General features: G+C 41.4%; 1 protein-coding gene across 1 annotated transcript; it reads left to right on the plus strand.

The window, feature by feature from the left end:
* Nucleotides 1-21,254: 21,254 nt before the first annotated feature.
* Nucleotides 21,255-47,984, plus strand: Tbx18 (T-box transcription factor 18). The gene is made up of 8 exons (XM_052189302.1): nt 21,255-21,772; nt 22,640-22,844; nt 24,855-24,956; nt 27,854-28,025; nt 35,941-36,108; nt 38,351-38,415; nt 45,551-45,645; nt 47,239-47,984. The coding sequence occupies exons 1-8, from the start codon at nt 21,463-21,465 to the stop codon at nt 47,961-47,963; spliced, it is 1,842 nt and encodes a 613-aa protein (XP_052045262.1). The 5' UTR covers nt 21,255-21,462; the 3' UTR covers nt 47,964-47,984.
* Nucleotides 47,985-72,089: the final 24,105 nt, after the last annotated feature.

Here is a 72,089-nt window from a genome sequence, read left to right on the forward strand (position 1 = left end):
GTCTTCTGTTCTTTTGTGGGAGAACATGCTTTTACCTGATCACCACTCTGAGGGGCCTTCACTCATTCTCTCCTCTGTCTGCCTACTATCCTGGTTTTGTTTCTGCTGAAGACACAGACAAAGGCAACCAGAAAAGGAAAGGGCTTATTATTTTACAACTTGTAGTCCATCGAGAAGGAAGGTCAAGGTAGGAACCCAAGGCAGGAACAGAGGCAGAGACCATGGAGCAGTGTTGCTTACAGGCTTGTTCTTCGTGGCTGGCTCAGCCTGCTTTCCTATACAACCCAGGACGCCTGCCCAGGGCGAGCAATGCCATAATGGGCTGGGACCTTATCACTCACTAATCAACAAAATGCCCCGCTGAGTTCTGTACAGGTCATCTGATGGAGAGAAGTTTCTCAAGTGAGATGCCCTCTTGACTGGAACTTATGTAAAATTGACACCAAAACAAAAGGAAAAGCAACTAATCATCCCATCCACAGAAAGAGAATTCCTGAAACATCTACATTCCTACAGCCTTGGACATTATGAATGTACATCACCAGCTTCCAAGTTCCTATCTCCTTCCCAGGAGGCTCAATTCCTCCTGCGTTTTGCTGTTAACTCAGCCTGTCTTTGCTACAAAGAAGCAGACACAGTCAAGCAGTGGGTGGGGGTGTAGGGATAGAGGGGCAGTGTGGTGGTTTGTATGTGCACGGCCCAGGGAGTGGCACTATTAGAAGGTGTGGCCCTGTTGGAGTAGGTGTGTCACCGTGAGTGTGGGCTTTAAGACCTTCATCCTAACTTCCTGGAAGTCAGTATTTGGCTAGCAGCCTTCACATGAAGATACAGAACTCTAAGCTCCTCCTATACCATGCCTACCTGGATGCTGCCATATTCCCGCCTTGATGATAATGAACTGAACCTCTGAACCTGTAAGCCAGCCCCAATTAAATGTTGTCCTTATAAGAGTTGTTCATGGTGTCTGTTCACAGCAGTAAAACCCTCACCAATACAGGCAGTGTCTCAGAGCCAGAATACAAAGTTATACCTTTAGAGCATTAACCCTTCATGTTCAAAGGTGGTATCTAATGATGCTTCTAAAAGGTCACCCTTCTTCCCAGAGTTGAGTGTCACGGTATCATCATCAATAAAGGGATCTGGCTCTTCCCTTTTTCTTCACACCTTTAACCTGGAGACGGGACCAGCCTCAGACCTCCATGCTTCTTTAATTACATATGCATCACCCATTCCTTGTGAATGGTGCTGTGGTAGATTCTGTTCTCACAGATACTGTGGCCAGCTGCAGAACATACCGTAACTACACTAAATAAAGCCACTCTACCTGTTTCTTCTATTCCTCTCCTATCAAAGACATCTTCCACCAAGTACTCTAATTTCTTTCCCACAGATCTGAGATCCTCTCTCATCTTTGGCCTGCTTGAAATCTCTCAGATAAACAAGGGAAAAACCTGACCTGTTCACCATTGCTGATAGAGACCAAACTTTTACCCACAACACTTAAAATCCTAAATGCAACTTTAGATCTAGCTGCCCTCATCATATCATCTCAGGGCTCCAACACAGCCTCCCAGGGCTCCATCACAGCCTCCCAGGGCTCCATCACAGCCTCCCAGGGCTCCATCACAGCCTCCCAGGGCCCCATCACAGCCTCCCAGGGCCCCATCACAGCCTCCCAGGGCCCCATCACAGCCTCCCAAGGCTCCATCACAGCCTCCCAGGGCCCCATCACAGCCTCCCAAGGCTCCATCACAGCCTCCCAGGGCCCCATCACAGCCTCCCAGGGCTCCATCACAGCCTCCCAAGGCTCCTTGCTAGGCCCCAGCATGCTATGCTGTCCTGAGCTGTGTCTGTGAGAGGGGACGACTTCACAATACTTCTCCACCTGGAGCTGTCCCGTATCCAGGCTAAGTTCTGACATCTCCTTTCTTGTCTCCTCCAGTTCCCTATAGAAGCAACATCTTTCTCCTTCAGGCTCCTAGACTATTGTGTTGTTTTCAGTGATAAGCACTGGTGTATTTTATATAACTTGAGAGGACTGTGTATAAACATCTGACTTGCCCAGAGAGCCCTGATAACCCACTCAGTGCTTTGCATATTAATAGATATTTAATAAATAGAAGTTGGATATCTGACATAATCAGTTTGGTTTCTGGAGTGCAGCTATCTGAAAACATGGGTTATTTAATGAAGAGCAGTGTGTTTGGCATCCTAGAGAGGCACATTACAAGTCTGAGGAAAGGCTGACGAGAAGAAGAGCTAGAAGCACCATCCTCCCTAGTGCACAGTCTTGGGGAAGTGAGGCTGTTGTCTTCGGGTGCTCAGTCTTTGGGGTTGGGGAATGCTTGTTTCCTTAAAAAAAAAAACATCGAATCACATTTACAACCCCTCTTTTGTTTGAATTGGAGAAATGCAATGTTTTCTTAAATATTTTAATTAAAATATTTAAGGAATTTAAATTGGTATTTACAACATCTGCAACTGGTAAAGAAATTTGCACCAAGATAAATTGTTTTTTAAAATAATGAGAGATTAATGTGGTCAGAGTGCATGATACACTGGTATAAGGCTATCATTACAGAACTGGTCACTTCATATAATACTCTAATAAAAATTTTAAAAGACACAAAAAACATTGATTTTTTTGTAAATGAGGTAGTTTTTTTGTTAGTCTGCTTTGTAGTGTTTGTCTTTTGTGACAGGGTCTCTCTTTCTATAGCTCGGGCTGTTCTGGAATTCACTGTGTGTACTAAGCTGGTTTTGAACTCACAGAGATCTGCCTCCCAAGTTCTCAGGTTCAAGGCATAGACTACCCATCCTAAAAAAACAAACAGCAACAACAACAAAAACCCGGAATCTTTTTGTTTGTTACAGACTATGAACCATAAAGACAAAAACCTGCGAATGAACATTTAAAATTTACAGTACTTTCACATCTCTGTGGCAGCCCTGTGTACTGACCTCCCTGGACAAAGCACAGAGCAGCTTTGGTGTGATTTGATTGTCATGATAAGTCATATGGTGCAAAAAAATGTGAAGTCACCTATACCTACAGGGACCATGTGTCAGGCAAAAGCAGAAAGGAAATTTTTAAGTTCTTTTTAAAACCATGTTTATTTTGTGCGCTGTCTCTCTCTCTCTCTCTCTCTCTGTGTGTGTGTGTGTGTGTGTGTGTGTGTCCCTGTACAGAGGAATTTGGATTCATTCCATTTTCATTTGAATCAATAATCACCAGTCAGGCATGGTGGCAGTGTAAGTGAGTAATTCCAAAAATTGGGAGATGGAAGCAGAAGGATCAGGGGTTCAAGGTCAGCCTTGGCTGCGCAGCAAGTTAGAGGTCAGCTTGGGTTACATGAAACCCTGTTTCGAGTATATAGTGACTTATTGGGTTCCAGACAAGCCTGCATTACAGAGTGAGACTATCTCAATCAATCAGTCAATCATTCATTCAATCAATCAAACAATAGGCGAATATTAGGTGTGATGGGGTAGGTGATAGTTCATGACTATATTATTCCAGAACTCAAATCAAACAAAGGAAAAAGGATGCCTTATATTTGACAGTTGTTGAATAGTCAGTTCACTGAACTGCCTTTTTCAAACATTTAGTTTGATGGTTGCCCATGTCAGGCCTGTCAGATGATTTGATGAGCATCCCAGCCAGTTGACTCTCATTCTTCTGTGGGGTCCACATCGCAGATGCCGCAGCTCTTTTCTAGGATGTTCAAGATGAGGGAGGAAGAGCTTTCCCCTGAGTGTGCCTTCCCATGGCTCTGCAGTTCTGCAGTCTGCTTCCTTCATGCCTCTACCCTGGGGGAGGGGAGGCTATAGAAACTCTTCTCCACTTTATAAACAAACAGCAGGTGCCCACAGTCCTCCTGCAACTTATGCTTTGGCAAATGGCTTCTCAGAGAGACAAAGAGTCAGGACCAAGTGGCACCTCTCCTGTAATTAAATCTTATTTCTCATCACAAAGAAAACGCTTTCAGCGAAGTTTGCAGGAGAAAACTGGTCTCTGATAAAATGACTATTTCTACATATGCTTATGGTGCCAAAGAAAATATGCCAAAGACCTTTGCCTCCACTTGATGAGTTGTTTCCTGTTGGAGTCTTTCCTTGGGTTACAGTGAGGACCACAACAGCTTGTGGCTGGATGTGAGTGTAGGGAGGGAAGGGGAAGAGGTGGAGAGAAGTCAGAGAGAGGGTGCGAGGGCGTCTGTCTGCCTTGACCTTTATTTAGTACTTTCTCATCCCAAAGTACTTTCAAGTGTGCAGTTTCTTGCTGTGTTCACCATTAGTTAATGCATTTTCAGGGCCCATTTACCACCCCAACCCCCTTTTCAATGAAAGAAATCAAGGCCTATAAAAGTTAAGGAACTTCCTGTAAGTCATAGACTAGAAGCAATGAGCACAGGAATGGGCCCCAGAAACCACTTCTCAGCCTGGACTCCTCTCAACCTGCATGGTTGCTTTTTGACATTTTTGCCCAAAACAGTACTGGCCGAATAGGAATAGTCTCACCCACATTTCCTTTAGGTAATGAGTTTGCTTCTAGCCACGACTTCGCTGTTCTACTCGTATAGTTAAATGGCCTTTTAAATTTTTTCCACACAGCTCATTCGACTATAAAGTCTTAAAGGCAGAGACCAGGTCTTCTTCATGTTCCATACAGTTTATAATATGTGTCTTCTGGCGCACACAAGATTCCCCCCACCACCATTTAATTCTTCCTTTGGCTACAGGGGCTTCCTTTGAGTGCTCGGAATACAGCCAGTGAACACCAGCCAATAACACTAACCTGTCACACAGTTCTGAGGGTCTGGCTGAACTTCTTAGACCCATGCAGAAGGGCAAGAATGAAAACAATGTCAGACTATTTAAATAACGAATGTGATTGTTCTAAGAAGAGGTAGCACAGAGTTCCTTCGAGTCTTTTGTCTTATCACAAGCAGCTTGTTTTGCCCACTGTCTGCCTTAGAAGTAGGAGACATCTTCTTGTGTTTTCTGCTGTACTTAATATTTGACTATACCCTGGAATATTTGACTATACCCTGCTGAACCTGTGTTCAATGATATCACTGTACACTCTTAAGCAAAAAGGTAAAACTTAAGACTGTGTTGGAAAAACCTTAACAAGAAGACTGCAACCACTTTACAACTGTAAAATGCCTTCCATTGGGGAGTGGGGACCCTGAAATTTCTACCAAAACACATGAAAATGACATCAGTGGTCTGTTCTCCCCCTCATAAATGAACCAGACCTAGGCATAGACATTCAAGCAATGTCCGTTCTTGTCAGGCCAATATAAGGTCTGACATCTGTTAAATCATTAAAGATACAAATAAAATGTTAACCAAGATGGAGGCGGAAAGGAAAGTGCTGATGACATGTACGGAGACTAATCGTGACAGAGTGACAGGCCAGGCATGATTATTTCCTGGATTTGGAAATACCACTAAGCACATTGTTCGGCCTTCCCGAGTTCTACATCACTGGTAACACGCTCATAGTAAAAAGACCGTGGGACTCTGTAATAGGAAGCTTTGGGGCTCTGACATAACAAGGCTTTTCCAGAACCCATGGATGTCTTTTGGTCCCTCACACTCTCGTCTTCTTTCAGGCAGCCTGTTTCAGCTCCATGGAGTATAAGTTGCCTTGACCTCCAAGAGAACTTTGTTATTGAAATTGCCCCATAGGAGCAAACCTGAACACTAGACTACAGCTACTCCACTCCCTCCTCCCCTCAGTTAAACAGAAGATTCAACTTTCTCTGTCCTGTAGACATACTGGCTTCAGAGTTTCCTAAGCTTATGGCAAGGACAAAGCTAAGTAGTCATCAGATTCTTTTATTTACCTGTACTGAAGAAAATACATACATTTCTCCTGGTTCCTCTGCAGGCACACAGACATTGAAGTTCACTTCTCATCAGTAGACACTGAACAGGAGCCACAGGAAATCTCTTTAGGATGGAGGTGATGGAGAAGTGATGTTTTCTCAAAATGCAGGTCCTCTTCACAGAAAACTTAGAGCTTTAGTTCTAGACAGAGGTACAAAAAGTTAACCTGTAGATCGCTAAGTCAAGGAACGATGCCCCCAAAGTCACCTGACCCAATGGTATTGGGATATGCTGCTGCTATTCAGAAACTGTTGGATACACTCAGCAGTTAGTTTCATGATTCATGAAAAACCTTTGGAATGTTGGCTTTTTACAAATCAGAAAGACTAAAGTTTACGTGGGAAATGTACCCTAAAGACAAAGAGATAGATGTGCATCTAGGTGAACTCAGAAAGCCTCAGAGACCTGAGCAAGAACAGAGACCAATCGTTATACATGGATTAATCTGGACTTCCTATAGCTAGAGAGAACTATCCAGACAGAGTCAGGAGACTTACTAAAGGAGGGCCACAGTGCCTTAATCTGTGTGTTAGTTAATTTTCTGTTGTGATAAAATACCATTATGAAAAACAATTTAAGAGTTTATTTTGGCTTACAAGTCCAGGAGAGTTCATAATAGTAGGCAAAGCATGGCAGTTAATTGCCCAGCCTGGAAGCTGGCTGATCACAGATTGTATTTGGTATCTACATAGTAATCCTAGTGGAGATGATGGGCAGGAAGCAAGGCAAAACCATAAACTCTCCAAGCCCACTCCAGAGACATCCTTCCTCTAGCAAGTCTGTAGCTCCTAAATGTTCTGTGACCTCCTAATCAGCACCAGCAGCTGGGGACCAAGTGTTCCAAAAAGTGTGCCGATGGGGGATCTGTCTCAGTCAGACCCCCACCCCCACTGAGAGGAACTGTCATCATTGCTCTTTTGCGAGTAGAGCAGGGAAAACAAAACAAAACAAACAAACAAACAAACAAAAAACCCAGGATATCCACAGCAAGAGAAAAAGGCAGGAAAGCTGGACCTTGTGAATAGCGTCCACCCAACATGTAAGACCTGACCTTGTGCTAGGTCCTAAAATGGATAGTTTTGCAAAGGCAGTCTCAGTAGCAGAAGCAACAAGCTAGCAAACACTTTAGATGTGTCAATCTTCTATAGAAGATGCATGTGAACACTGAACCAGCTAGCCCAGGCTAGCTGATGGCCTGGGCTGACCATGACATGAGAAACTCCATTAAGGTGAGTGCTGGGCGCTGAGGCAGGAGTATAGCTGTAGCCCTAGCAGAACCCATATAGGAATTTTTGTAAAAATTCACTGTGTTCTTCTTCCTCTGGAATTCTTCTAGAAAGTCTGTCTGGTAGAGAGTTTGTCTGGATCTAGTCTTTTGATGATGATGATGATGATGATGATGATGATGATATTAGAAAAGAGGAGTCTAGAGGTACACAGTGTTAGGGGCCTTTTTACATCCCTTTCCTTGGCAGAGCTGGACCTTAGGGGAAAAAATGTCACGAGAACAATAAACAGGCTTTTTGAATGCTCCTTCCCAGGACCTGGTAGACTTACCACTGCCTACAAGGCACACCTGAGACCAGAAAAGCACAGCTCAAGACCTGTTACCTACCCTTAGGACTAGAAACTGCTCTCCATGGTACCTCTACGCTCCACCACCATCAAGCCTGTTCCTTTCCAGCTGCTCCTGGGTCTGAACTAAGAAATGGCCCAGCCATCTGTCCTGGATGATATCAGGATCCCTACCTGATAGCAAGATTTAACCGAGAGACTTGCATCTCTGCTGTATACTTAGACGGCAGCCTTGCCAGTTAATGAATAGCACACTGCTGTGTAACCCTCTTTCATATTAAAGTAGCTGCCTTTGTTTTAAAAGGCTACATTTTATTTCACAAACAATTTATCAAGGAGGGGACACACACACACACACACACACACACACACGCATGCACGCTAAGGAGGAAGGATCATTTTTCTTTAAAGGCATAGCCCCTTGGAAAGTTGACCATACTTGAGGGAATAGCCCCACATCCAAAAGTATATGGGCAGCACAGATTGGATGCGACAGATTATGAAAATGAAAAGAAAAGTGAACCAGAAATTGGGAGGAGGTGGGGAGCAGGATGGCTGATCTTGGAGGAGTTAGTGGAGGATTGATGGGTGAATATGATCAAAACACATTACATGCATGTATGAAATTATCAAAGAGTTAATAAAACATCATACTAAATATTGAATAAATAAATATGAAAGTATTGAGTACAATGGTGAAAACATGGGTCAGCATTTTGGAGAGAATGGATATAAACATTGTCTCAGGTTTCACAGGCTTATCTGTAATCATCATCCACCCAAGAGTTAATGTAAGGTAGGAGGGAGTATTAGATACCTAAAAAGGAAGAACAAGTTGGGCATGGTGCCACATGTCAGTAATCTCAGCACTTGGAAGGTGGTGACTGAGAACATAGAAGATGTCTAAGTGTCAAATTAAAAAGCACGTCATGCAGGTTAATTCAGAAGAAACCCTGACTCTTCTCAGCTGGGAAGTGAATGCAATACCACAAAATGTTGGTGCTACTTTGTCCCACTGAGATCACCTCATCTAAAGATGTTTGATTATTCCTTGGGATCTTGGAGGCAGGGACAAAGCCAGCATGCCTTTGCACTCCATGACCTCGTTCCAAGCCCTTCCCACTTGCCTATCCTATCACACCCTGCTGCCTGGAGCTGCCTGAGCTGCCTAGAGTGGAAACAAATTATCTGCTCTTCTATATTCAGAAGGTCAAGGCAGACACATCAGCAGGCTTCTGACCTCAGAGAGTTTACAGTCCTGCTGAAGAGGAAGAGGCGCACACATTCCTTTAAGCTGAAGGCTCAGTCAACGTTGGGAAATAGACTGAAAGGCACTGGGTGCCTATGTAACCCATTCTTAACCTGCAAGCTTCAGCAGGAGGATGAGTATCAGTGTGTGAGTGTGTGCTGAACAGACGGGAGGGAGAGAGAGAGGGAGGCAGGGAAACAGGGAGGGAGAGAAGGGAAGAAGGAAAGACACTTGAAGAGTGGACCTTCCCAGTCAGTGTGCAGGGGTGGATCCAACACTGAGAACTTGTCTTCATAAAAGTCAGCCTGCTTCTTGACTCAGCATTTCAAGGTAAGGAGACAGGTGAACAAGATCATGGGGAAAGAAACTTTACCTTCTTCTTCCTGGGCTCTAAGTCTTCCATCATTAGGGGAAAACTGATGTTCCTGCAAAACCAGAGTGACACTCTGACCTTCCAGAATACTCAGCTGTATCTAGCCACTGTTGGAACTCATACTACACAGGGGGTGCCCAGATCACCCCACAGGCTGCCACACAGGCCAGGTGGGCCTTCCGGCCTCTGTACTGACAAGCCTTGGAGGCCAAATCATGTTCTTATTTGCTCTGGAGCACAGTTACAGAAATGCTCTCCTGAAGCTGCCAGAAAGAGACACCCCCCCCCCCCCCCCGGAAAGTAACAGTTGAGGGACACTGAGGCAGGCAAATCCACAGGGACAAGCCAATGCTTCTGAAGCTTCTCAGGCAAGGTGTGATTGTCCAAGCCTAGAGTCCCAGCAGGTGACAAGGTGTGTGGGGTGGGGGAGGGGGGCGGATCTAAACTGAGTTTGAGGCCAGCCTGGGCTACAGGGAAGAACCTGTTAGAGAGTCTTTAGGCATCAATCTCTGGAATGTCCTTTCTATAAACAAAAAGCCTCCATATTGTAAAAAGAATTAGGAGGGAGGAAGGGAGAGAGGAAGGGAAGGAGGAAGGGAGGGAGGGAGGGAGAGAGGTTAAGCACTTTGCCAGGGTTTGCAGCCTGTATTCTGTTTGGACTGTAAGAAGCCAGCGCTGAATTCAAGGCTGGTTCCTAAGGTCTCTAGATAAACTGCATTCCTGTAGAGCGGCACCTTTGATTTGTGTGCTGCAAAGTAAAACCACAGCCCAGGAAGTGTTGGATGAGAGGGGCAGGTGATTCCCTAATGGAGCAGCATATAGGACACACCCTCCTCCTCCTCCTGCTGCTGCTGCTGCTGCTGCTGCTGCTGCCGCCCTCATTGTCAGTTCAGGAATGATATCCCTTTCTGCAGAGAAAAGATTTGACTTTTCCTTGAATACCGAGGATCATGCTCTCGATGTTTTTCCCTTGCTGCTGGGAAGCTCAGAGGCGAACTTCTCAAAGCTCTCCTTCCATAAACGTGTGCCATCCCACGTCCCACGTGCGCACCAGAGATCTTGCTTTCTTCTCATTTTGGCTCTGGGTTCTGATTTCAATTTTATGCAGCCTTAAGTTTTTACACAGCATTTACATGCTTGTTGTAAGTACGCTCACAAAGCATCCCCAAACCTTAGCAGGACTAAAGTAAAGCATGCGTGACATTAAAAAAATAATAATAATAATTTACCTGGGCTGAGCTTTCATATGTCTTACCATACAGATTCTTTAGTGCTTTGAATTCTATTGCTTTAAAAAAAATCTGAAGAAAAATCAAGACACCATCTGGCTGTCTTTAGAAAGACAGAGGTAGTTTAGGTCTTTGATCTGCTCTGCACATGGGCTGAGAGAGGGAGAGGACCAATCTCCCTGACACAGACAATCGCTCGCTTTATTAAACAAGTGTCTTGTATTACACAGAGAGAGCATGCATTATGCGGATGCACACGGGAAAGTCAGAATGAAAAGTAGAGATTGGGGGTAAGGAGACTCAGGTTTGAAACATTCACATCCCAGCTGTTTCTAATAAAATCCTCTAAATGTGAGCTTATTTCCACAACATACACTAATGCAACTGTAACTGCCCCAAAATGTTTCATTCTTTAAAAAAAAAATAAAGTATCAGGAATAACTGTGTAATGGAGAGTCCATGAGAACTGAAGGTTACCACCCTGTAGACAGGTCACTTTACACTTTTATTTTAGTTGTTATCATTCAGGACCTAGGCAGTTTGTCACTGTTGACCTAGTAATAAAGTCCTGACTATGAAAAAAAAGAAGAAGAAAAGGGGTGGGGGAGACAGAGACAGAGAACCTCTCTGCTGAGAGAAACCAAAAAAAAAAAAAAGGTCATTGGGGATTGCAAATGGAAATGATGGGGTGGCTAAGGGCTCTTTCCCCGCTTACTGTGTGGGACATGGGAACTGAATGGGTTGTGTGAACTTCTCTGGGAAGTATCCCTTAGCTAGAGGGCACTGGGGTCTTGGTCAAGCTCAGTTAATCCTGAGGTTAACTTTCACACCAGCATTAAGAACCCATGTTAACATTTGTCCAGGTTCCCCTCCGATTACCTTTCTAATTTCCCACCGTCTTCCTCTGTCCATGTGGAGGCTTCCGTGTCAACACAGCTTTACATTTTTTTTTTTTTTTGTTGTTAAAAAATAGGGGGGGGGGGGCGGGGAGATTCTCTTAATGGAGGTCAGATACAATAGTTAAAGGGCAGGGAGGGCCTTTTCTGGCTGTGATGGTTCTCCTGAGAACTAGGGGCCTTCTCTATCCTGGCAAAAGGGAGCCATCTACAGAGCTTCACTTTCAGCGGGGCTTGGATTTCTGGGGTGTCCCAGGGCTGCAGCGGGCTGAGAAGTGACTGGTTCTGAGTGCCACCCAGTACTGGACCCAGGTAGAGCCTGGGTCTGCGGGGAGTGCCTGCCAGGCAACACTATTTCCCTGAGTCGGGCTTACGACTACGCCACCAACGGTCCCCAGAGGGCGCCCTGGGCCCGGACCCTGCTTTCAGGCCAGACCTACCCGCTGCCAGCAATAGGGATGGTAGGGCACTCCAGCGAGAAGAGGCCCTGATCTGTCACTGCTGCCCCAGGCCGTGGAGAGCTGGAAACAGCCACCCAGCAAGATAGTCGACAAACTCTTCTACCACGTCCTTACCCCCCACCTGGATATATCGTCTCATCATCGCCCAGCCCGCCAGCCAAACTGGGATTAGTATTCAGGCTCTAAGCAGAGACCGTGGCTGGGGCGCCTTTCGGTCTTGCCACAAACACTTGCCCAAATCTGACGCACGCGGAGGACAGCAGCACCGTCCCCTCCCGCCATCTAGAAATGCCCTGGATTCCTTGCCTTGTGCTAAGGCCCACAGACCAAGGTGTTATTGTTGGTGTTAGGCCGGAGCAGCGGCGTGCAGTAGGCGAGGGCTAAGGCACTAAACCCTTAGGCGGATCTGGAGCTGCCTAGCGAGGGCAAAGCTCTTGAGTCTCAGTCACCGACCTCCGCGGATGAAGCTGCAGACACGCAGCACTAGAGAGCGGCCCGCACACCACTGGCCCTGTCGCCTGGCCCGACAACTAGAACACTTCTCTTAAGATGTTGAGTTTTCACTCAGTATTCTGAACGGATTTCTCATTTTTTAGGGAATTCTTAGATCAAATGTGCAAAAGGCTCAACATGGCACTGTGCTTCTTTTCCCTCTTTCCCGAGGTCACTGAGATTGACCTAAGTAGAATCCGCAACGGACTGCACGTCAGCCAAGGCTCTGTTTACTAAGTCACCATCACCTCTTAGGGTAAGGGACGCGGCTTCCCCTGATCCAGACCTTCCTGATGGTTTGGCACCTTCGCTTTAGCTGTGCGCCCTTGCCGTTGGGCTAGGGAGGCGCCGACCCGCTCAGAGACGTAACCCAGGGCTGGCTTTGCGGCTCAGCGGGCAGATGGGCGCTGGTGACAGACGCCGAAAAAGATGAAACTTACACCCACCGAGCGCCGAGCGCCGAGGTGGCCGCGGCTCCCTGCGGCCTCCAAGAGCCACGGTCCTCTCCGGAGAGCTCCCAGGCCCGGCTCTCCAACAGATGCGCGGTTCAAGGCCAGGGACTCGGACCCAGTGGGTCAAACACCCGAAAGGCCAGAGGCCAGCTTCCAGCTCTGGGAGAGGGGGTACAGGCTGAGTGCGAGCCTGGCTGCAGGGATGGGACATATGCTTTGAGGCTCCAGCAGGCAGCTCAGGGACCGATCTCACCAAGCTCGGCTCCCCAGATAGCCTCCCTGGCTACCCTAAAAGGGCTTACTGGCAAAGAGCAGAGATGAATTTCCCTTTCAAGGGACAAGGCCAGCAGGATCCGTGGAGAGTTCGGGCTTGCATTCCTTCAACATTTCCCTCTCCTCCGCTCCCTTTCGAGCCCTTTTTGGTTTTACACACACCACCTGTGAGAACTGTTAATGGCGAATTAGTTAGGGGTCGCTTAGGCGTGGCCAGGAGTTTCTCCCCTCCCCGCCTCCGCGCATTACGCCCCTTCCACGGATGACTTCAACTCTGCATCCTTTCGCTCCGATTCCTATTTGGGCCGCGGCTTCCGAGCGAGCGCGCTCACCGCCTAGACGCGCTCAAGGCCGAGGCGCGGCTGCGAGTGGGCGCACAGCGCAGACTCTGATTTATGAACCAGAGGCTCCTGAGAACCCCGACGCTTTGGCTGGGTTAATTTTTGTCATTGTTCCTCATCAGGTTGAGATAGTTTGAAGTTTGAGGCGGGTTTTATTTATCACCCCGCACATTTGAAATACAGTCGGACATAAAAATAACTGACTCTGGGATTCTGGCGCAATATTGGAACCGTCGGGGAATAATTTGGCTAACTGATTTGGACGTTTCGCCTTCTAAACAGAAATGCAGCTCTCAGTCAAACTGTAAATCAGAATGTCTTCAGCAGTGGCAGGGTGGGGGCAGGGAGGGGAGGCACCAAGACCAGAAAGAACGGAAACTGAAATGAAAGAAAATGCAGATATTGACCCAAGGAACACAGGCTTCAGAAAGCCTGGCTGGATTTTTAATTTCAGGTGTGGAACCTAATCGGAAATTTGAATTCTTAAATGTTTTGCCAGCGAAATCGGTCTCCAGAGTTTTAGGATATCCCAGGAAATCGATTTTTTAAAAAGAAAATCTTTTGTCCGCTTTGTATCAATACCAAGCAATTAATAATAGTTTTAAAAACAAACCAACTGAGCACCCAATTAAGCTTACTTTGGTTCTAAATTGAGGTCCCTTTCTAGAGTTGTAATTATAAACGGAAACAAAGAGGCAGGGAATGGCCCGAGGTAGGATTGGGCGGGATCTCAGAAGCGACTTAAATTTTGATAAGGAGAAATTTCTCTTGCGATTTCCTTATTCCCAACTTGCACTGGATCTTGGGAACCGAATCTGATAGCCTTTTCCGCACCTCAGGGATTCGTCTCTCCTATCTGCAGGTCCCGCAACATTAATTGCTCAATTTCTTACCGTTATTTAGCACGGAGTGATCAAAAGCTTCCTTAAAGCAGGGACTGGAAAAGAACAGAAAAGCAACCCAACAACTGATCATGAAGGAGGATGCAAAATACAACCAAATAAAACTTCCCAGAAAGGAAGCAGATGTTATTATTTTGCATTGTGTCTCCCCCTACCCACGTGCGTGCCCTCACCCGCAAGGAAATTTCATTGGGTCTCCAGTCCTGACATGGAGCATGGAGACCATCCTGGGCATTTCTCTTCTACTATGGAAACACAAGCATGGTTTTCGTGCCGCTAACCTACAGCAAAAGCACCTGTAAGCACCCGTTCCACTTTTAAGACATTTAAGCATGTAAATATTTGTTTAAACTCATTTAAAACCAAAGCCATTCTCATAACTCGCTTATGAAATATCTTCAAATAAACCGCAATGAGAAATCCATGACTATTTTTTAAAAATCCACACAACTAAATTGTAATTTAAAAGATAACACAGAGATTTCTGGGAGGGAAAAAAAAATCACAAAAGATCACTTTAAAGTAGCATTGAAACTGTGCTAGAAGACCTGCCGGCAGTGGATGGTTCTTAGTGTCTGTGGATAGCATTTAATGTGCAATGTGAATTGTTATTGGAATCGGACCTTATTTCAAAGTTACTAATAAAATAATTGAGATTAAAACACATTTTGATAGGCAAAGGGTTGACCAAAAAAAAAATGGTTTTTGTTTCCCCTTGCAAGCAAATTGATATTGGTGCAGTTCTGGCACTTGCAAGGCTGAATTCTTAATCTGATTTTCAAAACAATATCAATTCCAACCTCTCGCGTGGCTCAAATTCATTTATCTGCTTCAGAACAGGAACTCAAGGAACAGCAGCTTCATCTGCGGAGCACGGTCTTTTCTTTTTTCTTTTTCTTTTTCTTCTCCCCATCCCCCTGTGTTGTGAGTGATCTTTTGCCAGAGGGATGACCTGAAGTCCTTTTCAGAATAACCAGCTGGGAAATCAAACAAAAAATGTTTGTTTTTCCATACATTTATTTTTATTTGTTCGACTTCGCCCTCCTTTTACTTCTACTGAAAATTGCTTTCTCTTAAAATTTCAAACCACAAATATTCTTTCAAGACATATCTCAAGACTTAGACGTACAGATGTAATACGTACCATGAACCCTATAAAATGCGTTTACAATGCTGACTTAAAAAAGAAATTTATAACTTTCATATGTACCTTCCTTGTGCAATAGGCGACCACCACATGTTTCCGACTTCCATAATTCAGTGTTCCTGGACATCTGTAGCAGGTAGTGAGTGCTCCTTAAAGTACATTTTGTGTAATTTGAGAAGGGACCACGCTGAAGACTAAAGGTGAATATAAAAAAAAAAAAAGTTCAAGTTTGTCTTTCTAGAAATGCTAGTTGCTATGAGCTTGGCCTGTGATAAGTGTTTCTGCCTCCTTTATTAATGAGACTGAATTTAGATTGTGGCAGTTTGGAAACAAGGGCACCAGTGTGCTGGGGGTTCTTCCCAATCACCCTCAAAGCACCTTGTAGAATTCCTCTTATTACCTACTTGCCACATTTTAGCCTTTTGCTCCAGGATTTTGATTGACTCTACCTGAGAATCCAGTTTGGGAGTTGGAAAAATAGCTAGGCAGACCCCACTACTGATGACAGGCAGTATCCTTAGCTTCATCTCCAGGGGACCTCACACCTCTGTCCTCTGCTCCTGCACTCACCTGTACAGACCCACTCTGATAGCTAAAAGTAATGTTAAAAATACTTTTAAAAAGAGACAATCCAACTTGTATGTATGTATGTATGCATGCATGTATGCATGCATGTATATGTGTGTGTATACCAGTGTGGTTTTTAGATATTTCCAAATTTTTATGACGAAAAGGGAGAGAATACAATCTTTTCCATTTTTGACTACTTAATTGTTCATATACACTTCTTAAATAATAGAAAACTTTGAACAATTCAAAATGAACCTGAAGAAAAGATTACGTAGACAAGTCTTTGGTTTTGATCCAATTTCTGCCCAGTGCTGAAGAACAGGAACCACTCCCAGGGATGCTTTTCAATGGCTTAACTTGTTTTCTGCACAGTTGTAATACCACTTTAAATTAATCTGTCAAAAGTTCTGTGGTTCATGTAAAGGTGAATGTCTTTTTTGCCAACCTGAAATAGGAAGACGGTCCATTCACATTTTTGGTTGTCTTTCAGTAGATGATATGGATGTACATAAACCCCAGGTCACAATAAAGCATATATTTTTTTTATAGAAAGCCAAACACATAAAGCTGGTGGACATAGTGTAGTGGATGTCCTTCTGTGCTTCTCTGTGAGGTCAGAAGGCAGCAAGATGTCTTGAGATCAGGTGTGGAGACCAACCTGGATGACACACCCCCCTCTGTCCCCAGACAAAACCAAACCAAAGCAGCAAACACAGATTCTTAAATGAGGCCTGTGCACAGTTCTGTTTTCAATCCATTTGTTAAACTGGCAGCTGCAATGTTGGTAACCTTCGATTATAGGGAGAAATGGGACCACTGTGAAGAATCTGAAGTTATATTATTTTAAAAATAGTGAAACTGAGACTTTTTATAGCACAGACTACTTTATACCCCATAACCAGAGGGTATATATTATTTTTCAGGTTCCTTCATTGTCTTTGATCTAAATTATTACTACACTGGTGTTAGCAATGCCCAGTCACTCATTCCCTGGCGTTAACTATCAGGCTGTGGTATTTTAGATCAGGTATAAAAAGATACAGGTATTTCACATCTTGTAGCACTGTGCAACGAACATGGGTCACTAAATAAGATAGAAGGGGGACCCCTTCCGAAAATGCTGACTGAGACAGAGCAGATATATTCAGAAATAGTTTGAATGGAATGAGTTAGGCTGGTTATTTACTGGATTTTCTTCTGGATATAATTGCAGGTCCCTGATCCCTTAGGTTGAAGGAGTGAAGAATGGGGAGGGGCTTGCATTCATATGAACCAGAAACTGCACCTCTAGAGCACAGAGACTGTGTTGAAAAATCAAGGCTGGAGAGGAAACTCTGAGCTGGTTGGTTCTTGGGTTCAGTTCATTGATTGGAGTCTTTGTCCTACCTAATTAGAACTGAGAGGAGACCTGCTGTTGGGAGACAGTAAAAGGAGTTGGTGTGGGCTGGGAATCGGTAGCAGAAGCCAGCTGAAAGGAATCCCAGTTCTGGCTCTTCCTGCTCCCTCTGGGTTTGCAACTGCATGGTAGGAGGGTAAATCCTAACACGCCCAGCCAGCTCTGATTTACCATCGGAAGCCTTGGTAAATTTATGCAGATTAGGACTTGTTTGCATTAATCCAGATTAGAGAGAGAAGGAAAGAAGACGGTGCCCAGAATGAAGAAAGGCCAAGAGTGAGAAAGGGAGTGCCCTGTAGCCTGGTAAATTGTGAGAGGCGTTGATGTCCACGGTCCTGAATTAAGAGGCTGCATCTCCTTCTGAGATCCAGTTACAACGCGCAGAGCAACCCATAGTTCTTGCTCTTGTGTTCTAGCCGTGCTCGCTCCACAGTCTCGCCTGCTTCTGTGTTTCTCACTCAGTTAATCTTTTCGTTAATATTAAAACTTTTTTTTACATGTGTAGAAAGGATCCAGGGACAACTGCAAGTGTCCCTGAATTCAGCTGACTGCTCACTTTCTTTAAAAATCAGTTTATTAGGTTTCTAGTGCAAGAAACCAAACATAAAGGTTAGAATATTTTACAATGATTGTGCAGGGAAAGCATGGAAAGGCTGATTAGTACACAATAAAACCGGGACAGGTCTGTCTGCCATTGGTTAGTTGTTTATAAAAAATAGGTGTCTTATCAACCAGATAAAATGATCAGCAAGTCACACCTACACTCACACACACACACACACACACACACACACACACACACACACACACAGAGAGAGAGAGAGAGAGAGAGAGAGAGAGAGAGAGAGAAGACTGAAAAGCATCACAGAGACGGAGAGAATGCTTTCTTCATTATTTTTCTATTAAGAGGAATGTTTCAGAACTGCATCAGGAAAAGCAGAGAGCAGATAACCTTTTTAAAAGTCTACCCTTCCCTTCCCGTTCCCCTCCCCAACACACACACACACACACACACACAAATATCTTGGTTATTCCGTGGGACCCTGATCCAGGCATACATCACCCCCCCCCCTCCTCCCCAAATCTGGACACTCCAGGATTTTCTGCCTCTCCTTTAACTAGCAGTTCTCTAGAGCTGACTCCAACCCCAGAGTTACTTTCATTTAAAAGCGTTTGGTGAGTGCAGGGAGAGGCCCAATAGCAAACTCTTTCAGTTCTAATCCTTCTTTAATGTAGGTAATACAATGGGAAAGGAGATTCCCCCCCCCCCCCCAGGAGAGGAGTTATAGGCACACACTCCTAAGTTAACACCCACAGGTGGACACCACATACCAATACGTGTACTGTGTACGGGGGAGATCATTGGTGCGGTGTCTAAAGAGCAAGCCTTGCAAATGAGAGCCCAGAATTTGGAGGTTCCGGGCTGGGGTATGCACTCTCTTGACTGGAACAGTATAATTTAGCCTTTTCTTAAGCACACACTTGCGGCCTGAAACCCCTTTCCTTGACTTCTCAGTCAACCTGAGTCTAGTTTCGCTATCCAGTCCCAGGATGAGGTTCTTTGACAGTTTCCAAGGAACACAGGTTGTGCTTGTGTACACAGTTTGCAACCCGAGGGGGTGGGCAACTTATCCTGGGTCCCGGAGCTGGAGCCCAATTCAAGCAGTCGGACCAGTGCTAAGGGAGCTAGCGCCCTCACTCCGCCTCGAGGGCTCTGCGCATACTTGCACATATAGGGACTACTTTTATTTTTGTTGTAAATTGCTTTCCAGTCTGTTATATGAGCTCAAGCCAAATTTTGTAGCCTGAGGCTTCAGCTGCCAGGGTTAATGTTAGAAGAAGATACAGAGGGGCAGTGGAGGGCTTGGGACCCTGCAATACTCAGGGTAGCCTAGAAGGCCTGTTTAAACCGCTCAAACCAGTTTGAACTGTGCGGCATTTAAAGGGACAAGATCATAACTACAAAGTAGGTTTCCGGCCTGGAAATCCCGGCAGTTTCTTGGACCCAGCCTCTCAGCCTCCTCCTGCGGGCTGGTCGAGTAAGCCAGAAACCTTTTACTGACTCCACCCCCGGGTCACAGAATTTATGAATCCCCTAGGCTGCAAGCCCAGCTTGCTTGGAGAACCACTCCAATGGAGGATCTATGAGGGCCCAGGGTTGGGGCCGGGCGCTCTAGCTTAGCCGGCAACTGAAGATAGCTTCACACATACTACAGTTTCACACAGGGCCAGGAGTTGCCTGTGTAAACTCCATAGACATTTGAATCCCACTTCATCCTAGACTCTCCCTACTAACCCAAACTGTCCAGGCTGCCTCTTCATGCTTTCTGGTTGATTCCCGCTTTAGGCCAAACTTTACTAACCGGGTTGAACTCATCCTTTAGGATACAACATCATCCTGCACGCTGCTGAGTTCGCGAGGCTCTCCGGACAGCTCCAAGCCAGTGAGTGACACAGGCTCCCAAAGCCCCAAATAAAACAATGTCTTCCAATTGAACGCACTTCTCAGGCATTTAAAAATCTGCATCCGCAGCAAGGATATTACTAAGCCCTGTATATCCGAGGCCTTACACGCGCCTCTAGGCACCCCCTGCAAGCATCTCTTCCCAGCAGTCCAGTGCTGAAGGAACTGCAGGTTTCTCTATGATTTAAAAACAAAATACTGGTTCCAGGGGTGACACTATTTTCGGAGGCCATTTTCCCGAATGTTGGAGAGAAGCCAGAAGAAAGTTGAGGGTTGCAGTGCTTAAATGAGCATCCAACAAGAGAGGAAAAGCAAAAATGAAACAAAACGAATTCATCGAGGAGTATTTTATGGTAAAGATTTGTGTTCTTGGTGAATTTTATTCTACAAGAGATTTTTTATTCACATCAAACCCACATCCTGTTAATCCGAAGAGAATGTTGACTTCAAACAACAGAACTGCAAATACATGTTTCTGATCGTTCAAAATTTAAGTTCTGCTTCCTTTCGTATTTATTTTAAGGAAACATGCCGATTCTTAAAAACCCAATATGAAGCTACTTTAACATACAGACATTTAAAATAAAACATACAGAAATTCATAAAACATGACTTACTTTGGAAAGTTTGGAAGTTAAGCTTATATTATTAAAGACAGAATTAAAATCCCATAACCAACATTTTAAAATAATTACTCCTAAATAGAAGGGCATCTCTAGAAAGGAGACACCTGGATAGTTTATATGAAGGGTTAAAAGATAATATAATGATTGATTTTTAAATCTAAAAACATCAAATATGCTTAAATTCATCTCACCTAAGAAAAATCTATGGAGTGAGATTCAAGCCCGTGGTCATTCTCTCCTCACAGTGGGCCTCAATAAACGCAGGAATGTTTAAATGAGAAATGAAATGTGTTAGCTGGGAGTTCCTGCCCCCCTCCAAATGTATTTTGTAGCCCCAAGGATAGGGCGTGGGACTAGAGATTTAAGGGTTCTCGAAAGATCCTCTATACTGCTAATTGTGGATCTCTTTTTCCTGTTAAACCCTGAGGCTCAGCCTTTCCTGGACTTGAGGAGAAAAGCCTAAGAGGCAGGGTCTGAGCTGGGTTGGTGGGTGTCAGCAAAAGAGGGTTCAGCTTTTTAGAGGTTGGCACAGACAAGCCAGATGGCGGCGCTTTTCTGTCCGAGATTTTCCGACCTTGTAAGGAAGTGGGCGCGGGCTGAGCGAGTCACATTCTTCTGATTGGTGAGCCGTCTCGGTGATGGACAGCTCCATAGGACCCGCCCCCGCCGCTTTATTGACACTAATGAGCAAGTTCTTCCCACCGCTCTCCTGCCTGGAAGTGCTGACAGATCAAGGCAACAAATTTCAATTACAATCCCTAATTTGTGTCCGCAGAGTGTTTTTTTTTCCCGTGTTAGTCCTCTCGGGCGCATCAGTCGAGGCAGATCTTGGAGCAGCAGGAGGAGGTGGAGGGTTTGGGAGTCAAGAAGTGCATCACTGAACTCGAGGGAGAGACAGAGGAAAGGAAACTTGACTGCCCCGTTCCGGCTTCCTCCGATCCCAACGCCAGAGAGAACGACTTAACAGCAAATTTGTTTTTGCCCGCAGCTGGAAGGGGACAGATCTCGGGAGGCATCGGGAGCTGCGGAGCTTTTGGTGGGGCCAGGAGGGCGAGCGCGTGCGTGCGCCCCAGCCGCGGGTATATGAGAGAGGGGCGAGCGGGCTCGGGGCGGCGGGGATGGCGGAGAAGCGGAGGGGCTCACCGTGCAGCATGCTAAGCCTCAAGGCGCACGCCTTCTCGGTGGAGGCACTGATCGGCGCCGAGAAGCAGCAACAACTTCAAAAGAAGCGGAGAAAGCTGGCCACGGAAGAGGCGGCGGGGGCGGTGGACGACGCAGGCTGCAGCCGTGGCGGAGGCGCGGGCGAGCACGGCTGCTCCGAGGCCGACGAAGATGCGGCTGCTCAGCCGCCCGCAGTCAGCGCGGCGTCCGGGCCGGCACGGAGTTGCGGGGATTCGGAGCGGAGCTGTGGCTCTCGAGGAGCTGCGGGTGAGTCGATCCCTTCCCGCCCCAGCGGCTTCCCGGCGCGTCCCAGCCCGGCTCCCGCGAACCTGAGCTTCGGTGGGGCTGCGCTAGCGCCCGGTCCTCCCGGGTCTCCGCCGCCGAGCCCCAGGGTCAGGCGCTGACCCGTCGGCCCCGCGAACTGTCCATCCGCGGCTCTCAACCCGGCCCGGCGGGCTGCCGCAGTCCTCGCCTCTGTGCCGGGAGGGTTCGAGCCCAGGGGTGCTGCTGCTTTTCATTTCTCTAAGTTTTAGGAGGCCCCGGGGCGCGTGAAGGGAAGGCGCGGACTAAAGCGCAGAAACCCGATCGGACGCCCCCGAAGCTGGGTGCGCCAACCCCAGAGGTGGCGGCGAGCTCGCCCACACTCTTTGCCCTCCTGAATGCGGAACGCTACTCCGCCGGAGCCCAGGGCTCCCCGGGGCGGGCTTTTCGCCCTGTTCTACCCGCCGTGTCTGGAGAGCCAGCAGCCCCGGGGATTGGCGGGAGCGGGGTTTGGGGAAATTTCCAGAAGATGTCTCGCGCGAGGCTCAGAGGCCCGGCGGCCGCCTGGGGCGGAGGGAGGAAGAGGTGACCCGAGCCGAGCAGACCCTAGCAGTGGCTGCTGCGGCGGCATCTGCGCCCCCGACAGTGCACTCGGGACGGGTCTCAAGTGTGTGTCCGTAGCGTGTGTCGCCCACAGGCCGGGCGCGTGAGGAGGGACAAGGGGACTCAGTGGGACCCTGGAGGCCTCAAGGCAGCTCTGCTCGCCCCGCGCGGCAGGACTGCGGGCAGCTGTCCTAGGGCCTGGCCCTGAGATGATCCCCAAGGCCGGCTCTCCCCCTCACTGCTTCCCGGTCTCTGTCCTCTGCTGTCCAGGCAGCTGTGAGGACGGCTTCCTGCAGGGAGCCTCCCCGCTGGCGTCCCCGGGAGGTTCCCCCAAAGGGTCTCCCATACCTGGCCTGGCACGGCCCGGGACCCCGCTGCCCGCGCCGCAGGCCCCAAGAGTGGATCTGCAAGGATCGGAGCTCTGGAAGCGCTTTCACGAAATAGGCACTGAGATGATCATCACCAAAGCCGGCAGGTAAGCCTGGGACTCCAGGTCTCCAGGTGAGACTCTGGCCTCATCCGACCCTGGTCGCAGTTGCGACCCACCCAACAGGGCCTTTGTTAGCTCCCTTTCTAAATCTTTATTGCTTTCTTTCCCAAAGCGCTGACGATGAAGGGCGCATCCTGACAGAGAGATCTTTGTCAAGATGGGTGCTACAGCCTTAGTGATCCGTGCTCTGAGTGAGGGAGTGCTTAGTTACAGATACTGTGTACGAAGTCTGTGCATTTATTTAGACTCTAGGTATCAGTTCTGAGCTAGGTAATAGATGACTTCTCCTGCTTTAGTTATTTTTTATTTTAATAGTATTTTTTTTAGCGTACTCGGATTTCTTTTTTTAAAATTCAAAACTTTGAGATTGGTCCCAGCACCATAAGCCCATGGTATATTGTGTTATTATGATATTAGGCTACCCTGCAAAGTCACTATGGTCATGTTTAATCATGTATTACTATAAGAATCATTACTCTGATTTTTAAAACTGTAGACACCACACACACACACACACACACACACACACACACACACACACGAAAACAGCCCACTACCTTAAATTTATAGAATACAAGAACGTTTCAAAAGAAGTCAATTTTTTTAGACTGTGTAATTTGTGTATGGTTCATTAGTCAAATAAATGGATTTGTTGGCCACATCATATTAATTTGAGGTCGGTGCGAGAAACTCACACTTTCAAGTTTTCAGCTCATTTAGTGTAATGAAATCTAAGAATAATATGATCCCTTTAAAGGTTCTTTCAAAAGCACACACAACTCTTTCAGGGAGTACACATGGTAAAAACCTGGGTAGCATAAAAGTATCCAAACTTATTAGAAATTACAAAAACATATTTTATTGAATCCATATGCTACCTTCTGCATTCTCGGGGAGTTTTTATTAATGATCCAAATGTGTTCTTCACCAACACAAAGCAACAGTTGTCTTATAGAGGATGTAGTTAAAGACCTTTACTCTTTATCTTACAGGTGTACCGAAAGAACACTCAAACAGTCAGCATATTAAACTGTTCTCATGTTTAGTTAATACTTAGGGACTTTTCTTTCCCTGGCAGTGGTCTTTAATAGCACTGCTGTAGAAAAATCAGTAAATAAATTTGTGTTATAAGGTTAAGTTAACAAAAATGAGATTAGTTGGAGGGTCCTAGACATAAATCATTAAAAGTAAGTTTTTTTTTTTTAAGGGCAAAACTGATGTTGTTTTTAATGCATGGTAATGTGTGGCTGTATTTCTTGCTTCTGTGCTCTTTTTAAAGGGATTACGTGCCTTGACTTCAGCATCTCCTTTGATACATATATCTAGGAAGTCAAGAGAAAAATGGAATTTTCGTTTGCTTTAATTAGCAATAATTGCGGTTAGAAAAGAAAACATTTTTTGGGGTTGTGGTGGCGGGGAAGGAAATTCATAAATATACGTTGTGTTTAGTTTCTGCTTCCAATAAAGAAGTTTTACTATACCTTTCAAATTTAGAGTGCCTTTTGCACTTTACCTTACCAGGCTGCAGACAGGAAGTCCTGTCTCAATAAAGAACGTATTGTTTGGTTATAGCATGGCACATTGGCTCCTTGTGGGTTTTTTATAACCCCCTTTAAAATTTCACATTATAATATAGTTTATCGCTTTCAGCAATTTGAAGTTTGTATCATTCAATGCATTTCATTATTTGTAGTAAGGTAAATAGGCTTGTTGGTTTTGTTTCAAAACGTTTCTTTCGTGTAAAATCCTTTTATGTTTAAGTTATACTGATATTTCAGTAAACAGGGAACTTGTGTACACAGTACAGCAAATCAGTTTTAAAGCTATGGTTTTGATATATCCCATGTTCCGAAACCCAGAATTATGTTATCAAGGTGAATGTTAAGCTAGTTTACTTTTTTTTTTTTTTTTTTTTTTTTAAAAAGACATTTCTTGGGTTTATTCGGTCTCTATTCTTCATCACAAGCAAAAACAAAACCGTTCCCTTGCAAACAGGCGCATGTTTCCAGCAATGCGAGTGAAGATCTCCGGATTAGATCCTCACCAGCAATATTACATTGCCATGGATATTGTGCCGGTGGACAACAAAAGATACAGGTAGGACTGAGGACTACAAGCAGAGCAATAGCAACACCAAGGCTTGGCAGACTTGTGCGGGTCTCATCCAGCCACTGTGATCTTTGTTTTACAAAGTCTGTAGTATTCCCAAATTCATGATCTAAACATCCATGGGTTCTTGCAGCTCACTTGGTGCCTTGTCCCCCAGCATATGTGGAAACTCAGTGTTTGCTTAGCTTTTAATAGATAAAGATATGTCTCTGGTCATTGTAACTTTGAGCAAGGAACAGTCCGGCATTGTTACATTGAATGTATCTTTAATGTTGGTTACAACTTCAGTTAGAATTTTGAGAGGAAGTGTTTAATGCAAAATTTGCAGATACACATTATAGTAAATGTTATATTTTTCCTATTTTGATCTTGTGTTCATTTTCCTGTCATAGTAAAAAGTCATATATATTTTAGGCTTTCTTTTTAAAAACACATTTATAATTTATAAAAATAAAATCTTATAATTCATTGCAACAAGAAATCATCTTTAAGCTTGTAATGAATTGTTATCCCTGGATTTTATCAGGTTGGGACCTGATAATATTAGAATTTTGAAACAGAATATTTTTGTCTAGGCATCAAGTAAACTCTGAAAAGATACAGATGCACATGTTCTTTAGTTTTCTTTGCTTTTATTTACACAAGAAAGAGAATTAGTGATTTTCAATGACAATGCTTTTTCTTGGAAGAATTTAAAATGCTAAACTGTTTAAAAGGACATTTGAGAGCTTGGGAGATCAGAAGAATCTTTGAAAAAATTTGTCAAATGAAATGTCTAAATGAAATTATTTGGTTTCTACCACTTTAAAAAAAGTGGGTGCTTGTTTTGCTAAAAACAAGTTTTTGATGTCAAAGTATCTAATTCAAATTTCTGTACAAGCATATGAAATACTGAATGTGTTAAATATAATAGCCTTATTTATGTTTTCTATTTAAGTTGTATTATTTATTCTAATTATATAAGTCGTTAGGAGTTTTACTAGCATACTTACTAACTAGCAGAAAGCAGAAGGTATCAAGCTTATTCACTAAACACACATGATTTAAAGTCCATATTCTAGTTTGAGTTTCGTGTTGACAAAGATAACATACTTCTTAATGAGTTTCTAAGTTACTCTTTTCATTTTCAAGTTTCTACTCTGTTTCTTCCTCCAGTTTTCCCCATATACTTATTTTTTTTCTTTTATACGATTTATATTTACTGTCACAGAAAGCAAGAAAATTTACATCTTAACACATCAAACTGTAAAAGGCAAAATTGCCTTCCACATTACTTCCTAGGAAACATTTAGCTTTGATATCTAGAATGCTTTACAAGGAATATTTATATGTACAATTTATTTTCTTAGACTGTGTTGGATTTTGAACTGTTTAATACACATGATTTTGCAAGGTTTTGATAGAACGCTTTTATTTTGGTAGTAACTCGAGTCTTATCTGAAGTGCAGGAATTTTTGTTTGTTTGTTTTTTGGTTTTGTTTTTTCCCATGCATCTCTAAGGTTTCCATGTATTTTCCAACTTTTCCATCAGTATCAGATATTATTTTTTGACTTATTCTCTGTCAAAGAATGGTATTTGGTCCAAGTTAAAAACATTATGAAAAAATTAATAATCACAAATGCTCATGGGAATTTATTAAAACCATACCCTGCCAATTAAAGGTTTTAAAATTTATTTAAATGCTCTGCTTATATATTTTGCTTCAAGGAAAGGAATTGAAATCTACTAGGGATATTGAGCTTAAGATTGAGCTCACTGAAATGTGTAGCCATAGCTGAGACAAAGAGCTTCACCAAATACAGATGTAAGAGAACATTTTCATGCTGTTTTAAAAAGGTGTGCGTTTGCCACACAGGTGTTTCTGACTTACCTGAACATTATCACCATAAATTTTGTGCAGTATCTTAACATGTGAACAGGAGGCAACCTAAATGTGTAATCTCATGTCACCATTTCAATATCCTACTTTCTATTTTTTTTAGATTCACACTAACAGATAATAATACTAATCTAATTATACAGTTGATTATTCCTGGAAATTTTATTTGAATGTTTTTCTTGCTGAGTCAATTTATTTGTTACTACTTTTAAAAATACAATAAGCTATAGTGGTTTTTTAAAACTGTGAATGAACCTTAATTGGCAAGACTATACAAGTGTGCTTTGCATGTTGAGTATTGATAGTTAGAATTTAGAATTTGCTAACTGAAGTTGTTTTCTTGGAAGGTCAAGAAAGAGAATCACAAAAGATTAATGATCGTCTATATTTTATGATTCCTCAAAAAATTTATGTTATCCTGAATTAGTCTACCTCTGCTTATAATGTTAATAAATTGAGAAAAATAACTCATTTTAACAACCTGTTAAAAGGACAAACGTTTCTTCCCCCCAAAAACCAAGGGGACAGTTTTCTCTCACCTTGCCATGTTTATCCCACAAGGCTGTACAGAGCCTAAGTAGGGAAGTTTTCTTTCAGGAAGCAGAAACTTTTAAAATAAGACACTGAAGTATTTTAGATTTACTCAGAGATATGACAGCTTTGCAGTGTCTTCATGTCATTTAAATATTCACACAAAAATTTTAATTGTGTCTATTGTAAGTGTAACACATTAGAATCATGATACGTGGGATTATCTATATATAAAATATATAGATATATTTACAGAGGAGACAGCCTGAATATCTTCACTAAGTCATCAAAAAGATGTTTGCTCTGAATTATACAAGGCCCCATAGTACAAATACAAATGTAGACTTAAAGGTTTCATTTGCGTGTATAGAGAAACAAATTTGTTTTAGACTTTTAGAAAAGGGTGCACACTTGCTCTGAGTTGTTAATTCCAGTATTGGAATAGTCCGCATTCTGACAGTCTTTGCCTTGTAGGTATGTTTACCATAGCTCTAAATGGATGGTGGCAGGAAATGCTGATTCCCCGGTACCACCCAGAGTGTACATCCATCCAGACTCGCCGGCCTCTGGGGAGACTTGGATGAGACAAGTGATCAGCTTCGACAAGCTGAAGCTGACCAACAATGAGCTGGATGACCAAGGCCATGTAAGTAGACAGCCTCTGGTGCAACCAGCAGGCGACATCCCAGCGCCTAGCGAACACTCGCTAAGATTGTGCTACTCCTTTCTGTTTGGTCCATGTGAGAACAATAGATGCCAAATCAAGGTTGTATTTGTATCAGAGACCATAGCGATAGCCGAAGTGTTCCATAAAGCATTTATTAAGTTAACACCAGATCCTTGCTTTGGAATAAAAGGAACCAAGGCAGAAATGTAAAAAAAAAAAAAAATATGTGAAGTCTCACAAGGTGCTAATTATTATACTTGAACTGTGTTTGGAACTTTGGTAACAGGGATGATTTATTATGTCTTCTATGCATCCAGCTCTTTTCCCAGATGAGGCTCACTGCAGTAATGACCTGAGCTTACTCTGTTTCTGTGTCCCATCGGCAAGTTCCCAATTGTTTTGCAATGATATCTAATGTGTCAAAGTATGTTATAATTCCCTTTACTCTTAAAACTGCTGAAACTTGATACACGGGTCAAGTCCAACCACTCCAAAAAGACATTGTTAACAGTTTGCTGACTTTAGGCAGAGTTCTGCATGATTAATACCTCACTAACTCTGGGTAACACTGATTTCTGTTCAAAGCTAGCATTTCTGTTAGGTGTACTGTTGTTAGAGTTTTGATTAAGAGGAACTGAAGTGCCTTTTGAATAACACATACAAGAAAGAAATACCAACTTCATTATTTCCCAGCTAAAGAAAACACACAGGTCATTTATAAACAAGTCGCTTAAAGTAAAACTGAAACGAACATTAATTTAGTGCTTGTGCTGTGGTTTGCTGCTGTCTAGATATCTCATCACCTTGATGGGATGCTTGGGGTGGTTACCTTTCTGTGACAAATGCAGTGTTTACTTTTAAAGCACAGCCAATGACATGACAATCTGTGGCCACCTTTATGATTTCAAACTAAATCAGAGAAAGTAGACGCTTTTTTTCTTCACATATTTTTGCAGATAACTTTATATTCTTTCTATTTATTTTTATAAATCCACAATCAAATTGTTATAGCTATTGTTCATGTGATTACAGCACTGAAAAATGTCAGTTTCTTCTGTCTGACTGAGCTGTTGCTGGTGCATCCGTCTGAACGGGTCTGTTTTCTGCCTTTTAGTAGGGAATATCAACTAAATGCTATTTGCTGTTGCTTACTTTCAAAACCTAAAGTGAGTATCCTTCTGAATTCTGCAGTTTAAAAATATATTTTTAAAAAGATAATTGTGCCCCAAACCATAAACTGATAAAGAATTTATATCAGTATAATCACCTTACAGTTCTAATACTTTTAGTTAAGAGTACTGGCTTTATATATAGTATGTAACATAACAAATTTTAAATATAGATTTACTAATCTGTGATTTTAGATTTCTAATTTTAGTAGTTTTTATCTAAAAGAACATTCCCTGGAAAATATAATATGTATATATAATACATATGTGTATTATATGTATAATATATAATAATATATACATACAGGAAAATAATAATGTATTTGTATGGGAGAGAGGAATCAGAGAGAAGAAAGAGACTGAGGTAGGAGAGAGGGAAGAGAAGAGTGGGAGGATGAGACAGAGACAAACATGAATACCACGATGTTCATGTGATTGTGGATCGTTGGCCAGTTCCATCTTTCGGAGACCTAGGAAGAATTGAAGTTATGACTTGAATCTGAGGTTAGTTTGTTATCGGAATTTTCTTTTCTTCCAGGGATCTTACTTTGTTTTCTCTTTGGGCCTTCAATTGATTGGATGATGGCCACTTACTGCTACAGAGATTAATCTGCTTTTCATATGTCCACTGATTAAGTATTTATCTCTAAGCCATATTTTTCCACAGCAATATCTTTGGCGCTCTTTGGCCAAAAATATGGATATTGTGTCCTGGCCAAGTTAACAGATTAAAATCAACCATCACACAATATTTGTTTAAAATATAAAAGGATAGTTTCAAACCGAAGTTCAGTTACTTAGACCTAAATAAAGAATCTTACTGAGAGAAAAACTTCTAAATGCAGCAAAGAACAAAAAAAATAATGAGGCTTTCTGGCTACTAGTGAGGTTTTCTTTTAAAGTTGTGACAAGATGTATTGTTTAATCTAGGGATATAATGTGTATCCATGGGGAGCAGGAGAGAACTGTGAACTCAAGAAGAGAGGGCATTGCATTGCGAATGTTGGTGCTTGTGCCCAGCTGACTGTAAGGGGGAAGTGCCTTTTCACAGTATTCATTGGAAAAAATGTGTTCTTGAACATTGCTAAATGCGATCAAGAATACTGAAGGCAGAAACTGGCTTTGTGAGTTTCTTGCCTGCATGGGATGAGAAGGGAGCTTGCAGATTGCAGCCTTGCCTGCTGCCCCTAGAGGGGCAGGCATCCCAGCTCAGAAGAGGGAGAATACAGGAAGTCTGATGCTGCGTGAACTCTAGATGGGCCCAAGTGGAAGCAGATTAGAGACTGGAAAAGGGCTTGTAGTGTGTGCTATTTGTGATTCAGGTCCGTGAAAGCAGTGCTGTCATGGTGGGGCTTCAGAAGACACCCTTAGGGACGCTTGCTTTTGTAGCCTTTTCCTCTCATTCCACCAGTTCCAAAAGAAGTCATTGTCACCTCTAACTAATAAAACTGTACGGGACAGAGTTTAATTCCCCAAATTCCTTTCTTATGTTTCAATCTCTCAGCCACCCCCTCTCCAATATACGGTGTTAAACTTGTACATGTATGCAGCTTTGTGACTGAAGACCTAACTCTGTGGCACTGGGAGCATTGCAAAGTTAACATAAAGCAATCACAGGAATCCAACCAAGTCTTGTAGGCGTTGACTAAATTTGCTACCCCAGGAGATGATGATGTGATTTTTTCCCCCAAAGTAACTTTTCAGCTTCTCAAATACTAGACTTGGTTCAGAAAAGAAAATTAAGGAAGATTTAGAGTGCCAATGTCCCTCAGAGCCACAGCTCACCTTGAATGCTGGGATAACTTCGTAGGTCCTTTTGATCCTTGGGGATTCTGGGTGGCCTTATGTTAGCTCTGGTACAAACCAAGGGTGGCTTTTGGGCTTCCCTTGGACAGGAAGTTCCTTTGGTGATAGTTTCTCACCACATGCATACGTCCTTTTTTTCCTGGAATCAGTCTTCTGAGGAAAGTATTTCCTTGAGCACCTCTCTAAAGAGGAGACACATTTGATGGCACACCTGGGGTTGGGGCAGCTTTTTTTCCTATAGTATCTGGATGCTTTAGAAATGGGCCCTGTTGGGCATCCACAGTCTAGGCTTGTAGGAGTGTGTGTGTCTCCACTGATGACAGTTTTCTGACACACATGCCTACACTCTCTTATGGTTTCTCCTTGAAAAATCAGATGGGGAAGCAAGATGGTGCAGGAGTAGTAGATGAGCTCTCTCGTTGGGAAGGAAATTGAAGTGGTTGAGAAGGACTCCATATCTGTGATCCCTGGAAAATCCATCCCATGCCTGTGGCCTTGTTTTCTTGAGGGCGGTATTGGAATTAGAGACAAAAGGAAGCTGGAAAACTTGAGACTATGTGTATTAAGGAAGGCCTGAAACAGAGTATCACATAAGAACAAAAGAAAATCCTACTTTGCCTGTGATTGACAGATAAAGTTTCAATACTACTTAAACTGAAGCATAGCTGGTGCTACAACAATGTAAAGGGTAGTGGTGGTGGGGTAGGGGAGGGAGTGGGCACTTGAGAGGGGCATTGTTATCTGGTCCTTTTAGGTCCTTTGCTTGGCCTAATCCAATCTTGAGAGTTTGTCATGTAGAAAAAAAAATTAAGTTATCAACAAGTTCTACTATCAAGCTAAAAAACTAGAGGCCCCATCTGTGAAACTATCAAGTTGTCAAATAAAGATATATGCTTCTTTTGATACAAATCTAATTTATAATTAATTAATTATCAGTGTTATAGGTTAAGCCCAGGGGAAGTTGCTTTTACTACTGAACCATATCCCCAACCCCTCAAATGTAGTCTTTAAGTGAGATCACTCTGTTTGTGGATATTGGTCTGTAAGCCTTTTCTAATATTATAGTTCATACCTGTCCAAATCCTGTCTAAACAGAACAGACAGTATGGAAAATGCACATAAAGTATGATTATTTAAGCTCTAATTATGGTCTCAATTTTTTTTTTAAAAAAGGCTGGTGGTCCCATATATCATACTAAGTAAGCAAGATTTTGTTGGCTTACTATTATTATAAACAGGACGGTTCCTTATGTTTAGTTGTTTGTGGGAATGGGTGGTTGTGGGTCGCTGCATGCCGTTGCACAAGCCTGGAGACCAGAGGACACCTTGCAGAAGTTTGTTCTCTCCAGCTGCCATGTGGAGCCCAGAGACGGAGCTCAGGTGATCAGACTCAGCAGCAAACACCATCCTTACAGAGCCCTCTTGCCAGCTCTAGCTGTGATAGCTCATTAAGAAGCAAATAATGATACTATTATAAAGAAGAACTGAGCTTGCCTGGTCTAATCTCAAAAATTCCTTGGATACACTATATTGTTTACAGACATTTAAAATACATTGCTTTATCAGTTAATAAATGCAGATAGGCATTTATTAATCTTTTTTGCATCCTTTTTAAGTATATCCCACCCAAGTTCACTTTTTAAAACATGGTAAGGGTATAAACAAGTGAACTTAACATGTATAAAGCTAAATGGAGAAATGTCCGTGAGAGAACAGTCTTCATAAAACAAGACTATAAAAAGGAAGAAACCTTTATTATCTTCAATCCAAATCATTTCCTTCCAATGCTCTGAAACTGGCTGTGTGCTCCTTGCTTAATTATATGAAATTTCTTGTCTTTTTCCTCCTTCTGCTCTGGAAATCACTTTTCTCTTGGAGTTTATAGATGCCGTCATTTGTATGCTGCTTACATTTTGATTCTTTTTTTTTTTTAATTAATTTATTTACTTTATGGGCATTGGTGTTTTGTCTACATGTATGTGTGTGTGAGGGCATCAGAGCCCCTGAAACTAGAGTTACAGACGATTGTGAGCTTCCATGTGGGAGCTGGGAATTGAACCTGGGTCATCTGGAAGAGCAACTAATGGCTTTTAACTGCTGAGCCATTTTTTCAGCCACCAACATTTTAATTCTTAGCTTGGAGAACAGAAAGAGTTTTCCATCAAACTTTTCTTTTTTCTTTTTTTTTTTTTTTTTTTTTTTTACTTTTGGTTTTTCGAGACAGGGTTTCTCTAAAACTTTGTAGACCAGGCTGGCCTCAACTCAGAAATCCTCCTGCCTCCGCACATCAAACTTTTCAACTCTGGATGGTACCTATTGCAAGACAATTTTCTAAAGAGAACATTAGCCAAATAAAGGAGTGAAAACTTGATTTGATATTAAAGTTATTACATTAAAAAGTGGCCATTTGCTATTTTATGGTAACATTGCAAAGAGTGTGCTATTGCAGTAGTAAATCATAGGAAAAGGACCAGGGCAAGTTTGCAGGTGGGGACTGAGACACAAGCTGGGACTCAATTAACTGCATCTACAGGCTCAAAAAATGTGTGCGATTCTTCTATTGGGCCTAACCCAGAGACTGTGCCTGCCCACATAGTGTAAATTCATTATGAATTAGACAGGAAGGGAAAACTGGCTCAGGGCCTAGGGCGCTCTGAGGACTCAGAAGTCTGTAGGTTTTGTAGAACTTACTTTTTAAAAAACAATCTGTTGATATTAAGAAATGTCATGCAGAACCCAAACCATACAACAGGCATGCTCCTACATGGCAGTCAGAAAGCAGACCTCCTGTCAGCTACACTCCTTCCCCTAGTGTAGCCCAGAAAACAAAACAAACAACAACAAACTCTGCAAAAGTATAAACTTTACTGAAGATTAAAGCTTAGATTTTGATATGTTTTAAACTCAGAATTAGTGGACAGACATAATCTAGAAATAAGGAAATGAGCAAAAGACATTCCTCATCTACTGGAAATCCATTTACCAGCTGGGCAGTGAGGACCACCACCCGTTTTTGCAGTTTCTTGTCTTCACACTGCCTCTCCCAGAGGCATGTGTGGTTGGTGAGGTCTTTAGATCTATTTCCTTCCTCTATCTCTTCCATTGGCACACAAAAACCTTAGAGAACAAACAAAAACAGAACCCCAACTGCAGTATTGGCTGTCCCAAGAATAAAGGCCTGGTTTTCTGACACCAGACACACTCTCTGAGTGCAGGGCTGTTTGTGTTGAGCTGACCAAGTTGAGGCTCTGAACTTGGCTTATGAAACTGCCTGCATCTGGAACAACATGAAGCACATCAAACACGGCACTTCCCATGGCTTTTGTTTAGGTATTTTCCTTCTATATTCATAATAACCAAGACTTTGATTTTAAAGCTTAGAGTTCAGGAAGTTTATGTACTCATCAGCTAAAGTTATTTATGAATATAGAACCCAAGAAGCAAATTTTAAAAAATCTGCTGTTTATGAAAGTATTAAAACATAAAAAGTCAAATGTGCTCCCATGCATGCATACACTCATTCACACACACACACACACACACACACACACACACACACACACACACACAGTGACCTGTGATCCCATCATCAGAAGTGATCATGCATACACACACACACACACACACACACACACACACACACACACACACCCTGATCTGTGATCCCATCATCAGAAGTGATCATGCACACACACACAAACACACACACACACACACACACACACACACACATACACACCCTGACCTGTCATCCCATCATCAGAAGTGATCATACACACACACACACAAACACACACACATATACACATCCTGATCTGCTATCCCATCATCAGAAGTGATCATGCATACACACACACACACACACACACACACACACATACACACACACCCTGATCTGTGATCCCATCATTAGAAGTGATCATGCACACACATACAAACACACACACACACACACACACACATACACACACACCCTGATCTGTGATCCCACCATCAGAGGTGATCACTGTTCATATCTCAGTATGAACCACCATACTCTGTCTTAATAAACCATGAAAATATATCTAAGCAATTAGGTACTGTTTTTATCATTTTAAGATTAAAAAACAAGCATTTTATTGTATGATTGAAATTTGCCTAAGCAGCATTAGCAACAGCTTTGTGACACCACATCTCAAGATATAGCTGTTCCTTGGTGACTAATCTAATGTTGGGCGTGTAAGCGGCTTATAATTCTTCCACTGTTATAGATTATGTGATGTCCATCTCTGTATATGAAATGCTTTTCTGAATCTGGAGCAATTCCTCAGGAAAATCCGAGTGGGATCTTGCTGCCCACATGAGAGTCTCTGGGCAGGGAAGGTTTTCCAGGCGGCATTCTGAAATTTGAATAGGGCCTTTGGCACCATACTGTTCTGACAAGTTACAGATTTTGTAGAACAAACACAGGAGACAACAGAATGCCCTCAGTGGGTGTGCACAGTCACCTATGAAAGAGCAATCCCCTTGGAGTTTGAAAACCTTACATCTATATTTTAAAAGATGGATTTGGTGCAAAGTAAATGATCATTTTGATCTCCTTTTTGGTTTCCTTAGTATTGACTCTGGTTTTATTCGATTCATTATAAATAAAATCTTTATGAATATATTATTGTATTTTAAGCAATAGACATTTATTGTTTATTTCATGTGGCTGTACTGAGGATTTTATTAAAATGATTTGCATTTTTATATAAATGGTACAGATGTCTTCCTAGCCCTTCTATGCAGCTTTTCTGTATTTTGTTAAATTAACTTCAGAAATTATTTTCAGAAATGTGACTCTCCTGCAAAAAGTTATTTTCCACATTACATATCTGTTCATACAGTCAAATTGCAGAGTGGTTCCTATTTAATGTGGCTTTCCTCCCTTGATCTAGATCATTCTTCACTCTATGCACAAATACCAACCACGTGTGCATGTCATCCGCAAGGACTGTGGGGATGATCTGTCTCCAGTCAAGCCTGTCCCGTCAGGGGAGGGAGTGAAGGCACTCTCCTTCCCAGAAACCGTCTTCACAACTGTCACTGCCTATCAGAATCAGCAGGTATTGTGTTCAGCAGCCCTCTTGTTAGACTCCTTTGGTGTAAAGAGAAAGCCAGCTCTCTTTATGACTGTATCCCAATGCTAGGAATTACCACAAAGCATTTGCTGATCATGACACTTAAGAAGTATGCATGTGTATACACAGCCACATCTTCAAGACCACCAACTCCCTATTGTAGTGATGACTTCAGCTGCACACTTATCTTGCAATTGGTAGTGTAATTTTACTTTTCGTCCTGAGATATTGAATCATAATGTCATAATTAAAATTAGAGGGCATGTTGGCAACCTAGAAAAATAGACATGTAAAGTGTGAAAGGGTGGTTGTGTCTTAGAACAGGAGATCTGGCTTGAAAACTACAGCCCATGAATTGCAAGAAATATTTCAGAAGGATTTATCCCACATATTTTTGGATTTTTTTTAAAAGGGTTTTTTTCTTTTAACTGTGATTTAAACAATTTTGTTGGGCACCGATATGCATTATAGTCTAAAAGATCAACAATTTTGAAATGATGCTTTTATAATGGCTAAAGCAGTTTGAGAAATGAAATGCTTTACTTCTTTATAGGCAAATGGTTGTGTTTCTTTAAGGTTGTTTTATATTGAGTCAAGAGAGAGAGAGTCAAGCCCTCTTATTAGTTGTCCAATGCAGAATGACCAGTTCTGCAGCCATATGCACATAAACAACAAAAATGGATTCAGAAGCACATAAAAATGAATGTATATGCATCTATATACATATATACATATATTTGTACATATACATTTGTATAAACGTGTGCATGTGTGTGTATGCACACACACATATAACAGTATTGAAAGAAAAGGAGATTATCAACTTGAGAATGGACATGGGAGGAGCTGGAAGGAAAACATGGAGGGAGGAAATGATGTGCTTCTATTTCAATTTAAAACACAAAGATGCCAAAAAAAAAAAAAAATCAAGAGAGAAGGAGAATTATTGGAGGCAAAATGTCTAATCCATTCTATTTTAGCCAGTTTTGTAAGAACTGGCCCTGTAGTGGCTGCTGATGTGGTCTGTGTTAGATGCTCTTCGTTTTAGTTTCATTCATTCACTCATTCATTCATTCACTCATTCATTCATCCACTCATTCATTCATTCAACAGACAGCCAGACTGTTTTAGGTTACTTCCTAGCCCCTGTACATATCTCAGTGGCAATATTGCTCTTTTGTCTGTTTTGTTGTTGCTGTTTCATAGAAAATATGGGTTTCTCCCGTGTGCCCCCTCCCATGTGCCCCCTCCTGTGTGCTCCCTCCCGTGTGCCCCGCTTAGGACAGAGACTCAACACTCCTGCTCAGCACTTCTGACTTTTAGCCCAAGGGGCCCAGCCTTTCCTCTTCCCATTGTTACTCTTGTATATATAGAGAGACTTTTAGGAATACATATACAAGTAACCTTTTGAAGGTCTAGAGACGTTTGGGATTATTAAAATATATTAGGGACAGAAAGTGTTTCTTCTCCTTGGGAAAAATTAGTGCACGAAGAGGAAACAGCGTATGTTATAAAACAAACCCCAACTCATCCTTTTCCAGTCTCTCTGTTACATATGCAGAGGTTGTCTGAGCCCTCTGACTTCCTCCTGCACTCTGTGCTGCCTGGAGAGCAAAGCAATGGCCCTCCATCCCTAGAACTATTACAGGATAATCAGTGGCAAACCACATCCTGGAGTGGAAGGAAACAACTTCAGCTTTAGAGGATGCTTGATAGGACAGATCAGCAGGGGCCTGCTCTGTTTCCTCTTCAGGAATATTCAACCCAAATCAAACCTTCATTCTTATTCTTAGAAAGAAAATGAGCAACGAACTTTGTCTTTCGCAGCAGACCTTCTGAAATCTTTCAGCCTTCACTATCAGGATATTAAACCACACAAGGAACACAATAGAACCCTTTGTCAGTTAATTTTTGGGTTGTTTGTAGTTCTATGGTTACCTTAACTTTTAAATAATGTTCTTTTTAAAGATTATATTACTTATATAAGATTTGATGTGTTGGGCGGTAGTGGCTCACGCCTTTAATTCCAGCACTCTGGGAGGCAGAGGCAGGCAGATTTCTGAGTTTGAGGCCAGTCTGATCTACAGAGTGAGTTCCAGGACAGCCAGGGCTACACAGAGAAACCCTGTCTTGAAAAAAACAAACAAACAAACAAAAAAACAAATAAAACAAAAAACAAAAAACAAAAAAATAAAAGATTTGATGTTATTTCTTTTCTGTACTGCAGATTACTCGCCTTAAGATAGACAGGAATCCATTTGCCAAAGGCTTCCGAGACTCTGGGAGGAACAGGTAATTCCTAATGAAATCTTCTGGTTGTTCTAGTAAATATATTTGAGGTTTAAATGTGATTTTTCAACTACAAGCATAAAGGTTAACAAACATAGCTTGGAGTCACTTCTGATGACAGTTTAAATTGGTAATTGTTGCTGTGTCTTGGAGGTAACTTAGGTACAGAGTGGATTCCTGTGGCCTGACCTAATATGAACTTTATGCATGTGGTGGGGGTTGAAGGTATAAGCTCTTGGCATGTAGATTACATGTTATTTCTGGAGGGGCCATGGAGAAGTCTGTCCTTATGGCCCATGGGCTTCCATATTCCAAGAAATTGTCTGTTCTGCCTCCGCTTTTGGTTTAGAATGTTCTTAGTGATAACACACTGTCTATTGATTCTCTCTGGAGAATGTGGTAGAGTCTCTTGTTAACTTAGATTTCCAACTGGAACATGAAACCATTTTATATTGCCAAGAAACCCAGCTCTTCAGTTTCCAAATTTGTCTTGGCTCTACTGACAGTCACACACTTATTTATTTTTTCTGTGTTGTATTTTATAGCATTTGCAGTAAATGAGATAGCTACAGCAATTAATTCCACTCTATTACTTTTATCAAGGAAAAGATCATCTAGTCTGTTTGCTTTAAATTTCTAAATTTATTGATAATGATTCTATTTTAGTACAGTTCAGTGTTATATTTAAAAAATAACTTTGTAATAGATAATGAGAATAGAAAAGCCTTCTCTTAATGCCCTTTTGGGTAAGGCTTTGCTATGTACGCTTCTAAAAACATCTTATAACAAGAGGCATTTGAACTTTATTACTTCACTCCCCCAAATTATTCTCACATGTTATAAAACTGGTATTAACTAGATTTGTCTACATGAAGTGAAAATATTCAATTATCAAGAAATGATTTCACTAGAAATTGTAGAGAGAAAAGCAATCAGGTAATAGTGTAGACTTTCTGGTGTTTTCAGCTGATTAAATGGTCAAGGTAGTTGACAGGGCTCAAAATGTGCTCAGTTGCTAAAGAGATTTGGTGCCACCTTTACAGTGGCATCACCTAACAGCACACAGTTTAAGCACTAAAAACAGTGAAGACCCAATGATATTAGAGAGACATTCCAGTTAGTATAGGGGGATCAACAACAATGGCCAATAGGAGAGCTTCTTTTGAAGTTTAGTGTAGGAGGATTACTAAGACTGGCCAATAGGAGAGCTTCATCTGAAGTGCTTCACTCCTTGGGAAGGTTTGCACATTTATAACACATTTATCTCCTGCATTGAAATTGCTTTATGTCTTTTTTTCTTTTTTTTATTCCATATATTCTTTATTTACATTTCAAATGATTTCCCCTTTTTCTGGCTCCCCACTCCCCGAAAGTCCCATAAGCCCTCTTCCCTCCCCCTGTTCCCCCATCTACCCCTTCCCACTTCCCTGTTCTGGTATTCCCCTATACTGCTGCACTGAGTCTTTTCCAGAACCAGGGGCCACTCCTCTGTTCTTCTTGGACATCATTTAATATGTGGATTATGTCTTGGGTATTCAAAGCTTCTAGGCTAATATTCACTTATCAGTGAGTGCATACCATGATTGATCTTTTGAGACTGGGTTACCTCACGTAGTATGATGTTCTCCAGCTCCATCCATTTGTCTAAGAATTTCATGAATTCATTGTTTCTAATGCCTGAATAGTACTCCATTGTGTAAATATACCACATTTTTTGTATCCATTCAAGGCTGTTCCCTCTCTCCATCCATATCTTTTCAATATAGTTCTTGAAGTCCTAGCTAGAGCAATTAGACAACATAAGGAGGTCAAAGGGATACAAATTGGGAAGGAAGAAGTCAAACTATCACTATTTGCTGATGATAGGATAGTCTACTTAAGTGACCCGAAAACCTCCACCAGAGAACTCCTACAGCTGATAAACAACTTCAGCAAAGTGTCTGGTTACAAAATCAACTCAAGCAAATCAGTAGCCTTTCTATACTCAAAGGATAAGCAGACTGAGAAAGAAGTTAGGGAAATGAGACCCTTCACAATAGCCACAAACAGCATAAAGTATCTTGGGGGTGATTCTAACCAAACAAGTGAAGGACCTATACGACAAGAACTTCAGATCTCTGAAGAAGGAAATTGAAGAAGACCTCAGAAAATGGAAAAATCTTCCATGCTCGTGGATTGGCAGGATTAATATAGTTAAAATGGCCATCTTGCCAAAAGCCATCTACAGATTCAATGCAATCCCCATCAAACTCCCAACACTTCTTCATAGAGCTAAAAAGAACAGATCTCAAATTCATCTGGAATAACAAAAAAACCCAGGATAGCTGAAACTATTCTCAGCAGTAAAAAGTTCTAGGGGAATTAGTATCCCAGAACTCAAACATTACTACAGAGCAATAGTGATAAAAACTGCTTTATGTGTTTTGAAATATGTTTTGTGGTGAAAAGTGGTGATCGTCTTGTTATGCTCCTGGTTATTTTGCCTTGCAGGGACATTTTTGAAAACTGAATGACAAATCATAGTTTAGTAACCCTCAGATGATGGGTGTAGAGGCTGAAGGCAAACTGTGAGGTGACTTTTTCTGCCTTGGCAAATGTTTGGTTGAACCCTTCTTGTGACTTAGGTTATATCAAAACAACATTTTAGAGTCTTGCATTGGCTTCAGATTTTCCTTTTCTTTTCTTTCCTTTCCTTTTCTTTTTTCTTTTACTTTCTTTCTTTATTATATTTAACTACACTGTTGCTGTCTTCAGACACTCCAGAACAGAGTGTCAGATTTTCTTACAGATGGTTGTGAGCCACCATATGGTTGTTGGAATTTGAACTCAGGACCTTTGGAAGAATAGTCAGTGCTTTTAACCGCTGAGCCATCTCTCTAGAGCCAGTTTTTTTTTTTTTTTCTTAAGTAGGAAAACAATGTACTAAAACTCTTGGACCTATAGGAGGGCCATGCTGAGACTTTGAGAGTAAACACCAGAAACCATATCTACACTGCTGAGTTGTTTGGGAAAGACTTCACTGTCTCTGACATTGGGGAGAAGTTCCTTTATGAGGCAATGACTTATGAACAGTCTTAAAATATATTATGGTTAGAAAGTAATAATGGATGAGCCTTTTCTAAGAATCCAGATAATGGGTTCATAGGATAAATTTTGAGGAAGAATTCTAGCTATGGCAGCACAATGAAAATGTTTGGTTATTTAAATCGTGACATTGAAAATACTTGGCATCATGGGTGAAAAATAAAGCGCCAACCCTGCTCATCGAGTTCCGAGGGCACAGGCTGGGTTTCACACGGGTTCCCTTCACTTTGCCTGCTTGGAAAAATGTAGGCTTGGCATCAGATGGTGCTTTGTGTTATTTCTTTTGATTTTTCATAAAACCAGTATGGGATGTGGAGCAGTCGGTAGATGGGGGCGGGCAATAAAATATGGAGTGTGAACACAATTAATTAATTAAAAAAACCCAAAACCCCACCAAAAATAAATACATGCTTTATTAAAAAAGTAAGTCAATAAATAAATGTATCTTTAAAGACACAGACACACACACAAACCTATAATGTTTAAACCGACAGACAAAAATAATGAGTTATATTTTAAGACTCTGACTCTTATTAAAATTCAATATTTTTATTTTGCTTCAAGTGACTGCCTTGTTACAGGTGAAATGTGTTGTGTCTATATTGAGAAGTGGGACTTAGCCTGTGGGTCACAATCTCTCTGTGACCCTTTCATGGGGGTTGCCTATGAGATATTTACATTATGATCTATAGAGTAGCAAGATTAAAATTATGACATAGCAATGAAAATTGTAGCAAAATCACAGTTATGAAGTAACAATGAAAATAACTTTATAGTTGGGAGTGTTAGGAAGGCTGAGAGCCACTGCTGTCAAGCTTTCTGATTAATGAAGTAAAGTTTCCATCTTTTCTCATGATGTATTTCTCTATATTAAAAAAATATGACTTTAACATTGTGAAAAAGTCTGTCAATTTTAAATATTTCAAATGTATATATTATTTTCTGAAAACTAAAAATAAACAAACCCATGTGCTATGTGAGGATTTGTTGAAGGTATTGAGCTTTGAGGCATAGAGGGACATGCTATTTTTTCATATATTAATAGAAAGGAAAGTCTATGAAAAAGTCCACAATATTCCTTTATTGTTCCTGCTTCTGCTGTGCATTTTTTACTGCTTTTTAAGACAAAATTTTATTTTTATTTTCCTCATACATGAAATAAACAAGGTGATCAAGAACAAGATAAACACAGACATGTGATTGGTTCAATTTTATAAAAGCGATTCTGTTCAATTAAAACATGTCCTTCCCTGGCTACTTATGGCTCTGTAGCCTGTTTTTACAGGAGTCAGTAGCTTCAACCCTTGGAAGCCCTCCTGCAGGCATTTGCTATGTGAGAGTGAATTTATGTGCTGAGAATAGCCCCATTCCGCAGTTAGGCCTTAGGTTTGACCCTATAAAAGTTTTTACTCAGGAAGGTACAAAAATTTCTTCTCTTAAATACTTCAGGAAAAACATAACCATCTTACTAAATAAACTTGGCCATTTGATAGCATAAATGAGGGCGGTGGTAAATGTGGAGGTTGTTCAAAGGCACCTTGTATAAATTATCGCCTTGGCTACTCTCCTGCTGGAGGGGCCTTTCATCTTTCCTTTAACTAGATGGGAAAAGTCTCCATTACTGGAGAAAATGAAGGCTTTTTAACAAAAGTCCAGATTCAACTAATAAATATTTTATAACTGTTTCCTGCGAAATATCTGAACTCCTTTGTGGAATTGGCAGTGTGGAGTGGGGCCCCGGGGCAGCATCCCCAGAGCTCCCAGTGAGAATACTTGTAGATGTGTTTCCTCCAAGCTCCCAGCACAGGGCTGTGCGGGTGCTGTGTTCAGTGACTTCTCCCTACAAATTTGACTTGTGGATTTGAAACATACTTCTTTCTATATTGCTAAAACATATAAAGCAGCAACACATATCTACATAGTTCTACAATCTTCTGATTTTAATAAAACTGTTCCATAGCTATATTGGTATCTTAACTATCCAGATCTGCCTTTATCAAAGTTCATCTATGTGAGAATAAAAAAGCAGGTAGTTTGTTGTTGTTGTTGTTGTTGTTGTTGTTGCTTTAATAAAGGTGTGTACTTATATTCTTTAACATAAGAGAAATATTTTCTCTTGAAAGTAATAAATATTTAGTATTGGTTTAAACTAAATAGAGACCATCCAAACATTACCCAACATTCATTAGTCCAGTATTAAATACAACTCACAGGTAACCCAGTATTGAGAGAGCTCAGACCCCACAAATTACATAATAAATAAGTTAATAAGTAACTAATAATAAACTAATAAATAAATAATAAGGAATATTTTACCCTGTAGAAAATATTACTGGTTGGTATGATCTCAGGGATTTGGCTTACAGTTTGGTTACAGGTATGATGTTTTATTTACAAAAATAGTTAAGTAAAATAAAATCCAGGTAGAATGAAATGAATGATAGCTACATTTAATAGGGCTTCTAGCTTCACAGAGTTTTCACTTCTCAGGAAAGTGAATTCAGGGAGATCAAGTCACACAGAGTACCTTATAGTTACAGGCTGACTCTTCTGATTCAGGCTAGTATCTTTACCCAAAACAGTCCTCTCTGTGACAACAGTGGTTATGTCAGAAGTCAGACTCCTTTCTTCCCACCCACATAGCCCAGGAGAAACAGGTGGAGGTGTTCTCCCTATGATAGCCTGCGGTAGCATCGGTACAGGCTGGTGATGCCCCTCAAGAGCCTTCCAAGATCTGTCCTCTTCTGAGGCTGAAGGAATGAGTGAGGTCCCCACGGGAGCTCACCACAACAGGAGGTATGGGACCTTAACTGGAAGGGCAGCAATGCGTGATGTTCCCAACCCCTTCCCACCCCACACAAATCATTCTGCTCTTCAAGTAACTTTCACTTTGTTGGAGCAGTCACATGACTGGCTGGTGGTCTTCTCTAGCCTTAGTTCTTAGTTCCAATTTGTGGGTACCGATTCGCCATCGGCTGAGTTGAAGATAGTAAATATTAGAGTCACAAGAAACATCCAGGTTGTATTTGACCCGGAAGAAGTTTTTTTCTCTTTCAGTAGTGCTGTGGATGAACCCAGTGCTTTGTGTATCCTAGATAAGTGGTAAACTACCGAGATACACTGTGGCCCCTATGGTGTTAACTTTTAAGCAAGTTGCTTATGGTTGAAGTGGATGAAGATGAGTGGTGAGATCCCAGGCTGCCTTGAAAAGGGACAATTGAGGGAAAGCCTCAACTCCAGATCCCAGACTATATCTCTTAGCCACTGGATGTAAGAGGGAGGAAGACTGACCCACTTATGGTAGAAGTTATTTATGTTTGTATTTATAGTTCTTGGTTTTGTTTTAAAATATGCATATGCAATATAAATAGTCTGCAACCAGGTTTGTCACTTTGCATAGCAATTCAATAAGTATGTATTATTAGGCTGTATAATAACTTAAAGCACCTCTACTAACTGTATAGAGTATAGATAGCTCTGTCTAGAGTTTTGTATAGAGAATAGATGACCTACCGTCCTGCACACTGTGAGATGCTGAACGAGCAGTCAGTGCTGCCCCCTCCTGGCCTACCTTGGTTGGTAGACTGTACCTCAGAGCAGAGGTTGGTTTTCTTGTAGTGGTTCTTCCTCTGAGCTAGCCCCTGAGGTACTGAAAGATGGGCAGAAATGTCCCTTAGAAAAGAGATCTTGACATAAGGATGTTTTTGCAACCATCCCCTTCATCATCAGAGGGCAAACTTCAAAGACAAGGAGAGAGCGCTAAAGCATCACAGAGCCTTGAACTCAAAATAGCTAGAATGCACTCAGCTCCTCCGGGTCCATGTGTCAGCTTCAGGGTCCTAAGAATGTTGGCAGGCATCATGGTAGGGTTCCATTCTCTTCCCACACCCTGTCCAAAACATTTCTCCTTGCCTGTGGCAATCTCCTAAGATGCCACTAAATGTAGAAGGGATATGGCGTGGCCAATACCATGCCAGTCCCTCAGATGCTTACGACTGATGAAAACCCCAACGGTTCCTAACTAGATTCCCCTTGTCCTCACTCTTCCATTTAGAATGGGTTTGGAAGCCCTGGTGGAGTCATATGCGTTCTGGAGGCCATCACTACGGACTCTCACCTTTGAAGATATCCCTGGAATTCCAAAGCAAGGTAATTCAGTGTCCTGGGTCATGCATGCAGCTGGTTGCTGAGAAGTGGCAGACATGTAAGAAATGCAAACTTCTTTATCTCCCACCCCCACCCCACTGAGTTTATCACCAACAATGTCCTACTCTAGGACCAATTTCTTTTCTGTCTGAAGGGGGTCAGGAACAATATCCATCCTGTGGTGTTAGGGGTTAAATCTTACATGCTTTAGCTGTTTATTTCATAATTCTGACCTCCTGACATTTCACACTGACACATGGGATGCTGGGTATAAGAAGCTGCCCCTGCCTGTCCCTTTTTCTCCACTATTGTCTCCACAAGGTTTTCCTATTGGGTTTGTGATAAGTTCAGGCACACTGGATCAGACCATTTCTGAGCCCATTTCTCACAAGCCCAGGGTTTGTGTGTCTCCTCAGGAAGTATATTTTACCAGGATCCTGCCAGCTCCCAGTGAGAATTTTACATACTTGGGTTTAGGTTACTATCGTTGCTTGTTTTGGGGCTTCTAGATTATTTAAAGAAGCGGAATGAAATACTGTTGTTTTACAGCCTGCCCAGCGCTTTGGAATTCTCCATTCCTCTTAAGTTATGTCAAGCTTGCAAACATCAATCTGCCAGCAGATCCAGAGAGGGGAGTAGGCAACCATCATTGCTGTCCCTTGGTTGCTGAATTAAACAGCCTTCTCTGAGTTTCACAGCATTGTTTATTTGTTAGACTTTGGCTCTTCTGTTGCCTGTGATTTGCCCACCTGTTTTCTAACTGGAGTTGAGATTTCTGAGGGACACGGGACATCACAGCAGAAACTTGAGTGGTACAATCCCTGATGCACACAAGTCTCAGTGAGAAGCTATAGATGTATGAGAGGCGGGGCATCCTGGAGCAGCTTGGGCTTTCCTCCCAGTGCTTCCTCTGTAAGGAAGTGAACTGTAAGAAAGAGAAGACTGTTGAGAGAAAGGAAATAACCTGAGTAGAAAAGAACAGTTATTACACTTTTGGGGCAAGAGGCTAAATTAGATGAAATATCGTTTTATAAAATTTCTGGTAAGTTTGCCATCTGTAATGTTTGTTTTTATAAATAAGAAAATTCTGAGAAAGAAAATTAAGATAGAATTTAAAATTTTCATGTTAGAGTGTCTTAACTGTTTTCTGTGTTGTGAAACTTCTTCATTACCAGGAGAGATAATTTGGCTTAAAATATTCCTCTAATTATTTATTTATTTATTTACTTACTTATTATTTATGTGTATGTGTATATTTACATATATAATGGCACATACATAGAGGTCAGAGGACAACTTGGGGGGTTTGTTTTCTCCTTCCACCTTGTAGGTTCTAAGGGTTGAACTCAGATTGTCATGCTTGGTTGCCTACACTACCCCTGGAGCCATTTTTACCAGTCCTTGGTTTAAAAACATTAAGAAAATATATGTTTGTTTAAATGACTCAATCTGAGTTCAGAATCCATTGAAAGCTAAGCCACCTCTCACGTTTGTAATGCTCCCCTTTGTGACTAGCCTTGTATACCGTACTCTTATGAAATTTAAAGGTAGATCTGGTGAGTGGAGTCATTCTTTACATTGCAACATCTTTTGTAGGCAACACAAGTTCTTCAGCTCTCCTCCAAGGTACTGGGAACGGTGTTCCTGCTACACACCCGCACCTGTTGTCCGGTTCCTCTTGTTCCTCTCCTGCTTTCCACCTGGGGCCGAACACCAGCCAGCTGTGTAGTCTGGCTCCAGCAGACTACTCTGCCTGTGCCCGTTCAGGCCTGGCCCTCAACCGATACAGCACATCGTTGGCAGAGACCTACAACAGGCTCACCAACCAGAGTGGTGAGACCTTTGCCCCACCCAGGACTCCTTCCTACGTGAGCGTGAGCAGCAGCCCCTCTGTGAACATGTCCATGGGTGGCACCGATGGGGACACCTTCAGCTGCCCGCAGACCAGCCTGTCCATGCAGATTTCAGGAATGTCCCCTCAACTCCAGTACATCATGCCGTCACCGCCCAGCAATGCCTTTGCTGCGAACCAGACCCACCAGGGTTCCTACAACACTTTCCGATTACACAGTCCCTGTGCCTTGTATGGATACAACTTCTCCACATCCCCCAAACTGGCTGCCAGTCCTGAGAAAATTGTTTCTTCTCAAGGAAGTTTCTTGGGGTCCTCACCGAGCGGGACCATGACTGATCGTCAGATGTTGCCCCCTGTGGAAGGGGTGCACCTGCTCAGCAGTGGGGGCCAGCAGAGTTTTTTTGACTCCAGGACCCTAGGAAGCTTAACTCTGTCATCTTCTCAAGTGTCTGCACATATGGTCTGATGGAGCCTTTAAGTTAAATGGCATTGGAATAATGGAGCTTCCTTATTTTTTAAAAGCAATATGGGAAAATGTTCACATGGTAGAGAAGGAAGGCTCACTGAGTGCTTTTACTTTCTCTGTCAGGATTGTAATTATGGTATATGTGTATGCTGTATATATACATAGCACGTAGTATACTGAAGCCTTCTCTCTGCCTTGTTTATTCAGTTCCTTGGAGTATTGATGACATGTGCTATGTTTATCCAGAGGACTCAGACTCTAAAACTAAAATGGTACACTTGAAAGTTGATAAGGATGCTACCAAAGACTTTTCTAATGCCCACATGCCAAGTGATGGGGTTTATCACAGCAGTTTCAGACATACCTAACCAAAGATTTGTAACTTCGTTTATCAAAAGAGTGCTCTGAGCAGTCTGTATTCAAGTGTTGGTAGCCTTGCGATCTCTTTTATCTTTGGACTTGATGTGAGGACATTAAGTGCAAAAGCCAGTTAAATCTTAGCATATTTCTGGGGTATCTATAACAATTAAGGCTTAGCTTTACATTCCTTCTTCTTTTTTTGTTTTTGTTTTTTGTTTTCTTTTCTTTTTGTTTGTTTGTTTGTTTGTTTGAGAGCGGGTTCTCTGTGTAACAGCACTGACTGTCCTGGAACTCACTCTGTATACCAGGTTAGTCTCTGATGCAATTATCAGCCTGCCCCTGCCTCCCAAGTGCTGGGATTAAAGGTGTGTGCCAGCACTGCCCAGCCATTCCTGTTTATTCTTATTTACTGCAGACCTCTGCTCTACAAAAATTTATAGCTTGTGCCGATGTTTATTTTCTGAAGGAAGGTGGAGGGTAGCCTTGTGATTTTTCACTTTCCAATGAACAGAAAATCTTATTTCTTGAAAAAAAAACCCTTAAAAACAAAAAACATCACAAAACCATCTCTGTTATTTTGAAATTGTTGCCCATTTTATTTGGTTTATCAAGAAGGTCATTAAAATTCCAATTTTCACTAGGGGAGGGGTTGGATTGTATGGCAAGAGAAACTGCAAAAAAAAAAAAAAAAAAAAAAAAAAAAAGCATAGCTCTCAGATTCTTTTGTCCCAATGAGTAACGTTTATTTATTTATTTTCAATTAGAGTAATAATGTCAAGCACTCCCTAGGCCTTTGTGTGACTTGGTTTCTTAGATTATACGTTTTCATCTTGGAGCTGCTTGACCCCTGGTCTGTGAGTTAGGAAAAGGCATTTGCACCCCGTATGTATGTCTTATAACTCCTACAAATTGAAATGTTTCCCCTCCCTTGCCTTATCTCCCTGTCTGACTCTTTTCCAAAACAGACAGGTCTTGCCTTTATGGTGCTAGTGCTGCAAGGAATTCCAGAGGGTTATCTCTAGCAATCTGTCTTGTGGTTGTAGTCAAAGGCCAGCGTCCATTACTAGAAAGGCCTCCTAGGAGGACCAAGGAGGAAGATACTCATTATGATAAGTGAGCTATAAAACTTTTAACCTCAACAGCACTCTAACTTTGGAAGTGAAGAAATGAAAACAGGATTGACTTCTAAAAGTGCCTAAAATGAATGCATGGCTTGGGAGTTCAGAAGAAGGAACCTTGACAGTAGATCCGGGAGATAAACAGGAAAGAGTGAGGCACGCAGGGTGGACCAGTGCCTTCGGCTGAGAGGCTGAAAGGATGTGTCTGCCCAGCTGTGAGGTACGTTTCATATTTAACAAAAGAAAAGAATGATTTTTCTTTTGTTTATCCACAGATTGGCTCTAATGTGTCCCTAATTTGGACCTGAAGGAGTCTCCATCCCACTTTCCTTCTTTACTGGACAGGATCATTGCTGAATATTTAGGGGAATGTTCTGTTTAGACAGAACACAATCTGGATTTGCCTGTTTATAGATTCTGACAAACTTCCCCGTAGATTCTGTAAGAAGGCCATCAAATGAGTAGCAATTTAAAAAATCTATGATTAGTATAAAGGGACATGAAATATTTGCAATAGGGAGATCTAACTAAGGTTTTATGCCTGGTATTATTAACACAACAAAGATTTAGAAAAAAAGATTTTGAGAACAAATCTAGCCTTTGTGCCATTCTTAATCAAGGAAGATAGCTTTCCATCCGAGAGAGCATCCAGTGGGCCATTTTCCTTTTTTGCTGTTGGTAATTGGAGATGACACCATGATGTGAGAAGACATCTTTATTAATCATTTTGGTAAAATCAGGCAATACTGCACAAATGCTCTTTCTTTTAGGTTTTGCTGTAAATAAGAATCACCATGTCAGTCCAAAGACTAGTAACCTTTTATTGTTGTACTAAATGGTATACATGCATTGATAATTATAATTATCTATCTGTATTTTATTAAGAAATTATATTAAAGTACATTATGCAACCCTTTTATTGTCTTGGAGGGTAATCATTTTAATTGTTCATAATATATATATTTTTTTAAATAAAGACACTCATACATACCCCAGACACAAATTCCATACCTCTCAACTACAAAGCGGGGAGAAATGGGCCTGGTATTTATTTTTCTCTGTTTCAATATAATTTCTTGTTGGGGTTATCAAGTCATTGAAGTTGAAGGCTCCATGTGACAGTTTGGATGTGAGCGGAGAAGGCGGAATAGAATGCTTCGTTCAGGCCCAGAGAGAAAGGCAAGGATGTCGGAATGATCTGCTTGAGCTGCTAAGTAGTGATGACAGATCCTGCCTAGGCCTCTTGACTGGAAAACATTCCAGGACACATGGCGATGGGATGAGGGTCTTGTTATCAAGAACAGTCACATTCTGAAAATTAATACTTGCTTCCATACGAGCCCCCCTCCCAGAGGTCAACAGCTTTTCACAAGTGGGGCACACTGTTGCTGACCTCTGATTTCTGGAATGTAGGGGGTCAGGAGACCTTCATACCTCCCAGAGAAGGCACAGCTTGGCTTGTGTAAGGAAGGACTCACTCTTGACGTCAACTCATGAAAAGGTGAGAGATAAAGAAACCATTTAAAATGCAAGCAGGTCTTCATTGCACTGTCCCCAAGTTTAAATTTATAGAAACTTTATTGCACAATAAACAGCAGCTTTGTGAGATAACTGAATGTTTGATTACGAGAAGGAAAAAAAAAGGACTATTTTTTGCAGCAGGTTCCTTCTGGGAAATTTCGAGGGAAGGAGAAGAAACCTAAAGAGATCACAGTGAAACCGCAGATTCCTCCGAAGTCTAGTGGAGGACCAGTCAAGAAGTCGTTCCAGAGACCGGGGTGGGATGGGGGGCGGTCACGGCAGAGCTGCTGAACGCCACCCTGGGTCTCGCTAGATGTTTGCATAGAAAGCTTTATTTCAGTGTAAGTCTCCTTCTAAGAACTTGCTGGCTTAACTACACGGAGGATATCCCAAACGTTGCACCGGCAACTAGATTTTCACTAAACGATTACCATATTGTATTTCAATCTCATCATCTTTTCTTAAAAGAAATGATAAGTTGAGAATGGAGTCAAATACATGAGCAGTTACATTGCTCTCCATAATTTTGGCAGGTTAAAATCAACACAACCTGTGTCAGCAGTGATCAAAGAAGTAATCGAAGTATAGAAACCTCTGGCAGATGTTAAGCTTGCTATTTTTTTGCAGGCATATTTGTAGGTAAGTTGTTATTTTTGAGTGAAAAACATGATTGTCCTGGTGAATAATAAAGTTGGTTGCACACCATAGACTTCTCAATCAAGATTTTGCACAAAAAAATCACGTTGAGATTTGGTTTGGTAGTGTTTAAGAAGTATAGTTAGAATATATATCTTGAAATTTTCTTTCAAGCTCGAATTCATATGATACCTATTTATTAATACTTAGCTTAATATTTGTAAGCTTATTTTTGAAATGTTTTATATATATATATATATATATATATATATATGTGTGTGTGTGTGTGTGTGTGTGTGTATCTATGTCTATATACCTTACAAAGAACATAGCAGTATCAGAATTATTTTCAATGTACTGGTTTAATTAAAGTTGACTTTTTAAATAGAAGGAACTTTACTTGTTTACAACATATATGAAAAATTTTAGTTCTTTCATATTTGAATAAAACTATATTTAGTAATTTATTTTATACTGCATAGTGTACATAAAATACATTAATAAAATTTCCCTTTCATATCACTCTTAATTGACTAGCATAGTCATCACATGGGACAGACATTGAAATCTTATAAGTATCTAGACATCTTTCAAAGTCCATTCAGATCCTTGAGAAGACAAACTTGTCTTTCTGAAGTTTCATTCATGCTGAGATTCAGATGCGATAATATCAAGAAATTTGTTAACTGTGCTGTTGACTGAGTTTGTACCAGACTAGATAGCTCAACACAGATATTCCATATCCACATTTGAATCCTATTATAGTGGTTACTAGAATGACTGACTATTAATACCAAGACATTTTTCTTTGTGCGTGTGCATGCATGCACACACACCTACACACCCACGCACAGAGTGGAATAGTATTTAGCCTTTCAAAGGAAGGAAATTCTTGCATATATTTTTAAGTGTCTGAAATTTCAGTTTTATTAGATAAAAAAAGAACTCCAGAGATGGACTGTGATAGTTGCACAACATCAAACGAGATTTAATACCACTGATTTGCACATTTTAAAACACGTGATAGTGAATTTTGAGATATGTACATGTATTACAATAAAAAGTATGATATGGCAACATGAGCATAAATAATCTGACACAAGATCTGGAGAGGTGGCTCAGTGGTCAAGGGTACCATCTGCTCTTCCAGAGGATCCAGGTTTGAGTCCCAGCACCAAAATGATGGTTCACCACCCTCCGTAACTCCAGTCGCAAGAGATGTTCTGTTCTCTTCTGGCCTCCATAGACAGCGAGGCACACAAATGGTGCACAGATATACATGAAAGCAACACACACAAACACACTGAACAACAAATAAATAATCAAATAAGAATGTAAAAAGTAATAAATTAACCGTAGGTACAGCCACCAGGGGTTTAAAAAATTCCACTAATATTTATAGTTGCATTATTGACAATAGTTCACACATCATACTAGTTACTTTCTGCAGTGAACAATTCAAGGGCTTCTGTATCCACAGAACTGTCAAAATATCCCCATCATTAGTTCTAGAACATACTTGGAATAATAGCTTGTCTACCTCTCCCTCCCAAGGGCTGAAATTGCAGAAATGAACTAACATGTTCAACCCGTTTTTACTTTTAACTATCATGAATAATGCTGTTGTAAGCACTGCAGATACTACTGTGAGGACAAGAGAAACACACCTTTGTTTCTCTTGGGTATATACCTGGGGGTGGATCTATGTGATGCTGAAATACTTTTAGTGTCTTCAAAAGCCCATTTCTGGTGCTTGTCAGCAATGCTAAGCTATGATCTCCCCACATTTCTCTGACCTTGTCATTATAACTCTTTCTGCAAGGCCATCATACTATGGTCGGATTTGCACTTCTTTCATGACAAGAACAATACTGAACATCTTTTTTCTTTGCTTTATTGGCCTTTTGTGTGTCTTGTTTTGAGAAATAGCCATACATATTACTTACTCATTTTTTCACTGGGTTGTCTTTTTTATTTTTATTATGGTATACATTTTCTTTATATATACACTAAGTCCATGCTCCTTCTAAGATATATGATCTGAAAATATTTTCTCTCATCCTGTGTGCCATCTTTCAACTTTCTTAATGGTGTCCTTTGCAGCACAAAAATAACCTTTAATTTGGGGGAGGTCTTATTTATTTTTCTTCTCTCGATAGTGCTTTTGATGTGAAAAGCACGATATTTTGATAAACTCTTTTAATCTGATGTTTTATATTGTTGTTATTAGTGCTATCGTCATCCTTAATAGTAGCAGTAGTGATAACTGATATGCATTTTAAAAGTGCTTTTAGAGTATGTAAATTTAATTGTACTTGATAAATTGCCTCTCCTCCAAATAGGTCTGAAATGTTCTTAAGGGAACAAATCATCCCTTCAGTATCTTAACAAAAGGATCCTAAAGCATCATGAACTTTTTATTACATTAGCATTTTCAACATGTGTTCAGTCAGTAACTATTTATTAAGCCTTAACTATTCGCTTGGCATTATTTTAGACATGGGCAGCAGTGAGTGACACCATGGTATCTTCAGTGCCTTATAAAAATGGTTTCTGAAGAAAACAAAAACTCTTCAGAAAGCAATCTATCACAGCTGGCAGGAAAAAACGTATTGCTCCTTGACTTTTCTATGAGTTGATGCCCTCGCTCTTATTATGACATCGCCTATCCCAGATGGATGCTGCAAACTGCTTGCCCCTGTGCCAAGGTACAAGCGGGAAGCATTATCGCCTTGACTCTGAGCTTGTTTTGTGGTTTTCTTTGGAAATCCTAGCATCATTTAGAATTCATTTTCCCAATTGCCTTTATTTACAGAACAGTAATAAGATATTTCTCCATTATTAGCAGGAAAGGAAAAATGTGCTTATTTAGGGTTTTGGAAAACTGCACATTTTTCTTAAAGGTATTTGGTAAAATGGACTCCAGGGATTTACAGATTCCTTTTTCTTAATATGCCTAATTGAGTTTCAAGGCAAAAGGAGTTGAACCACATGTCTTCATATAATAGAGGCTCTCACTGTGCAACAGGAAAGGGATTCTTTAAAGAGGCTGCCATAGAGAAATGCAAAGTCCCAGGAGGCCTTGCAATGAATGAATATATTTTAGAACCCTCTTAAGCTTTTGTTCATTTGTTTTCCTAAGTTTGATAACCTTGGTGTGTGGAACTATGGTGTAGTTTATGTCTGAATGTTTGTTGACTATTCAGACTTACCATGTAGTCACTGAGAGGGCAAGACAAACTCAAAAGTTCTTGTTTGGAAGACCCTTAAGAGAGAGATGCATTGTGGGTCACTGCTACAAATACTAAAATGCTACTGAACAACCCTCCTTGATAGCTTCTATCTTAGTTAGGGTTCCCATAGCTGTGAAGGGACACTATGACCAAGGCAGTACTTACAAGGACATAATTTAATTGGAGCTGGCTTACAGTTTCAGAAGTTCAGTCCATTATCATCATAGCAGGAAGCGTGACAGTGTGCAGTCAGACATGGTGCTGGAGGGGTGAGTTGAGAGTTCTACATCTTTTTCTTTTCTTTTTTTTTAAAGATTATCCCTTGGTTTCAGCTTATTTATTTATTTATTTATTTATTTATTTATTTATTTATTTATTTAATCATTCCTGATGTTTACATCTCAAATGATAACCCCCTTCTGGTTACCCCCTCACACTCCCCCATCCTATCTTCCCTCTCCCCTTTGCCTCTATGAGGGTGCTCTCCCCATCCACCCACCAACTCCTTCCCCCACAGGACCAAAGGCCTCCCCTCCCATTTCTGTCAGGCAAGGCCATCTTTTGCTGTATATATATTTGGAGCCATGGATCCCTCCCTGTACACTCCTTGGTTGGTGGTCTAGTCCCTGGGAGCACTGGTTGGTCTGGCCAGCCAACATTGTTCTTTCTATGGGGTTGCAATCCCCCTCTGCTTCTCCAGTCCTTCTACCAGTTTCCCCACTGGAATTGCCTAGAGCTCAGTCTGATGGTTGGCTGTGGGCATCCAACCACATTTGCATTGATCAGGTACTGGCAGAACCTCCCGAGGAACAGCCACTCCAGGTTCCTGTCAACCAGCGCCTCTTGGCAACAGCAACAGTGTCTGGATGGCTCTTCCTTGTCCTTCTACTCCATTCTCTGTGTTCTGAATGTCCTTCCACATCTGCCTTCTCGGTTTAGAGCACTTCCTCAGGACTTCTCTCCTCAGTCAAGTCTTCCCAATTTCCATTCCTTCCAACAGATAACATCAACTTTTTCTGGGAAGTGCCCCAACAGCACTCTGCCTACTTGCCCCCCTCTCCCCTTTGTGTTTATTTACTCAGTGTATGGGTTCTTATGTGAAGGTTAGATGATTACTTGAGGAGTGGGTCCTATTTTTCTCCTTCCACAGGTTGGTTTCCAGGATTGAACTCAAGTTGCAAGGCTGAGGGGCAAGCACCCTTCTGGACTTGAGCCGATTTGCTTGCCCTGTATATTTCTCTTAAAGTGTATACATATTTTAACGTGTGCTTTCCTTGCAGGCCAACAAGCCCACTTATTTTTTTAATATTTTTATTTTCTATATTCTTTGTTTACATTGCAAATGATTTCCCCTTTCCCGGATCCCCCCTCCCCATATGTCCCATAAACCTTCTTCTCTCCATCCCTTCTCCAATCACCTCCCTCCTTTTTCTCTGTCCTTATATTCCCTTCCCATGCTAGATCAATCCTTTCCAGGATCAGGACTTTTTCATGGGAGGCATTTGTTATGCAATTTGTGCCTTGGGTATTCAGGGCTTCTGGGCTAATTAATATCCACTTATCAGAGATTGCATTCCATGTGTATTCTTTTGTGATTGGGTTACCTCACATAGGATGATATTTTCCAGATCAAACCATTTGCCTAAAAATTTTGTGAATTCATTGTTTCTAATTGCTGAGTAGTATTCCATTGTGTAAATATACTACATTTCCTGTATCCATTCCTCCTTTGAGGGGCATCTGGGTTCTTTCCAGCTTCTGGCTACTATAAATAAGGCTGCTATGAACATAATGGAGCATGTGTCTTTATTGCATGCCGGGAAATCCTTTGGGTGAATGCCCAGGAGAGGTATAGCAGAGTCCTCTGGAAGTCTCATGTCCAGTTTTCTGAGGAACCTCCAGACTGATTTCCACAGTGGTTGTACCATCTTACAGCCCCACCAGCAGTGGAGGAGTGTTCCTCTTTCTCCACATCCTCGCCAACACCTGCTGTCTCCTGAGTTTTTGACCTTAGCCATTCTGACTGGTATAAGGTGAAATCTCAGGGTTGTTTTGATCTGCATTTCCCTAATGACTAATGATGTTGAGCACTTCTTAAGGTGCCTTTCGGCCAGGTGAAAATTCTTTGTTAAGATCTGTACCCCATTTTTTAAGATGCTTCTCCGCCATCCGAAGTTCTTCAGGTGAGAATTCTTTGTTTAACTCTGTACCCCATTTTTTAATAGGGTTGTTCGGTTTTCTGGAGTCTAACTTCTTGAGTTCTTTATATATATTGGATATTAGCCCTCTATCTGATGTAGGATTGGTGAAGATCTTTTCCCAATTTGTTGGATGCCGATTTGTCCTCTTGATGGTGTCCTTTGCCTTACAGAAACTGTAATTTTATGAGGTCCCATTTGTCAATTTTTGCTCTTAGAGCATACGCTATTGGTGTTCTGTTCAGAAACTTTCTCCCTGTACCAATGTCCTCAAGGGTCTTCCCCAGTTTCTTTTCTATTAGCTTCAGAGTGTCTGGCTTTATGTGGAGGTCCTTGATCCATTTGGATTTGAGCTTAGTACAAGGAGACAAGGATGGATCAATTCACATTCTTCTGCATGCTGACCTCCAGTTGAACCAGCACCATTTGTTGAAAAGGCTATCTTTTTTCCATTGGATGTTTTCAGCCTCTTTGTCGAGGATCAAATGGCCATAGGTGTGTGGGTTCATTTCTGGATCTTCAATCCTGTTCCATTGATCCTCCTGCCTGTACCACTGTACAATTGATCCACTATACCAACACCATGCAGTTTTTAACACTATTGCTCTGTAGTATTGCTTGAGGTCAGGGATACTGATTCCCCCAGAATTTCTTTTGTTGCTGAGAATAGTTTTAGCTATCCTGGGCTTTTTGTTATTCCAGATGAATTTGATAATTGCTCTTTCTAACTCTGTGAAGAATTGAGTTGGGATTTTGATGGGTATTGCATTGAATCTGTATATTGCTTTTGGCAAAATGGACATTTTAACTATATTGATTCTACCGATCCATGAGCATGGGAGGTTTTCCCATTTTTTGAGGTCTTCTTCCATTTCCTTCTTCAGAGTCTTGAAGTTCTTGTCATACAGATCTTTCACATGTTTGGTAAGAGTCACCCCAAGATACTTTATACTGTTTGTGGCTATTGTGAAGGGGGTCATTTCCCTAATTTCTTTCTCAGCCTGCTTATCCTTTGAGTATAGGAAGGCCACTGATTTGCTTGAGTTGATTTTATAACCTGCCACTTTGCTGAAGTTGTTTATCAGCTGTAGGAGTTCTCTAGTGGAGTTTTTTGGGTCACTTAGGTAGACTATCATGTCATCTGCAAATAATGATAGTTTGACTTCTTCCTTTCCAATTTGTATCCCTTTGACCTCCTTATGTTGTCGAATTGCCTGAGCTTGTACCTCAAGTACAATATTGAAAAGATAAGGAGAGAGGGGGCAGCCCTGTCTAGTACCTGATTTTAGTGGGATTGCTTCAAGTTTCTCTTCATTTAGTTTGATGCTGGCTACCGGTTTGCTGTATATTGCTTTTACTATATTTAGGTATGGGCCTGTAATTCCTATTAAAAAATGCAGTACAGAGTTAAACAAAGAATTCTCAACTGAAGAACTTCGGATGGCGGAGAAGCATCTTAAAAAATGCTCAACTTCATTAGTCATTAGGGAAAAGCAAATCAAAACAACCCTGAGATTTCACCTTACACCAGTCAGAATGGCTAAGATTAAAAATTCAGGAGACAGCAGGTGTTGGAGAGGGTGTGGAGAAAGAGGAACACTCCTCCACTGCTGGTGGGGTTGCAAATTGGTACAACCACTCTGGAAATCAGTCTGACGGTTCCTCTGAAAACTGGGCACCTCACTTCCAGAAGATCCTGCTATACCACTCCTGGGCATATACCCAGAGGATTCCCCACCATGTAATAAGGATACATGCTCTACTATGTTCATAGCAGCCCTATTTATAATTGCCAGATGCTGGAAAGAACCCAGGTATCCCTCAACAGAAGAGTGGATGCAAAAAATGTGGTATATCTACACAACGGAGTACTATTCAGCCATTAGAAACAATGAATTCATGAAATTCTTAGGCAAATGGATGGATCTAGAGAACATCATACTAAGTGAGGTAACCCTGACTCAAAAGGTGAATCATGGTATGCACACACTAATAAGTGGATATTAACCTAGAAAACTGGAATACCCAAAACATAATCCACACATCAAATGAGGTACAAGAAGAAAGGAAGAGTGGCCCCCTGTTCTGGAAAGACTCAGTGAAGCAGTATTCAGCAAAACCTGAACGGGAAGTGGGAAGGGGTGGGTGGGAGGACAGTGGGAGAGAAGGGGGCTTGTGGGACTTTCGGGGAGTGGGGGGTTAGAAAAGGGGAAATCATTTGAAATGTAAATAAAAAATATATCGAATAAAAAATATTTATTAAAAGAAAGAAAGAAAGAAAAAAATCTGTACCCCATTTTTAATGGGGTTATTTGGTTCCCTGGGCTCTAACTTCTTGAGTTCTTTGTATATATTGGATATTAGCCCTCTATCAGATGTAGGGTTGGTGAATATCCTTTCCCAATTTGATGGTTGCTGTTTTGTCTTTTAACAGTGTCCTTTGCCTTACAGAAACTTTGTAATTTTATGAGGTCCCATTTGTCAATTCTTGATCTTAAAGCATAAGCTATTGGTGATCTCTTCAGGAACTTGGAATCCACAATAAACTGACATGGATTTTTGCTTCTTCACCTAATATTAAGTAATAGACAGGCAGAGAGAAAAACAAATGTGCATCTGCAGAGTTAAGTATTAGAATTTCTATTATAGTTTGAAGTGTGAAATATCCTCCTGAATGACACATGTTTTGGAGACCTGGTCCTGGCTTGTGATACCAAACACTGAGAGGTGCTTGGGTTGGGACAGGTTAACCTACTGGTAGAGTCATAATGATGTGACTTTGGATGATAGTGGAAATTGGAGGTAGGGCTTAGATGGAGAACATAGATCCTCATAGAATATCTTCAAATGGTCTATTGTGTCAAAGAGGTTCTGTGTCTCTGGGTTACGCTGCTGATGTCAGGGCCTGCCTTCTCTGCTAAGGACAAGGTCCCATCGAGTTCTTTTCTCCCAGCCCATGTTCAGCCCTTAAAGAGCACTAGACAAACAATTGTTTATTATTTTAAAATCCCCTTCCTATGTCAAACCAGATCAATCTTTACTTGTGGATGTAATTGTTCCTCTTGCCTTACTCTATTAAAGGTAATTCCTTACAGAAAAGGTAGTGGGGAAAACCACTGTTGAGTCCTCCCATACTAGATAGAAAAAGCAGCTGGATTTGCAGAGCAATGATGCATAGAACATTGTTTTATTTAACATTCCTAACAACCATGAGAGGTGTTTAGATTTATGGTTTACTAATAGATAGACTAAAGATTATAGGAGTAAAAGACTTGACTCTAACCATTTGACAATTAATGGCAAGTTGGGATGAACCCCAGTTGTCTGATGCCTAAATGATGTGGGATAACAAGAGAAGTAGAATCGAGTAGTGATAACGGCTCAGGAAATAATCCTGATGGAGGGAGGAGGGAGAACCAACAGAGTAGAAAAGACTGAAGAAGATGCTCTTTGCTGGAATCTTTTCCTTTCTGCTAGAGAAAGGCCAGTAGATAGCTGATGATCTAGCAGCAGGTATTCTCTTAACTCTTAGGGGTGAAGTTCATGTCGGGGATCGGGGACAACCATTGGTGACAGTCTTCAGTATATATCCTTCAACACAACTTTTTCAGCTTGTCACCCATCTTCAGTATATACTTTCCTTTGAATGGACAGCTGAGGAATTCAAAATTGGGACAGGGCCACTAGGAAGGCACGATGATGCATTCCCAACATCCCAGCACTCACAGGCTGAAGTTCCGAGATTCACAATCAAACTGGCAGATGTAGTCACACCTCACTTCAAGAAGAAAGCATGGAATAACTAAAAAGAAAGGGCCAGAAATATTTCTTATGTGAACATAAGAAGCCTATCTCAAAAAAAATTGAAATTTCTTTCTTTTTCTGTTTGGTCCCATCTGTCACTGAACTGCTGTTCTATGAGAAACTGTGCAATACATGCCACTCCTTCCACGATGACTACTTGCTTCCATCCTGTCGACATCATGCCCTATTCACTTCTGATGTGTCTTTTCTTCACGTGCACACGCCTTTGTTTCAATGCTATGTCCTCATGTAAACCTTTTTATTTGTTAGTTAAATTCAGGTTTTGTGACAGTTGTGCAAATAAGTCAATAAAAATTTGAGCTGCACACTGCCCATCCTACTGTCTCTAAGACGCATTTCTGTTTGGAAGTTTTTTTTTTTTTTTTTTTTTTTTTTTTTTTGACTGTGAAAAAAGGAAAAAAAAAACCCCACATAGCTGCAGACCTTTGAACTTTGGCACATTATAAGTTACTTAAAATGTTTTATGGAATACTTGTGGAAAGTCGTATCATGATTGAAAGCTAGGTGTCAATGAAATTAATGTGCTGTCTGATCCCACGCTGGTCCACCTCCACACTCCCCTCAGTTTCACAGGCTTTTCTTTCCTGAGGGAGCAGAGGTCTGGAAGGCACCTCTGAGGCGTTGTCACGAACTTAAACCTGGTGTCCAGATTCTTGGCTAGGCTCGGCGAGAGACACCTCAATAAATACTGAGCAGCTTTTCTTCCGCCTGATCTGCGGACACTTGGCAGAAGCGTTGATGACAGTTGCAAGAACATGATGCACAGCAGTGTTCTTTACAGCCATTTAATCTGTGTCATCAGATCCCTAGAAACCATGATTAATAGCAGCACTTGAGTTCATCCTCAAGTTGTATATTTGGCAATGGTGAACTTTGATCTGCGTCTTCACTTTAAAGGATCATTTTGACACAAACTTTTCCTCTAGTACTTCTATCTCATTAAGGCCCCCGCAAATACCAGAAGGGAGGATGTTTAATTCCATTTCTGCTAGCTATGTGTTTATTGCACCATTTTCAGCCCTTTGGTAAGGGATGGGGAGCACATCTCGTCCAGACAGTGGGCAGTCAGTCTTTCAGAGAACAAGCTATCCCGGAGGGTGTCAGTACAGGCTTCCCAAGGTCAGTTGGATTGGAGGAGGGATGAGAGACGAGGTCTATGGGGACTTAAGGGCCTGTGAGTCAGTCTCAAGTGAGAGTATTCTTCACTCATAAAGTTATCTGCTTAAATAATTATTTTCTTATTTTTATCCATTATCTGTCCTTTACATTTCAATACTAAGGATACGTTATTTTCTTTTTTTATTCTCTCTCAAGAGTATTATTACTCACTTATTATATAGAAAATGAACCACACACACATTTTTACATTTCCTGATGGCCATATTACAAAAAGGAAAGAGGTGAAATAAATTTTAGCAGTGTACTTAGCCAAGTATATTCAAATTTAATTAGTATAAAACATATTAGTGAGAGTTTTTTTTTTTTACATAGTTTTGCTTTTTGAACTGAAAAAAATGTAGTTTGAACTCCAGGGATACTTGGAGCATAGACAGTTTGAATAATAAATTTTCAACATAGTTCTTTTTAATCAGTAAAGTTGTGTTTATTAAGAAAAACAATTTATATTGCTGCCAGTTCTTTAACATCTGAATTTGATTTAGTTAAGATTGAGTGAAAGTAAGAATCAAATTCTGTAATTATACACTTTAAGTACTCAGTAGCCAAATGGATGCCATGTTGGGTATCAAAGCAATAAGGTCTAACCTTCGACTTCTGGGAGGCAGCCAAGAGGAAAGGCAATACTTCATATGGGTTGGGGAGTTGCTTGGACTCTCTGGAGCAAGAACTTGTAAGGAGGTTTCCCATGTCTAGAACTGTTTTTGTTTGTTTGTTCATCTATGGTTCTTAACTTCATTTAAATGTTTATAAATATAACATATACACACATAAAACATGGACTTGAATGGAAGAATTCTCACAAGATTTTATCCATAGAAGAAGAGTTACAGGCAACTAATGGTTGCTGAGAAAGAAAAAAAAAATCAGTCTTCTCAAGGAACAAGCCCCTTAATAGGTTAACCAATCTCCCAAAATTCAGCAAGTCAGCAAACTTAATGATCTCAAATGATCTCAGTAGGTGTGTTTGTGTGTGTGTGTGTGTGTGTGTGTGTGTGTGTATCTGAAAAATAAAAGGTCATGAATTTGAGAGGTACATGGCAGGAACTGGAGGGAGGAGAAGGAAGAAGAGAATGATTTAAATACATTATTTATGTATGAAATTCTCAAAAATTAAATTAAAAATGTAAAAAGAAAAACCTGGAAAATGGTATCATTGGGTACTCTTTAGAAATATTAGCCATTATTGTGAGCTCATGTTGAGGATATGAATATCAGATCCTTGAAGTTATAGCATAAAACTGATAGATCATACCTGATGTCTATCATGGTAATGGAGTAGTATATAATCTTAAAAAATAATTTATTTATCCATATACATGGCAAATGCTTGTGACTCAGGATGGGTTTTCCTACAAAGACAACCCTTGAATGATTGTTCAAGAAAAGAAAATTTCTTTCATATACTCTCAGGGGCATAGCTGAAATCAAAGTTTGGGTCTATTTAGCATGCAATAGAAGTTTTGACTGGAAAGAGTTGGGCAGGTGGTTCTCAGCAAGTGAAGTTGCTCAGAAACATGCCAGGAACTGGTGGCTGGCCAGTGGGGCAGTTATAAGCACTGCCGATTTTCTGTGTGGTTGGCCCCTGGAGACTAACACTTCGGTCTTAGCCCGAGTCTTCTCTTAATGGCCTCTTTTTGGTTTCTCCTTTGCCACATGGTTTTAGATGCAATCCAGGCTCTGCAAGAAAGCCCTATACTAAGGGTTTAGACTAGAAGACAAGACAACTTTTGATGGAAATATGCCTGGCTTTGCATGATGCAATAATTTAATTAATGATGCTCAAAGTATTAAACTACCATAAGCTCTAACAGTTACAGGAACCGAGACTCCATGAAGAAAATTGAAGTAATGGAAATCCAATAAAAAATAAAGTCTAGTTGGCTTAGATAGGGGGAAAGGGAGATATCAAAGAGAAGGCTGGGCTTGTCTGTTTGGTTGACCTACCATAAACTTCAAGAAAAATCTGCTGGGCCCCAACACCATCTTTCATCCTGAAGTGAAAATAGGCTGGATGAGGAAGATTATCACTGTGGCTTCTAGAGACTATGATTTGTTTCTGCTGTTACTGAGTTTATAAAAAGAAAGCTGTACACTCCCAAATGACTCATTTATGGGCTTCCACATTGGGGCTCTTCTCTAGGATTTTACAGCATGTGAACGTAAAATGTCCCATCAGGATGACTGTCACGTTTAGGGGCTGAGTAAAATGTAATATTTCATGAATATCATGACCACACTGAAGTTATTTTTGATAACGTTTATTTTGTTGGTATATTTAGCTGCACTTTTAGGTACAGAGGTTATTGGTGTGAAAAATGAGTAGTTTTTTTTTTTGGAATTTGGTGTTCACATTAGCTCTTATTTTATAGACAAGTGTCTTTCCCGAATGACCATCCTGAGGTTTCTTGCTGACCTAGAAGAAATGAGGGTAGGCGTTTGGAGACAGTTAAGCACCCATGGATTGAACTGAAAAGTGTCACAGACCTGGGAGGTCCCCTCACTTCCTTCTTGGTGCTATAGAAAAAAAACCCTCCACCATCCCTAGATTTGAGCAGAGGCTGTGACTCAGCTAAGCGCTGTGTACAGGCTGCACTTTGTCTTATAGGGTAGGAGAAGAGGAAGGAGAAGGGATAGAAATGGATTTAAGTCTCGAGGCCTGGTTTCTCCCATCCTGGTTGTAATTCATCAAAGCTGCTATAAGAGAGGCATGTGACTGCTAATAGGTAACCCAGTGAGAGTCTAAAAACGCTTGCCTTCCCATACCACAAACCTCTTCTATTCAGAGTGGTTTCTGCATACCTTCATTTCTGAGGATTAAATCTAGGGCCTCATGGATGCTAGGCAAACCTTCTACCACAAAGCTACACATCTGGCTCTTTCTCTCCCGTTCCTTAAGCCATAGGGTCTACAACAATATTTGCTGTTGGGTGCTGCTCCTTGATGGGTTTTTGGAACTATACAAACCTAATATATGTACAAAAAGTGAAAATGAAGAATAGTTTTATTCATTAAAATACAACATCATTATTATTATTTTGAAAAACAAAAGAACCAGGAAATCCAGGAGAGAGTCTGGCTTAGTGAAGGTGGGGGGAAAAGTCTACAACATGAAAGAGGGAAATTTGTTTTCAAATTCTGATGGCTTGGGTTATGAGATAAGCACCTTTCATATGAGACACAGGGAGAGTGGTTTTAAAAGAACATACATATAAAGCTTTGTGTCAAGTATGATTCTAAAGGTATCACATGACAGACACTTTTTTTTCCCCCAACAAGCCTCTAAAATGGATTCTATTGTTCTGGTACGTGTCATACGTGTGCAGCACTGAGTATCACAGGGAGATTAAGGTGCCTAAGGTTCCATAGCCAACAAAGCAAAGTCAAGATTTGCACCCAAGGGCTTGGCATCAGAGTCCAAGCACCTTGTCATCGCCCTTCTGACCTATGACCTTTACCATGCTATAAGGTTCTGGGGCTGCAGAGTCTGTCAGTAGTCAGTGAGACTCAATAGTTGGTGGGCTGTATAGTACCATATCCTTTCTCTGTCCTGGACACTTTCTGCTGTGTGTCATATACATTAGAATCTGTATTCATTTATGTATTCAATTAAAGGGAACATTCTAGAGAGGAGTCGGGAGCTACTTGAGCACTGTGCTGCTATCAACAGATACCCTTAATTTTCACGTGCGGTGGGTGTGTAACATTATGTCTCTGTCTCTGTTTCTCTCCCCTCTCTCTGTTTCATCTCCGTTCTCTCTCTCTCTCTCTCTCTCTCTCTCTCTCTCTCTCTCTCTCTCTCTCTCTCTCACACACACACACACACACACACACACACACACACAATTAGTTTCCAACTTGCATATTACCCCAAATTGCAGGCATACATTCCTTGGGAATTTCTTGCTGGGAGCAGGCATGCACAGTTTTCACAGCTACAGACATTTCTTGTTTTATACTCGTTGCAGCAACTGCCTATTCAGACCTTGGCACGATCCACAGAGACAGCCCTGTGGATAGAGAAAGACTGTCCGAGAGTGTCCGTCCAATTCTGCCACTGAGCGCGGCCCTCCACAGTGCCTGAGGAGAAAGCATGTGAGTCAAAACACATGCGCTCTTGAGTGCAGCCCGTTTCCCCCCTGCCTCAGCTCTGTGAAATCAAAGTTTGAGGCACCACGGGAGCTCTTTTAAAATGTCCCGGCCAGCTTTGCTGCAGCCCAGATGTTGTTCCAGTCCCCGGCTGCAAGCTCCCATCATCCTCCCATCATCGCATGACCTGACCGCGCGCCTGCAGCCCCACCTCCTCCACTGGCACTGCCTCTGTCCATGTTGCAGATGCCACAGCTCATTTCTTTGAAGTCTGTATGTTTTTTTAAAAAACACCCCTTTCGACAGTTTTGGCCCAGCTTCTTATTATATAAGCTGATCTGTTGGAACATCTGTCACTGCATGGCTTCAGCTCCCATCCTCCACCGAAGTGTAATAGCTTGACGTTAATAAATAATGAGGCAGTGGTGAGTTTAACACATATATTATGAGGCGTTGAGGCTAAAATGGCAGACTTTCATCTTCCAGGAAGACCAGCTTAGATTAAACAAGCAAGGGGAATACAGCTAGGGTCCAGATGGACACTTCCAGCCATTGTTCACTTATGAAATGATAACGGTCCTCACATAAATGATTGTCTCTGTGTGTCCAGCTTTGTACAGCATCAGTGAGAAGGGCTGAGGCTTCAAGGTTGAAGACACAGTAACACAATAATTCTCATTCTGTGGCGTTTGGGTTACCAGTTCTTTGAACTCTCTCTTCTTTCCAGAGAAAGTATTTTCTTAGTAGTCTCATGTTGCCTCCTTCATGAAGAATAAACGATACCATAGTGCTATACGCTTTGGTGACTGGCACCTGAGACTCTCCCTGGCACGGCGACTATTGGCACATTATTCCTCTGTAGAGTTGCTGTGAGTATCTGGTATGTGGAGATGCTTGGCTGGATGTTAGTGAATGCCCTTTGGGAAAATAGAAAGAGAGGTAGAATCTGATTATTTCTTGGAATGAAACCCAATATTTTTTAAATTTGAATTCATTTCCACTTAAGATAATCTAAAATCAAGGCAGACACACCCAGAGAAACGGTAAGTGGAATGTGTTCCCGGCTTTTGTTCTTCAATCTTCAGATACAAAAATTACACACTCTTGCCCGTAATGGATCTGCCCTAGACTGCCTACCTTTCACACCATAAATGCTCTCTTAAGTTAGGGACAGCTCTGTCTGGTTTAGCTGGTACAATCCAGCTTTGTGTCATGCATCCTGAAGCTTAATAAATATTTAACGGGAGAGGAAACAGTGCTGGGAGCAAGGTCAGCTGGTTTATTTCCCATTCAGAAATGGGGGCTGGAGGAGCAGAGCAGAGCTGCCTGAGGCCTGCTGGCGCAAGATGGCCGAGTCCCTAGACTGTGCCGGCTTTCTTAGGCTTAGGAAGTGGGACTCAGGCACTGATTTTTTTGGGATCCTACATTTTAAGGTGAAGACAGTATAAAAGTCAAAATAATAATTAAAATAATGAGAAGATCAGCCTGAGTTGGCAGGTACTCATGGCAAAGTGAAAAAGGGGAGTGAGGGGCACTTCTTTACAGGAAGTCAAATCCAGTGACTCCTCTGCTGGTCCCTTTAAGAAGTGTTTCTGCCATGGCTGACTCAGGTTATGGGAAAACTCACTTTTACCCTCTTGGCAACAGGTCTACACATTCTGGCAAGTTATTAAACATAAAGACTATGATGTATCACAGACTTGATCACAAAAACAGCTTCTCCTGCCCACTCTTATCTCTACAGTTGATCTGTGTGAAGAAAACACATCTGTTATCTTCACAGAGATGACCCCGCCCTGTTTCTGTATCTCTTTATACCTTCCATGTAGGTTCTCAATAGAAACTATGTCATTTTTACTATAATCCTATCCATTAACATTATCATATTATGCAAATATTGATGTCATCCCCCCCTGATCCTATATATATATATTGGTTAGCTTAACGTGTCTACATGAAGACAACTAAATTATGGAAAATGTTCATATTCACTTTTATCCTTGGAGTATGTTAAAATGGTCTTAATGAGGAAGAATTGTTGAGTTGTTTATATACTGGTAATTTGGCCTATTCATATTGTCACAATTCTGTTACCAATTCATGACATAATAACTCATGAACAAGAGCATAAAGATTGCAAAATTGTTAATATATTGATTTAGTTATTTATACTTCTTCCCCCTTTTTCTTACTGCCAGAACTGCAGGTTTCTTTTGGGAATTGTTTGTTTTTGCAGACAACCTCATAGCTCTCAACAATTGTGGGAATACTTCTTAAGGGAGAAGAATCTTGGTGTATATTAGAAATTCCTTGAAGAACTTAGTTTTTCTTCTTATTCCTCAGCTCATCTACTTAAAGTACAAATATAATCCTAGAGGTGGAAGAACTACTTTTGTGAACACCCATATTGAGACAAGTAAAGAGCAAAATTGAAGATTTGAATCAGTTGTCAAAGGCTGCACATGCCAAACTGTGGGTTCTGGGCTTTTCTCAGAGGGCTAGACAGAGACCCTGGCAGCATCCACTCTGCATAGAGTGGAGTTGGGAAGCAGCTGTAGAGAAGGGATATGCTTCCATCAAACATTTCATTGTGTTTAGTGTGTGTGTGTGTATGTGTGTGTGTGTATTTATGTGGGTTCAGGCCTTGCAGCATATTTCGTAGATATTGGGTCCCTTAGTGATAAGCATTCAGTTTATTGCTGTTTGAGGAATGGGCTTGGAAACTGAGGTTGTTGTTGCCATTTCAGTAGACAGTCAGAAACAAGCCAACCAAGAGAATCTATAGGCATCTAACAGATGGGTTTTAAAAAGTAGTTCATGTTTTGAGCCCACCAACTTTGTGACATCTCTCAAACAGAAACTAGATTCCTAAGTGTCAGGACAATACAAATGAGGTTCTAAAATGGTTGCTGGATCTGTTACAACTTCCAAGTACAGCTGGGAAAAAAGTTGCAGAGGAAGGTCTCTATGTGTTTGGAAAAGTAAGAAGCATGTTGGGAAGTCCCGAATTCATCTGTCTGTCTCTTTTCACTCTGATAGAAGAGGCCAGGATTGATTTAGTCCCAAATGACTTTTGGGTGATGATGGAGGAAAATTGTGTGTGTGTGTGTGTGTGTCTGTGTGTGTGTGTGTGTGTGTGTGTGTGTGCCTGTCTGTCTGTCTGTCTGTATTGGTCAAGGGAAGAACTATTTTCTATGTGACATCTCTAGTGTATAGAGGTTAACATGTAACTACACCGATTGCTCCTGCTTTGACGTAAAACCATCTGAAAAGCATGGAGGGCAAGGTGTACCATCTGTGAGGGAAGTGATCTTACCCACCTTTTACCTAGGCTAAGATCAGGGATATTTTTGTAATAGAATTATGTGCAGATCAAGCTAATAAACCTGAAGCTCAGAGGATGAAGATTTTAAGGCTGTGAGAACTCACAAGACTAAGATGAAGTGCCACTCCATAGCCGTAGAGAGTGAAACAAATACCTTCTTAGATCCAAGCATCTGTGGTTTCCCGGGCTTCGTGCCTCATTGCTGAATGAGAACAATTGGAAAACAGGATGTCCATTTATACATCAACACCGTTTTGCCTCCAGTGGAATGAAGGATAGTGCCCCTCCCTAGATCACCCCTTGTTGATTGCCTGACTGACCCAAGCACCAATCCATCAGAAGTCTGCTTCCCAAACTCAACTGCTTCCAAATGCTGTGGAGCGAGAAATACTTCTCTTCAATTTTATTTATTTATTTATTTTTGGTCTTGGTTGTAGAAGGTTTCTTCTCTCTCTCTCTCTCTCTCTCTCTCTCTCTCTCTCTCTCCCTCCCTCCCTCTCTCTCGACCTGTATATTCCAGAGGACTAAACATTGAGATGTTTCAACTCAATGAATACAACTGTTGCCAATATGGAAACTTACTCTTCTCCTGTACCTACAAATACCATCTTCATGGTGTTTGAATGATATATCTGTGGTATGTAAATGCAACGGTGGTTTTTCTAGTTATGACATCTTGCCCTTTTCCTGACATAGAGGTTCTGTGGGGGCAGAACTTGAGTCATTATGGGATGGGGAAGATTAAATTATATAATTAATTATTATTAAATTATATAATTAAATGATGATTGAGTTCTTCATCTCCGAAATCCACCACAGTATTCTTGAATAAAGCAACTGTTCTTAACTAGTGGACAGAAAAAGATACAAATTTAAAGAAATTGAAGGCCTAGTCCAGAGATAACTACTGGGCAGATTCAAATAGTAACACAGATTTGTGACAGCTCCTCTGTGAGGAGAATGGACTGGGTTTCGTGGCTTGGATGTTCTCACTTATTCCCTATGGGGGAACACCACTACTTATCTTAAAATCAAGTAGGACACATTCTGAAATACCTCTACAAGGGTGTATCTATTAATGTATCTAACAATTATATATTAGATAGTTGATTTTGCCCTGGCTTTTAATCATAGATGCATGCTATTTTTAACTTCATGAGATTCTTCTGGCGTGTCTTGTCTTACATAGATGATAAAATCCTCTGCAAGAGAGGGAAAATCAAGAAAAGTTGATAGTTCACAAAACTTAAATTTCCCTGAGCTTTTGACTTTCTGCTATGTCCTGAGTTACCAAATTTTGCATATGACATTTTGTAATTTTTTTTTAGTTTCACAATCATAGAAATAAATCAATTGCTTTCTATAAAACATTCATATAATTACTCTGGACACTTTAGAGTGTCCTTATACTTTGCAGTATAAACAACCTTGGGGGTGGTTCCCTAACACCTCTAACTCTCAGGTTGCTAATCTTTACAAGATGCTGATAATAGCCTATACTTCATAGAGATGCTGCATTGTTAAGCCATCTTGTAAACACAAAGCTCTGTGACAGTTCCAGGCGCAGAACCCGCCCTGTGCATTCACAGCACCACTATATTAAGTGCAAGACTTTTCTTCAAAGATGTTTGATGACAGTAGACATGAGAAAGTGTTGGTGAAGTTCCCTGGGCTACTCGATTTACCCAAGAAAAAAAAAGCTCCCATTATGTCAAGTGTGAACAGTATTAATTATGTCCAGAACCACTGTATTTTCATCATGAAGGAGTATTTATTTGCATGTGAATTTTCATTTGAGCCCTTATAAAGTGACCTTTATTCAAAATTACCTAGGATATCTGAGATGCTAGGATATCTGAGACTCTTACATATCAGGAGGGAAGATACACTATTATTAGCAAACTTTATTGCATGTTGTGCAACATTATTACACTTTCTTTGGTCCAGCATCTGTATTAAAAAAAAGTAGAGAAAAATCTTAGAGGCTTTATGTTCACCTTCTCCTTACTTTCTTTTGTTGTGCCCATTGGAAATCCTCTAGAAAGGTAACATATCCGTTAGCTTGACCAGATCTGTCCTTACTGTTCTCCACTGTATAATATCAAAACAGGAAGCCAGCAACTATGAAACCCAAAGGGATTTATATCTGAATATTCTGTTGTTTTGCCCGTATTAGTGACAGAGCCTGAGCTGGATTTCTCCATCTTTTCACAATGTTTTTAAAGGACCTCTGGCTTAGTGACTGATTGCTGTCATCAAACCCCAACATAACCAGCTTGACATCACGGGGAGCTGGTTTTGGCTCACAGCTTCAGAGGGTTCAGTCCTCACCAGCTAAGTTCACTGTATCTGGGTTGTGGTAAGTCAGAATATCATGGCCACAGGTCAGAATGAAGTGAAGTTGCTCATTGTCTGACTTCTAGAAGCAAAGAAAAAAAGACTGATGCAGCCCTTAATGACATGTCCCCATTGATAAAATTCCTCCAATTTGACCCCTACCTCCAAAAGTTTCTGACAACTTCTAGAATGCCACTGAAATTATAAAGTCATCAGTCAATTAATTCACTAATTCATAGGTACAAGGTCAGACTGCTCATGGCCCAATTATTCATCAATGATTGGATCTATCTGCTTGGGACCAGCCA

The sequence above is a fragment of the Apodemus sylvaticus genome, chromosome 7 (genome assembly GCF_947179515.1).
Source record: "Apodemus sylvaticus chromosome 7, mApoSyl1.1, whole genome shotgun sequence".
NCBI lineage: Eukaryota > Metazoa > Chordata > Mammalia > Rodentia > Muridae > Apodemus > Apodemus sylvaticus.

Coding starts and splice junctions, on each gene's coding strand:
- Tbx18 (XM_052189302.1), top strand. CDS start 21,463: ATGGCGGAGAAGCGGAGGGGCTCACCGTGCAGCATGCTAAGCCTCAAG. Junction 24,957..27,853: donor GTGGACAACAAAAGATACAG/GTAGGACTGAGG, acceptor TTTGCCTTGTAG/GTATGTTTACCATAGCTCTA. Junction 45,646..47,238: donor CCCTGGAATTCCAAAGCAAG/GTAATTCAGTGT, acceptor CATCTTTTGTAG/GCAACACAAGTTCTTCAGCT.